This window comes from Pelodiscus sinensis, chromosome 12 (assembly GCF_049634645.1).
Source record: "Pelodiscus sinensis isolate JC-2024 chromosome 12, ASM4963464v1, whole genome shotgun sequence".
Classification (NCBI taxonomy): Eukaryota; Metazoa; Chordata; order Testudines; family Trionychidae; genus Pelodiscus; species Pelodiscus sinensis.
The window spans coordinates 47,350,622-47,419,778 of NC_134722.1; the positions used below are offsets into that span (position 1 = coordinate 47,350,622).

General features: G+C 60.5%; 1 protein-coding gene across 3 annotated transcripts; it reads right to left on the reverse strand.

Annotated features, from left to right (window-relative positions):
* Nucleotides 1-9,149: 9,149 nt before the first annotated feature.
* FHOD1 (formin homology 2 domain containing 1) lies at nucleotides 9,150-56,200 on the reverse strand. 3 transcript variants are annotated; one of them, XM_075940566.1, is made up of 25 exons: nucleotides 55,847-56,199; nucleotides 37,623-37,729; nucleotides 35,814-35,878; nucleotides 29,018-29,085; nucleotides 28,160-28,265; nucleotides 27,979-28,073; nucleotides 26,622-26,733; nucleotides 25,863-25,957; nucleotides 25,620-25,763; nucleotides 24,788-25,017; nucleotides 24,376-24,483; nucleotides 23,500-23,523; nucleotides 20,911-20,964; nucleotides 19,071-19,201; nucleotides 18,689-18,784; nucleotides 17,565-18,364; nucleotides 15,475-15,627; nucleotides 14,280-14,462; nucleotides 13,826-13,945; nucleotides 12,998-13,159; nucleotides 12,737-12,927; nucleotides 11,946-12,138; nucleotides 11,696-11,858; nucleotides 10,535-10,711; nucleotides 9,150-10,333 (listed from the first exon to the last, which is right to left on the reverse strand). In XM_075940566.1, the coding sequence occupies exons 1-25, from the start codon at nucleotides 56,021-56,023 to the stop codon at nucleotides 10,251-10,253; spliced, it is 3,837 nt and encodes a 1,278-aa protein (XP_075796681.1). In that variant the 5' UTR covers nucleotides 56,024-56,199; the 3' UTR covers nucleotides 9,150-10,250. The 3 variants fall into 3 exon arrangements, with proteins under 3 accessions (XP_075796681.1, XP_075796683.1, XP_075796682.1); XM_075940568.1 differs by lacking the exon at nucleotides 18,689-18,784 and having other exon boundaries at nucleotides 55,847-56,200; XM_075940567.1 differs by lacking the exons at nucleotides 20,911-20,964; nucleotides 23,500-23,523 and having other exon boundaries at nucleotides 55,847-56,198.
* Between the last annotated feature and the right edge of the window lie 12,957 nt (nucleotides 56,201-69,157).

Sequence of the window (69,157 nt, forward strand, 5' to 3'; positions counted from 1 at the left end):
GGGACTAAAGCGGGCTCACCCCTGCCCTGGCCCTGCACCGCTCCCCAAAACAGCCAGTGAACTTCCTCCCACGTCCTGCTGGGCCCCCTCTCTGCTCTGTGGAGAAAGGATACAGGGTGGAAGAGGAGGCACCTTGACATCGGCACCCCCCTCTCCCTCCCCTGCCCTGCACAACAAGCAGGAGCGGGAGGAGGCAGCTCCCAGGCAAAGGGCAGGAGATGCGCAGCAGTGGAGGGAGGGGCAGGTGACGTGCTGCGCCTGACCAAACCAGGCAGGATCACCTGTCAGAGGCTCCAAGATCTTCCAGGCCATCCCGATCGACTGGTTGGTGACCACTGGTCTGACCATCCCTGGCAGGTGTCTGTCCAACTCGCTCTTCAATATCTCCAGGGATGGAGACGCCACAACCTCCCCAAGCAACTTCTTCCAGTGTTTAGCCACCCGGACAGGCAGGAAGTGTTTCCTAATGTCCAGCCTAACCCTCCCTTGCTGCAGTTTAAGCCCCTTGCTGCTTGGCCTGTCCTCAGAGGCCAAAGAGAACAATTTTCCCCTCCTCCCTCTGACACCCTTTTAGGTATTTGAAAACCAACATCATGTCCCCCCTCCGTCTTCTCCTTTCCAAACTAAACACGCCCAACTCTTTCAGCCTTCGCTCATCAGTTGTTCTCTAGACCTTGGATCATTTTTGTTGCTCTTCTCTGGACCCTCTCCCATTTCTCCACCTCTTTCTTGAAATGCGGTGCTCAGAACTGGACACAAGACTTCAGATGAGGCCTAATCAGTGTGGTGTAGAGCGGAAGAACGACTTCTCGGGTCTTGCTCACCACACCTCTGTTAACGTTTGCTCTTTTTGGCAACAGTGTCACACTGCTGACTCATAGTTAGCTTGGGGTCCACTCTGACCCCTAGATCCCTTTCTGCAGGACTTCTTCTTAGACAGTCGCTTCCCACTCTGAGAGAGAGACACGGATTGTTCCTTCCTAAGTGGTGCACTTTGCATTTGTCCTTATTCAGCTTCACCCTATTGACCTCAGCCCATTTCTCCAGATCATTTGGAATTTTGACCCTATCCTCCAATGCACACGCAAGCCCTCCGAGCTGGGTGGTATCTGCAAACTTAATAAGCGTCCTCTCTCTGCCATCGTCTAAATCGTTGATGAAGATATTGAAGAGGACCGGTCCCAAAACAGACCCCTGCAGAGCTCCCCTTGTTCTGCCCTTCCAGCACAACTGTCAACCGTTAATAATGACTCTCCAAGCCAGTTCTGCACCCACCTTACAGCAGCACCGTCTAGGTTGTAAGTGCCTAGGTCTGACCCCTGCGTGAGGCAGACCCTAGCTCTGTAATTCTTCTGGCAGCTCTTTTAGAGAGACTCCCAAAAGATGGATTGAGTGGGTGTGACGTAGTGGGGGGGAACTTGCTGGTTTCTATGGGTCTGTGGTAACCCCCACTGGCTGCCGCCGGTACCACAGCCCAGAAGGACAGGGATGGGTCATTATGCAAAGGGATCTCTCAACCGGTCCGACCAGCTACCCCTATGGAGAGGAACATAGGAAGGTGGAATGCTGCCCTGTCTGGGGGGCAGGGCTGGAGGAGAGTTAGTTAGTGTCTGTCTGGGAGCATGGAGGAAGCAGCCTCAGCAACAGGCTGGGGGGTTTAGAAGCCGAGACCCCTGCCCCATATCAAGGGGGGCTGAGGCATCCTAGGCCTGCCCTGTAACCCGGTGACATCTGTGCTGTGCTGCATACTGCAGAAGCAATAAACCATCTCTATGCTACTGGCTGGCGGAGGCTGTTCATGCCATTTCGGGGGTGCAGGAGGCGGGGGACCCCAACGCGCCGTCACAGTGGGGACAGCGTTTTGGAGGAGGAGTGGGGCCTCAAGGAAGGGGCGGAGCAGAGGGCGGAGCCACGGCCTTTTGTAAAGTGAAGAACAAGTCGGCCACTTGCACGTTCAGGAGCAACATGAGGGAGGCAAGGCGGAATTCCCGCCCTGGAATTTGGTCCGCAGCGTGAGGGGCACACCCTGGCTCCAGCAGGCAGTAAACAGGTCTGCGGGTTACGTCACCTCTTGCAGAACAGCACACCCCATGCGGCTCCAGGGACAATGGTGCTGACGCCACGGCCAGGCCCCGCCTGGCAGTTACATAATGGGAAGCGCTCAGCAGCACTCGGTCCCCACGGCGCCCCTCACCAGCTCCCATTCGGATCACCAGGCCAGCCGGCTCGGCCTGAGGGTCGCCCTGGGCCCGTTCCATCGCCGGCGTCACCCACAGAGGAAAGGCCGCGGGGCAAGAGAGGTTCTGGGAGACACCAGAGCCAGCCCGGGGCAACTCGGCTGCAGGGAACTGTCTCGCTGGTGCCCAAGGAGGGGGGAATACGGGCCCCTCCCCCAGGGGACGTCCACACAGCAGCATCACTGACGAAACTCCGAAATAACTAAGTGCGCGTCCACACGGCAAGCTGCTCTCTCCACATACCGGCCAGCTGGAGGACTGCTACCTCCGGCTCCCAGCACGGGGAGGACGTGGCTAAATTCGGCTGTAGCGCGCTGTGTGGACGGGCCCCCACAGCTGGGCCGGGTCTGTGGCGCCCCCGGGAGGAACGCCACCGTTTGCCCGTCCCCTCCCAGAGCGGAGTGGCGCTCAGCCGCCCGTTGCTCCAGCGGGGGCTCACAGCGACACCCGCAAGCCGCACGTCGCCTCTGGGCTTCGGTGACACACCTGGGGCCCAGCCCACGAATTTCAGAGCTGGCCATTCTCCTGTCCATTGCTGGTGCTGTGTTGCTTCAGGCACGCTGAAATGCAGTCACCTCTAGGCTGGGCTGGACAGCTGTTTAACACCTGCACAAGGTTTCAGGCAGGGGACAGTGCAGGCTGCCTTTCTGTAGAGCCCCCATCAGAACTACCGTGCCCTCCTGGCTTACGAAAAGAATAAACAGGAGGATTAGAAATTAACCCGCCCAGTCTTACGTCCCCTAGGCAGGGAATGAGCCATCTACATTAGGCCCCAGCTGGAGTATCATGTCCAGTTCTGGGTGCCACATTTCAGGAAACGTGGAAAAACTGGAGAAAGTCCAGAGAAGATCGACAAATGATGAAAGGTCTAGAGAACATGAGATATGAGGCAAGGCCGAAGAAATAGGCCTTGTTTACCTTGGAAAGGAGAAGACCGAAAAGGGACATGAGAGCAGATTTCAAGTATCGAAAAGAGTATCATAAGGAGGAGGAAGAAAAATTGTTCTGCTTGGCCTCTGAGGTTAGGATGAGAAGCAATGGGCTTACATTGCAGCAAGGGAGGTTTAGGCTGGACATTAGGAAAAACTTCCTGCCCATCAGGATGGTTAAACACTGGAATAAATTGCCTAGTGAGATTGCGGAATCTCCACCACTGGAGATATTTAAGACCAGGTTGGACAGACACCTGTCAGGGATGAGCTAGGGCAACTCGACTTTGGAAGCCCCGGGGGCCACACTGATACTTACAGAACATGCTGAGGGCTTCAACTTAAGTGTGGTTGCATATGCAAGCAAATCTATACAAATAGCTTCTCTCACACGGACAGGCATGAAAACAAAGATTAAGGCAAAACTACACAACAAGCAGGCCCCATTTAAGTCAGTTCTGCTGATATTAATAAAGTTCAATATTTACCCGATTTCTACCCATCTGACAGCACTTTTCATGAGCAATGACAGTCCAGGAATGTAACTACTAAAACACATCAACAGAAGAGCATTACACTGACTATTTTTTTGTTTCAGCTCCCACTTGCCGGCCACGTATTGATCCCCACATGAACCCAAACTGCACTGTGAGGCACAAACAAACTGGCCGTGGGCAGCATGCCAAGTTATTAATAAATATTTTATAACCCTTTACCTTTTCTCTCTGCTGCCATGTCTCCTCTCCTCGCTCCATCAGCTCCCCTGGTGCCTGCTGCCCCCCAACCCCTCACCCTCCTCTGCTGTCCTGACTCCTGCCCTTCTCACTGCCCTCAGCCCTCCTGCGATCTGCCCCCCTCCACCAGCCCTTCTCTCCCCCGTGTCCACTCCTCCAGTAGCCCCACTCTGATCAAGTGAGCTACCCCTCCTCATCCCCTCTCCTAACACCTCCCTTGCCTCTCTCCTCTGGTGCTGGTCCCTCCCCTGCAGGTGTCTGTCCTTCTGCTTCACCCCAGAATCCCCTGGTACCTGCATCTTCCCTTAGCCCTGCACCCTCCTGGTGCCTCCCCCTTCCCTCACTGCCCCTGCCCCCTTTGCCCTCTTTTTCTCTGATACCCATCCCCTCACCACCCTCTGCCCCCATTCCCCTCCTGCCCCTCTGTGCCCTCACACATGACTTGCTCCATCCCCACTTTTCTCATGCCCATCCCTTCTTTCAAGCCTTCTCCCAGGACCTCCTCCTCCAGCCCCCAGTGCCCTTCCCCCCCTCCTCTCCCAGCATCACCCTGTCCCCCCTCCTGCCCACTGACACCTCCCCTCCCGCCCTTTCTCTCGTTATCTGCACTTGGCCCCCTGGCATTTGTCTCTCCTGCACCCATGTCTATGCCTTCCCTTCCCCCTGCCCAAGCCCCTTCTCCTTCCACCCCTCTGCCTCTGCCCAAGCCCCCCCACCCCTGCCTCCTCTCCTCCCCTGCCCCCGCCCAAGCCCCTGCTGCCGTCGCCACCACACAAGCCCGTTCCCTACCTTCTGCCTTCCACATTGCGGGACCGGAGTCTGCGCTCAGGCCCTGGAGGCCGAACCCGGAGCCAGCCAGGCCCCGCAATGTGTCTCCCAGGACTTTTAAACTCCCAGCTGTGACATCATGTCACGCCTGGGCATCCTCCCCGCCCACGTGCAGACGGCGAGGAGGAGCCGCGCACAGCAGGGACAGTCCGAGGACACGGGGGACGCTCTGGGGGCGGGGGGGATGCCCACTCCAGACACTCGCCAGCACTTCCGGGTTCAGGGGCGTGGGGCCCACTTAGGCCCTGGTCGTAGCCTCCCTGATGGTGCGGTGGATGTGGCTAGGGCCTGTCATGGTGTCACTTGCGTAGCTGTGCGGACAGAGCTGGCAATGGGGTTTGTGGCAGGTGTAGATTCCTGGGGGAGTGTGTCTGAGGCGAGGCTGCCAGCGAGTATTTGCTTCAGGGTGGGGGGTGTCCGTAGGCGAGGCCTGTCCGGTCCCCCAAGGCCCGTGAGAGCGAGGGTGTGTTTTCCAGGGGAGCGTGCAGCCTGCCAGTGCGGCGCCGGAGGGGCGGCAGGTGACGGCGTGAGCTGTCTGGACTCAGGGCCCAGGCGAGCCAGGTCAGTGCGCGGGGGCCTGCTCCCCAGCCAGGTTTTGCTGAGACCGGGGCGGCGCCTGAGTTACAAGGCCCCGGCTCCTCAGTCCATCTAGCTGAGGGTGCGTCTGGGCGGGTGGGGGCACAGCGCAGAGCGGCCAGGCTGGCTCGAACCGAAGGTCCATCCAGCCCGGCGTCCTGCCTGCCGGCAGTGGCCAATGCCAGGTGCTTTCGAGTGAACGGCACCCGCCAGGGAGCTGCCCCTTCCTCCAGGGCTGGCCTTGTGCAGCCCCTCGCTCCCTCTCCCTGGCCTCTTAGCACCACTACACCCTTGGTGTGATGGATGCTTCATTAGCAAGGCTCTAGCTTCCTCCCAGCGAGCGCGAGCTCAGGCGCCATTCAAGGCCAGCGTCGGCTCCGGGCTGGGACGAGGCAAAGCAGCTCCAAGGCCACAGAGCTGAGATCTGCCAGATAAACCAGCCCTCGGGTGGCAGGCCCGGGAATGGAGGAGCCTGGAGAAAAGTCCCTGGACTCTTGCTGCTTCCCCCTGGCTCTGTGTCCTCCAGCAAGGGCAGTGCCGGGCTGAGAGCCAGTCACCCAAAGGGAACCGTGGCTCTGGGTTCGAGTCAGCCCGGCTTGCCTCCCTGTGCGCCAGGTCTGTCCCGTGTTACCTGCTGCTCCCTCCAGTGGGCGGCTGCGCCCGGCAGGCAGCATGGACATGGGGTCACCAGGCAGGCTGAGGGGCCACCAAGCTTGTCCACAGAGCATGTGACCCTGGAGGGAGAGGGGGCTGTGCTCCCGGCCGTGCCCCCTTGTGCTGGGGTGGCGTGCACTGCGCAGCCTCTGTTCACGCCGGGGTGCCCTCGAGCAGAGTATTGCGGACGGTCCTCGGGGTCCAGGCAGGGATGCCAGGCAGAGATACGGCTGGGGTGAGGCAGGGCTGGGTGGTGAGATGGGCACGGAGGACAGCCACATGGAACTCCCTCTGCGGCTTGCTACAAGAACCCGGGGACTGTGGCCTCTCAGCCCAGGAGCGGGGCTCTCTCGGCGGCCAGGCCCAGCTCTTCAGAAGTGCTGCCTCCCCCCTCCCCCAATGGACAACCATGGATCACCGCCCCGGAGGTTCCTTCCTCACCCCAGGCACTGGGTGCGAGGCTCTGGCACTCAGATGCCCCGGTGATGGGCTGGGTAGCACTACCGTGGGGGCTCAGAGCCCTGCCCTTACCCCTAGTTCAGACAACCGGCCTCCAGCAAACTGACGCGGAAGATCGAGCCTCTGCCGATTGCCCCCAGCCCAATGACACATGCCCCTCGCTCCTCCCAGCTGATTTTGCAACCCACCGCAGAAGGCTGGGGAGGAATCAAAAGCCCGCCCCAGAGGGGCTGGATCTTTCCTGCGGATTGGACACTGCGGGGTCAGGATTCCTGGGCAAGGCCAAAGACCCCCAGTGCGTGGCATGGCCCTGCTTTGCTGGGGGGAGCTAAGAAGAGAGCTCAGAGCCAGGGTGGGGTTCCTGGCCTGGTTTGCAAGAGGCTGCCTGGAGGTGGGTCCCCATGAGCCTGAACTGGGGGGAAGGTGATGGGGGGAGCCAGGACCAAGAAGAGGCGATGGGAGGGTGTGGGGAGAACTCTGTGCGTGCGGCTGCCCCATGGCGGGCCCGCGCTGCGTTCTAACCGGGCTGTGTGTTCTCTGGCTGGCTGTGTTCAGGCACCGCTCTGGGTGGAGGCTGGGGGGGGGGGGGGATATGGCCCAGGGAGGCCGGGCGGGGCGTGCTTTGTGTGGAGTTAAGTTACCAGCGCGGCCGCTGGGGCTGGAAGGGGTTTGCAGCGGCATGAGGTTGGGATTTCAGCAGGCTCTGCTGGGGAAGTGTTTGCAAGCCAGACACATGCAAGGGGCCCATCCTGCCTTCCCGGCTCCCTCCTAGCCCGTCTTCAGCAAACGGGCGCTGGTTAGCCCATAGCCAGGCTGGGCCTGCTTGGTCGTGCAGCAAAGGCATGTGAACGCCTTGTGACGGTGCGTCGCGGACCCCCAACCCCGCAGCCCCGTCTGCAGCCAGCTGGGACTCTGCCAGCCAAGAGAATGGAGGGCTTATGGCTTCGCCGAGATGCAGCCCGGCATATGCTCGACGCAGGCCTCAGGGGAGAAGCTGACAGCCCTAGTTCCCTTGGGGGGAGGGGTTCACAGGCCCCTGACCCCCTACTCAGGCTTTATCTGCTTCTTCCATGCTGCCCCACGCCACACTGCCCCCTCTCGGAAGCACAGAACACTCCTCCCCCAGGTAGCCACACCCCTTCCCTGGCCGGGGGGGGGGGGGGGGGGAGACGCTGCTAGTCACGGTCAAACCAGCGAATGCCCAACCAGTGTGGACCCAGGCCTTTCCCTGGGGACCGAGCGCTCAGCACGTTTTGGAGACGTCCATCCCCGCGTGCCCAGGTAGGCGGGAACATGCAGCAGCCGCAGGGACCTCTGCCCGCGGACAGGAGGCTCTCCAGGCAGGGGTCCAGCCCTGAAGCAGCTGTAGAAACGTGGATATCTGCAGGCCACGTCAGGGCTGCAGCAGGCAAAGCAGGTGGCCAGGGAGGCCAGCAGGGGAGCTGGTACCATGCTGTAGCCCTGCAGGCCAGCCCCCGCCTCCGTCCTGCACAGACGGCCAAGGAGCCCGAGAGAGCCCCAGCACGAGCCTCGAGGCAGGGAGGACCTCAGCCCCGGGGACTTGGGTGTAATAAACACGTGGGGTGCATCTAGACTGGCAAGATTTTGCGCAAAAGCAGCTGCTTTTGCACAAAAACGTGCCAGCTGTCTACACTGGCTGCTTGAATTTGCACAAGAACACTGATGTCATGTACAAAATCAGTGCTTCTTGCGCAATTCACGCTCCCGCTCGGGAAAAAGCCCTCTTGCACAAGAGGGCCAGTGTAGACAGGGAAGAACTGTTTTGCGCAGAAAATCCCCGATGGCTAAAACGGCAATCGGGGCTTTCGTGCGCAAAATCGCCTCTGGACTGGACATGGATGCTTTGTGCAAAAAGTGTTCTTGCGCAAAAGCATCCAGGCCAATCTAGACGCGCTTTTGCAGAAATACTTTTAACGGAAAAACGTTGCCATTAAAAGTATTTCCACAAAATCATGCCAGTCTAGACGTAGCCGTGTAGCCCAAGCCAGTTTGCTAACCCCTGCGCGGTGGCACATGGCTGGTGTGCTGCTCCTTGAGCACAGCATGAGAGGGTTGCGCTCGGCCGGGCAGACGCTTTGGGGGGATTTGGGGCTGTGCTGGGGTCACCCTGCACATAGTGACTGAGGTCAGAGACCGGGTTGGGGCTGCTGGGCTCAGAGCAACCAACCAGAGCTGGGCAGCACACGGACCCTCAGGGTGTGAGCTGCTTGTCTGCCGGGGTCCTGGCACCCAGGTTACGGGAGAGGCGCGGATCCAACCCCTTGCGGCTCAGGGCTGCATCCCAAACCAGCACAGGCAGGCCGTGGGGGGAGCACCCACTGGAAGTAAGGGCCTGCTGCATGTCCCACGGGAGGGGGGGGGGGGAGACATTGGATATTTCTGAGATGCTGCTGCTCAGGGAGTTATGAAGCTCCTTGAGGTCTGGGAGCACAGAGCAGGGCCAACCAAGCAGACACTCGTCCAGGGAAGGGCCGGTACCTGCCTCGGGCCGGCTGGCTTCGGGAAACACAACTCTTGGTGTGTTGCAGGCCAAGCAGCTGGTTTCTTCTCTGGCACAAGCCCATTAATCCCGTGCTCCTTGACCCTACTGCCATCGATTTTTTACCAATGCTTTTAGCTTCCCTTTTCAATTGCCTGCATTTTTCCACTGCTGAGTGTTATGTTTCCCTATTTGTTTTATGTACATTTTACTGCTTCTTTCACCTCCCCTCTGAACCAAGGTATTTTTTTATTAATGAAAAAAGACATCTTTGGTGATTGCAGACCAGTGAGGGGGGAGTTGGTCGGTTTTACATCTAATAAAACATTCTTAACTAACTGCCAGTTATGGAAGTTTGCATGTTTCCACATTTCTTCCCTCTCCCTTCTGCACATGGCAGCTTTCACTTTCGGGAGTTGGCCTTTACAGCACTAAATGGCTCTATCCCTAGACGTGACTATCCTGGTTGCATCTAAATAAATGAAACCTCCGTAATCCCTCACAGCTACCCCCCATCACAGTTAGTTCTATGACGCGCTCAACGGGAGCCGTTAGAAAGAGGAATAACCCCAATTGGGTGCAATAGTTCTTGTGCCGGAAAGTCACCGTAAATCAAGTCACCGTGGCACCCTGCCGACGGGGACAGCCGGGTGGATGATGCAGGAAAACACGTGAGGTGCAGGGCCGGGGGAGGGGAAGGAAGGGAAGGGAAGAGGCAGTCTATCCAAAGGCCTTCCCACCAGGCCTGGCCAGTGCCTGGGAGCCCGGCAGGCCCTCAGCACACGTGGAAACAGGCCTCTGGCTCCACCACCCAGGAGCTGGAAGATGGGCAGACAAGCGGCCGCGGCTGAATTCTGAGGTGCCAAGCGAAGTCGTCCACAGACGGCCGAGGGGCCCGCTCGGGGCAGCGTGTGAATTCCCACCACAGCTGGACACGGCCTTTGCCTCGGCCAGACGCTGGGGAGGGAGGCCAGGCGCCCCTGCTCTGACACAGGCCAGCTGTGCCAGCGCAGCAAGCCCTGCTCCCAGGGCCAGGCCCCCTCCCGGCTGTGGGGCCGAGGGGGCAGTCCCGCTGGAGGCCTGCGAGCCCAGCCAGGACCAGAAGGGAGCGTCACGGTCAGTGCCAACCCAGGTCCCCCCGCAGCTCCCCAGGGAGCGAGGCACAGGGGGTAGAGGGCGAACGCTTCCCGCTGCCTCGGGGCTCCCCACGCGCAGGCCCCGCCCTGCGAGGACCTTCCTCAGGCCACCCAGCGCAGTCCTGGGCCGGCCGGGCTCCCGCTCTGCTCGCTCCGGGCCGGGGCATCGCAGGCTCCGTCCACAGCCACGGCCAGCGTCACACTTCCACGCTGGGAGCCCGCGCCAGGCCCAGGGCCTGCACCAGCTCCTCACTCAGGCCGCTCTTCAGCGTCCGCCTCACTGGGGAGAGAGGTGAGAATGGGGGGGTCAGGCCCACCCACGCCAGGACACGGCCAGGCGCTCTGCCCAGCCACCCGCCCGGGCGTGTGGAGACGGGGGCGACAGCGCAGCCGGCCCCCGGGGACCCTGGCACCCCCAGACGTCGCCCTGCCGCCGCGGCTGGCAGAGGCCGAGTTGCCCCTGCCCTGGCACGGCACTTACGGGACTTCCTGCTGACACGCGACCTCCTGCGCTCCTTGGCGGCTTCTGGGCGCGGGCGGGCGCTGTGCGTGACCGACTGCACCAGGCGCTCCATGATCTCATCCGAGGCATCAGCGGGGGAGCCAGAGCCGTCGTCCTGGGGCACGGAGCCGCTGGAGGGGCTGGACTGGCCCATGGCTGCCCGGGGAGCATGGGGACATCAGCCGAGGGACCGGAGCAGCCAAGCTCAGCCTGCTCCCAGCCGCGCCCCACGGCCGCTTGGCTGCTCCCCTTCTACCAGCTGCCAGCCCCCCCTCTCCCCACAGAGCCACCCTCCCGACAGCCTGGACCTGCCAACCGACCTCCCTACCTCCCTCCCCCGCCAACCGACCTCCCTCCTGACAGCCTGGACCTGCCAACCGACCTCCCTCCCTCCCTCCCCCGCCAACCGACCTCCCTCCCGACAGCCCGGACCTGCCAACCGACCTCCCTACCTCCCTCCCCCGCCAACCGACCTCCCTCCCGACAGCCTGGACCTGCCAACCGACCTCCCTCCCTCCCCCCGCCAACCGACCTCCCTCCCGACAGCCTGGACCTGCCAACCGACCTCCCTACCTCCCTCCCCCGCCAACCGACCTCCCTCCCGACAGCCTGGACCTGCCAACCGACCTTCCTCCCTCCCTACCCCACCAACCGACCTCCCTCCCTCTCCCGCTAACCGACCTCCCCACAGCTGTTAGCGGGAGCTGGCCCAGCCGTAATCTAGCTCCAAGGACCCGCTAACAGGGCAGCCCAGCAGCGCAGAGCCGGCCAGCGGGCCAGGGCCCCACGAGGATGGGCTGGGTTGATGGGTCCCTAAGTTTTATGGGCACTGTGGGTGTGGCCTGTCGATCCCACAGGCAGTACCACCCAGGGTCCCTGGCTGCACATGGACCAGGACCTAGGCCACGGGGCATAGGCTGGGCTGAGCCAGGGGCCCCACAAACACAGAAGGGCCTGGGAGCAGCTGCGCGACAGGCTGTGCCAGGCAGGCTTCCAGCCGCAAGGGGGGGCCCATGCCCACAGCCCAGGGCGTTAGGTGAGCCGGGCTCTGCTCTGCTCTACCCAGGGACAGGCAGGCTCCCAGCACAGCCCCTGCCCTGGGGCCAGCACCGACGGTCCCGGGCCGGCCATGCCCCCTACCTCGGCTGGCCCTGCTGCGCCGGCTGTGGGGCTCCGCTGCCAAGCTCAACACGCTCTTCATAGTCTCGTGGCCTGCCTCTGCCTGCTGCTCGGGGGAGGCCGAGACCCGGGCCGGGGAGGGACTTGCCTCGGGGCTGCCGGCCATGCCGGAGAACCGCTCCATCTGCAGGGGGGGAGGCGAGGGCCGGCATGAGGGGAGGGGCAGATGCAGGCCTCAGCCGGCTTCCTGCCCCCCAGGGCAGCCCCGTACCTCCGTGATCATGCGGCCCCGGGTCTTGTTCCGCTGGCGGTAGGCGGCCCGTTTGCGCTGCTGCTGCAGGACCCGCTCGTGGCAGGTGCGGTACTCCAGGGCGAACTCCCGCAGCAGCCGGCAGAAGCGCGTCACGCTCATGTCCCGCGCGCCCGCCGGCGGGTAGCCCAGGAAGAGCAGGAAGGAGCGGAACCTGCCGAGAGACAGGGCGGCTGGGCGAGGGGAGCTCACACGGGCCCACCTACGCCCGGAAAAGCGGAGCCGCATCGGGCCGCCCTGACAATCACACGGCAGAGGAGTCCTGTAACCAGCCTGGCTCCCCTCGGCTCCCTGGCCCCCGCCTTCCCGGGAACGGCCGCCGGCTCCGTTCCCCCCCCCCCCCCCCGCCTTCCCGGGAACGGCCGCCGGCTCCGTTCCCCCCCTCCCCCCCGCCTTCCCGGGAACGGCCGCCGGCTCCGCTCCCCCCCCCCCCCCGCCTTCCCGGGAACGGCCGCCGGCTCCGTTCCCCCCCCCCCCCGCCTTCCCGGGAACGGCCGCCGGCTCCGCTCCCCCCTCCAGACCATGAGATCATGGGACCATGAGACCTTAATGGGCCCCCTGCAGTAGAAACACCCCCCACCTCCCACCTGCTGCCAGCCGGCACCGCCACCTCCCCTTTGCCCCTGCAGGTCTAGGAACTCCCTGCTGCAGGACTGGGAACACGATTCCAGGGGGAGCAAGGGACATGCGCCCTGCCCGGGGCCCCGCCTGCGAGGGCAGCGCCGAGGAGCCCGGCGGGCGGGCAGACCCACCTGTGCAGCACGCGCCTGTGCACCACCTGCAGCACGTGGACCCGCTGGGAGCTGTCCCTCAGGAACTCCGCCAGCTTGTTCTTCAGGCCCGCTTTGAGCTCGTGCTTGGCAATGGCCTTCAGATTCTGCGAGGAGGCCCGGCAGCGCCGCTCCAGCTGGCCCAGGCTCTCTGCCAGCGCATCGAAGTCCACCTGCGGAAGGAGCGAAGCTGCGCACTTGGCCCGCTGCACCTGGCACCCCCCCGGCCGCCCCGGGTCTTACCTTGGCCGAGCGGGTGATGGCCGCGATCTCCGAGTAGAGGTCACTGCTCTGGGGGAACCTCTCCACCACGGCGTGGCAGAGGTGGTGCAGCAGGGACTGCCGGTGCACGGTGTCCTTCACCTCCGAGACCTTCTCCAGGTAGCTCAGCTCAAAGCCCCGGCTCTGAAGCCCAAGCGCATGCTCAGCGCAGGGGCACAGCCCCCCCGGAGCCAGGGGAGCCCGGGTCACCCTGCCTAGCGCCACCTGCCCCGCCGCTGATTCTGCCTGCACCTCCCCAGCCGGGCCCCATCTGGAGGGGCTGGGTCACATTTACAACTGCAGGCTCCTAGGGCACAGCCTGCGCCAGAAGCAGAGCCAGGATCTCCCTGGCAGGGGGATGCGCCAGCCTTCCCCCCGCCTCAGTTTCCCCTCCCACGGCTGGTCTGCTTCATCCGTGAGCTCTTGGGGGTAGGGGTGGGGGCAGGGTTTGCCTTGCTCAATGTGTTTGTGGGTCACCAGGCGCAATCGCCCCTTTTCCACAGCTAACCAGCCCCCTCCGCCGACTCTGGCCTTTCGCTCTGCTCCCCCTGGGCCCCCCGCCTGGATCTCCGCCTGACAAGATCCTCAGTGCACACTGCCACGCACCAGCCCTGGCCCCAGCACGAAACCCCGGCAGCCCGTTGGGCGCTGACTGCAGGCCTCCCTGCTGCGGGGCACCGGCCCCCTTGGCACATCCCCCCGGCTTGGCCCCTCAGCCTCACGCAGGGCCCGGCGGCCTGGCCCTGCTGCCCACAGGGCGCTCCCGCCAGCGGGGGACCCTGCATCTCTCCCTAGGCCCCAGCTCCTCACCTGGGAGCCGTTGAGGAAGTTCCCCATGGCCAGCAGGGTAGCCAGGATGCAGCGGAAGGTCTGGTTTTGGGCCAGCTGGTCCATGCCGAGTTTCAGGTCGAACAGCGGCTCTGCGATCTCCTGCGTGGGGGAAGGTGCAGCTGCCGTGAGCGGCCGGCCGGCCCTGCCCAGTTCCCGCCCATGCGCACAGGGGCACTTGCCACTCTGTCGAGCAGCCAGGCACCGCGCCAGCGCCCACCCGGGGTCTGCTCCCCCAGGTCGGAGGGCAGCGCCGCATGGGGAGGGAGGCGGAACTCAGACCAGCCTGGGAGAGCAGAGCGCCGGCCCCCGCAGGGCCAGACCGGCCCGTGGCCCACATCTGCCGAGCGTGGCTGTACCATGCCCCATCCCCCGCCAAGCAGCAGTGGGACCCCGCATCCTGCCCAGCCCACAGGCTGGCGATGCCGGCGGCTACCTGCTCCGTGCTCTCGTAGTCCAGTTTGAAGGCCCACAGCTGGAGGCGAGCCGTGAGCTCGTTAATGGAGGCCAGGGTGAGCAGGAACTGCTCGGCGGAGCCCAGCGGGACGTCGGGGTTGGCCAGCTGCGCCTCCTGGATCTTCTGCTTCTCCTCCTCCGTGGGAACCATGGTGAGGATTTTCTGGAGGGCACAAGGAGCCGCAGGTCAGAGCCACAGGGCGGGTGGGCCTCGTGCCGGGCGGGGGCAGCTGGCTCAGTGGGAGCCTTCCAAGGCCACACGCAAGGAGAGGTCACGGGAGTGGCCACGGCCACTCATCTCCTCCCCTGTCCCCACCGGGACTATCATCGACAGGCCGGGCCCTGCCAATTCACGGCCAGGAAAAGCATCACGGACCATGGACTCTGGTCCCCCCACGTGGGCCTTTAACCCAAGCCATGCCAATGTCCTGGGTAGACTGGTGTTGCCCAAACTGGGGATCCTGACCCACAAGGGAGCTGCAGGAGGTTGCGGGATTGCCACCTGTACTTCTGTGCTGCCTTCAGAGGGGAGCGGCCAGAGAGCAGCAGCTGACGGCCAGGCCCCCATCCTGCCAGCAGCAGAAGTAAGGGTAGCAGTGCCCAACCCGCCCTAGAGTACTCGTGTCCTCCCGCACCTGCGTTTGGGTCAGCACTGAAATTCCAGATGTGAGCAGCTCCAATCATGGCAGCTGTGGGTTTTCAACGCCAGGACTGTGAAATTGACCAAGGCGGGCTGTGAATTTGGGGCAACCAAGCAGCCCGTGCGCCCAGCAGAGCAACTTTCGGGAGTGCCGATGGCCGGGGGCGCCCGGGCGCTTTCCTGCTAGGAAAGAACACAAGGGCCTGGGGAGCAGGGCTCGGCTGCGGGTGAACGCACTCAGCAGGGTGCTAAGGCACCCCCGGGTCAGGGGACCCCCACTGGAGCAGAGTCCCTGTCCCTGGCAGCCTGGGCATCTCCTTCCAAGGGCCGGGCCGGGCCAGACAAACCCACCCCGTGAAATGCTCTGGGCAGGGCAGGCTGGATGCTACACAAGGCCTAGGACTTGAGCAGTTCCCTCCCCCTGCGCATGGCCGTGCGGGGGGCACAGCAAGGCCAGGGTGCGCTTTGGAGGGGGACCCCGCGAGGCTGGAGCGCCACCTGCTGGGGACCGGGAGCCGGCCGGCCGCAGCCTCACCTCGATCCCTTCCTTGCTAATGGCGAACTCGTCGAAGTTGAGAATGGCCGCCTTGATGACGTGCGCGGGCGGCAGCACCGTCAGGCCGATGTTGATGGCGTTGCTCCTCTTGGGGTCCAGGACCACCGTGCACTTCTTCCCGTCAGCAGCTTTCTGAAAGGAAGGAAAGGGGCTGAAAGGCAGGTGTGGGGCATGCGGGCTGCCCCGAACCCTGCCGGGGGCACGTCGCCTTGATATCTGCTGTGAAAATCGGCGCTGACTCAGCGGAGCCAGGGGCAGGCAGGCCCCCCTCGCCACCTTCCCCTGCACCCAGGACCCGGTGCAGCGCGACCCCTTCGTGAGCCCTGCTGGTGAGGTTACAATGGGAGTTCCGGGCACGGCTTCACACGAGGGTGGGGCTCACAGCACGGCGACTGCACGATCACTCTGGCCAACATCGCCACGAGTGAGAGCAGCTCCGGGGCCAGGGCAGCCACGCCAGGCGCCCGGTGAGCTGAGCTTTGAGAGACAAAGGGCCCGTTTCCAACAGAGCTTCCCCCAGCCTGCGTTTCATTCTGGACTCAGGCCCGGTGCTCCCCCGACCGGCTGCACAGCCCTCCAACACAGCAGGGGCGGCTGGCATGCCCTGGAGACCGCGCGGACTCTCTGCCCCCCCCCGCCGCAGCAGGGCAGAGGCCAGCGCGGCCTGGGGAGGGGACTCATTCTAACCTCACACCCAAGAGAGGGGACTCATTCTAACCCCCCCTTCCTCCCCGCCCTGGGGCTGCTAGGCTGTGTGTGAGGGCAGGCACTGGATCGCAGCCCAGAGACGGCGCTCCCACTCCTCCTTTCCTACGTCCCACTCCGGGTGGCAGGGCCATACAATCAGCAGGAGCCATTACAAAAGGGTCCAGAATAAGACAGAGAAAATCTAACGGCCTCTGTACAAATCCATGGGACGCCCAGAGCTTGAATCCTGCCTGCAGATGCGGTCGCCTCATCTCAACAAAGATATCTTGGTGCTGGCAAAAGTGCAGAAAACAGCAGCCAACACGTGGCGGGGTTTGGAACGGGTCCCGTCTGAAGAGACGGCAACAAGAGCGGGGCGTTTCAGCCTGGCAAAGGCGACTAAGGGGGGATCTGCAGAGGTCTGTAAAGTCACGACCGATATGGGCAGTGAATAAGGAAGTTATTTACTGGTTCCCAGGGCTCACTAAACAAAATTAACAGGGAACAGGTTTAACACAAACCAACGGAAGTATTTCCTCATGCAGCGCAGTCGACCTGTGGAACTCCTCGCCAGAGGATGTCATGAAGACCAGGGCTTTAACAGGGTTCAAACAGAACTAGATACATTCATGGCTATGAGCCACAATGGGCAGGAATGGTGCCCCTGGAGGTGGTGAGAGGGGAGGGACCACTTGATTCCCTGTTCTGTTCCTTCCCTCTGGGGCAGTGCTTCTCAACCTTTTTCTATAAATTACTCCTTTAAAAAAATGGTAAGTACCCCCTTTTCAAAAACTACGTGTAAGTACCCCCGGTGCCTACAGTTTCAGACACATCACATCTTTTTCTGCCATTGCAACACATTTGTTTAACCAACTTAATCGTAGCCGGGTGGGCGATGAAACGTTTGGGTGTAAAAAGTACAAAAAAAATAAAGCGCTGCAAAACTTAACACAGCAATTGAGTTTTCTCCCAATGTCAGTTGTTAACGCCCCCCCAGGCTTCTCTGGAGCACCCGAGGGTACTTGCACCACTGGCTGAGAAACACTGGTTGGGGGCACCGGGCGCTGGGTAGTCAGATGCTGGGCTGAACGGACCTTGGGCTGACCCCGTCTGGCTGCTCTCATGTGACGAGCATTGCTCGGACTGCAGGCCCAGGGCTGTAACTGCCCCCGGCTTGGGGACCGCCCCCTTGAGGCTATGGGATGGGCGTGGAGGCTACTCTAGGGCCGTTGCTCCACCCTGGGCCTCTCCCCTGGCAACACCCCATGGCGGGCCCAGGCGTCGGCGGACTGGGCTCTGCGCAGAGCTGAGGGAGTGCCGGGCCGGGGTCGGGGCCCGCTCAGGCTGCAGGGCCTGGCCGCTGCCCCCGCCCTGCTGCGTACCTTGGTGCTCGGGGCCTCCTTCGCCCGCGACTCAAAGAGATGCTCCAGCTTGGCCACGTCAATCTCTACCCGCTCCAGGGACGCCCACACGGAGGCCTGGCCAAAGCGGCTGGCCCCGGGGCAGGTGCCAGGGGGCTTCAGCTCCTTCCAGAACAGCTTCACCGTCTTCTTCTTCTGGGCTGGGGGATGGCCGTCCGGCACCGGGGAGCCCAGCAGGGCCGGGGAGGGTGGAGCCAGACAGTCGGGGAGTGGGGGACAGCCAGGAGGTGGGGGACAGCCTGGGGGTGGGGGTGGGGCCGGAGGACAGCCGGGGGGCGGGGGACAGCTCGGAGGAGGGGGTGGGGGAGGGGGAGCCAGGGGGCCTCCCGCAGTCAGTGTCCCGGTGCCGGCAGACGCCTGGAACGAGCTGCTCTCTACTGCCCCTTGCTCTAGGGCGTCGAAATCCTCCTCTTCCCCCAGGTCGGAGAAATCCAGGTCTTTGACCTTCAGCAGCAGGGGGCCGCTCTCCAGACGGTCCCATGGGAACTCGGCGTCCTTCCGAAAGGGGGTCAGCAGGGCCCGCTCCCCACTCGGAGCGCTGGCTTCTGCCTCCACGCTGGCCTGGGGGCGCACGGAGACCTGCCCGGCAGGGGCCTTGCCACGGGGCCCGGTGCTCTCCAGGCCTTGCAGCTCTGCCTGGCAGGGCGGGTCCCGGGCCGGCTCCGCGCGGCTCTTGGCGCACAGCGCGTCCCGCGTCAGCCCCTCGTCCGAGGAGATGGAGCTGCAGGGATCTGCGCTCTCCTGCTGGGGGCTGCCGGGCCCTGGGGGGAACCAGAGGACAGTGTGTCCAGGGCACGCACCTGCCCATGGGCCCCGGCCTCCCTCAATGGCCCGGCTCAGGGCTCTGGCACTGGCACTGCACGGCCCAGGGCTGCACAAGGGCGGGGAAGGCTCCTGCCTCAGCCCCTTTGCCCCGTGAGGTCACACTGCGTGCGCCCCGGGGGGGCGGGGCAGGCAGCCGCCCACGCGAGAGCCGTGGGAGGGGCTGCAGGTGGCCCCAGGCAGGGGTCCCCAGGCACCGAAGCTGGTGCATTTGGGGGAGGGGAGCCACGGTCACCGCGGAGGTGTCCCAGGAGAGTCCTTGCCTGATGCGCCGTCTCCTCTCTCGTCCCTGCCCGGGGCGGTCCCGGCTGCTGGCCCCGACTCGGTCTGCTCCTCCCCCTCGCTCCGCGCCAGCCCCCCTGCAGCCCGGAAACAGCAGACCGTAGGCAGCTGGCGGCAGGGCGTGCGGCTGCCCCTGGGGCCCACCCTCCCCGCCGCCTGGGCTGCACATGCCCCAGCACTTTCCCTGGCAGCAGCTCTCAGGCCCGGAGGGAGGTGCCAGTGGCCTGGCGGGGCCTTGCAGCCCGGCGCTCGGCGGGCAGGGCTGGAAGCGACCGGGCAGCGAGCAGCAAGAGCCCGGTTTGCTGCCTGGCTCCGAGGGGGAGCGGTGTGTGCCGGCGGCTGGGCCACCCGGGGCCTGCGTACCTGCCGGGGCCGGCTCCGTGCTGAGCTCACCGCCGACCTGCACAGCTTCGGCGAGGACGTCGAGCCGCCCCTTGGACATGGCGGACAGCTTCTCCTTCTGGGCCGACACCAGGTTCTCCAAGAAGCGAGCTCTGCAAAAGGGAGTCGCAGGCCTGTGACCAGCCACACCGGGGCGGGGCAGGGGGCACGGGGCACAGAGCCGTCTAGCAGGGCAGCACGGCGGGCGTGCCTGCCCCAGCCAGGGCACGGCACCATATGGCACAGAGCCATGTGTCTCAGGCCAGCACAGCCCCCCGCCCGGCCGCCTTTCCCTCCCGCCTCTGCAGAACTCCCCAGCCCCCCCGAGCAGAGAAAACCCAGGCACCCCGGCGTGGCCCAGCACCCCTGCATAAATGGCCCCGTTTCCCACCCAGGGCCCACCCCCGGCACTCCCAGCTCCACTATGCAGCCCTGGAAGCTGCCAAAACATGAGTGCTCTTCCTGCTGGAGGACAGAGCGGGCTATGGGCCGGCTAGTGCCCCACCCTGCAGACCCCCCCAGACTGCGCTGCCCTCCCTCCCTCCCCACCTAACGTGCAGCACCGTGCGGAGCGCTGCCCCCTTCTGGCCATGGGGAAGGTCGCAGCCACGCGAGAGGCCCGGGGAGCGACCGGATTGAAGGACGCTGCTCCCACTGCCTGCTGACAGCCCCTCCTTCCCCAGGCCGGCCGAGGGAGTCCTGGGAGATCTGCCCAACCGGGAGTTCAGAGGCACTGAGCGGCTCAGGCTCCAGGCTGTGCCGGAATCTAGCCCAGCCCCGGCCCTGGCTAACCGAAAACAGGGCTGGGGCAGCCTGCCAGAGCTCGCCGGCACTGTGCCGCTCGCCGCAGAACAGCGCCGAGAGCCGAGCGCTCCTTTCCAAGACAGACCCTGGCTCTGGCCCCACGGCCCTGCTGCCGCCCTGGGAGGTGGGAAACAGGCGCGGAGGCAGTGCTGGCCGGACTGAAGCGGGCACTCAGCCTGCCGCGACGCCTCGCCCGCCTCCTTAGGACTCGGTGCGAACGACCTGCCTGCTGATCACACGAGCCAGCGCTGCCGTTACAGGGGGGTGGCCAGGCAAAACCACCGCCATGGCCCCGCCGGCCTGCCCGATCGACTCCCCGCCAGCCCGGGACGATCTGGCGCCTGCGACGCCGAGGCAGGAGGCCGCAGCAGGGCGCACGGATCCAGGGGCCTTGGCGCAGAACGTGGGCCCGGCTGGCCCCAGCTCTCCCGGCTGCTCGGTTTCCACTCATGCTGCCCGATTCGCTCAGCGGCAAGGCTAATGACACGGCCCCTTCCCCGCGCCCTGCGCCGCACAGCTCGGTCTCGGACACCAGCGCCGGGCCCCCCGAGCTCTGGCATCCCGCCAGCAGGCCTGGCGATGCAGGGGCCAGGGACTAAGGGGGCAGCTGCCACGGGCGGGAGCAGCACGCGGCACTGAGGGGGCAGCCCCACCCCCCAGGAGCAGGCAGCTGGCCCCCCTCCACCTTGCCCAGGGGCCCATGGAAGCAGGGAAGGGCCACAGTCCAGAGGCCACCAGGGAGCCCGGGCACCTGGAAAGGTTTAAGCACAAACTCCCAGCGCACGTGGCGGCCCCAGTCAGAATGGGCCAAGCAGGCAGGCAGGGCCACACAGACAGCCCAGCCCGACCTCTCTGCCTCCCGCCGTCTCTCCGCTCTGGCGGCTGCTCTCCCTGGCATTTACCCCACACAGCGAGCCGTGGGGGAGCCCAGTCGGGTTGAGCGGGGGCCCGGCGCACCCGAGCTCTGCTGTGCTCCCCCGGCGCCAGCCTCCGGAGAGGCGCACACGTCTGTACTTACTCAAACTTCCTCAGAACGGGCTTGTCCCCGTGCAAAGGGGGGCTCTCCTCACGCCTGGGAGGAAAGAGCCGTTATAGCAGCGCCACCGCCGCGCCCACGCTCTGCATGCTCTCCACACGGCAGCCGCCTCTCCGCTCCGCTCCGCCCGCAGCCCCGAGGGGCTCGGCAGGGCCCAGGGCCCGAGCACAAGTGGCAAAGCGCCCCCAGAGCACGGGGCTAACCATCTTCCACCCCTAGTGGGAGCTCAGGCACCAGCTTAAACCGCGTTCTGCCCGCACACACACCGAGCCAGGGCCCGAGCCAGCATCCGAACGCAGACCCCTGGACCCATGTTCTGGCCACCGTCCAGGGCCCCCCTTCCCTGCCATCTGGGCAGCCAGCTTTGGGGGAGTCAGGCTTCCCCACACTAAGGGTGTTACCAATCGGTTATTCTAGCCGACAGGCCCTTCCGCATTTCTCCTCTGAAACGTACAAGAGCCCCGAGCGGGAACGCTGCGTGCAGTCCGGGGCCAGGGGCAAGTCCCGCTGACTCCCAAGGGCTCTTGTGCATTTCGAAGCAGAGGCGCCTGGGTGGAGCCGAGCCAGCTGGAGTTCCCGCTAGCCCCCGACTGCACGCAGGTGCCAGCTTTGAAACGTAGGAGTCCCCCGAGCGGGGGCTCTTGCTCGTTACAAAGCAGAAGCACCAGCATGGAGCCTGGGGTCAGCGGGAGACTCAAGAGTCCCCCCGTGGAACCCGGGCTCCATGCGGCGCTGCCACTTTGAAATGCCGCACGGAGCAGGGTCAGCTCAGGGCTCCTCGTGGCATTGCCAAAGAACCTGGGATCAGCTGGGGACTCCCCAGGCTCCGTGCGGACTCCCCAGCTGACTGCAGGTTCAGCGGAAATGCCCTGAGGTGGCGTTTCAAAGGGGCAGCGCCACACAGCCGACCCGGGGCTCCATGCGGTGCTGCTGCTTTGAAGTACCTCTTCCTCCCCCCACTTGCTGCCCCTGTCGGATAGAGGCAGCAAAGGCGGGGGAAGCAGCTAGTCGACTCGACTAGTCCTTAACACCCTTACCCCACACTGCACCACCACCAGAGGGCGGGCAGGGCGCTAGGAAGCCGGGGGTACGGGTGGCTGGACTCGGAGGTCTCAATGCAGCGTAGAGCCTGGGGCTGCAGCGTGGGACCCCACCTTTCCTGGACAACCCCCAGGTGAGCAAAGGGCGGCTCTCCTGGCCCCGAGCTAGCATCCCAGTGTGGCTATACCGATGCCAGCCTCCCCTGCTCTGCGCCCGCCCCTTCTCCCGCGTTGCAGCATCCCAGCCAGCCAACGGGAGGGCTCTGGACGGGGCTGGTCCGCCTCCCTCCACCTCCGCGGTACCTCTGCGGTCACAGGGCCGGGAACGGCACGACGTTACAGGGGACCTCTGCTGGAGCCAGAGCTCTGGAGGGTGGGGCACATGCAGATCCACACAGCTGGGAGTCACGGGGCCCTGCCCCCCAGCCGCGGCCAGAGGGGACTCAGCCGGCCGGGAGAGCAGAAGGTTTATTAGTCGACAGGGACACGGCGTCGAACAGACTAATCGGCACAGGAGCCAGGAGCAGCCAGCACCATCCGACTTGGGGAGAGGGGCCCAGAGCCAGGGTCCTGCCCAAGCCAGCGAGACTCTCCCAGCCAGCAGCCCGCCCCAGCCTTTGTCCCGCTTCCCGGGGGGAAAAGGTGTCCATTGGTGTTACTCCCCCTCCCAGGTCAGGTGACTGTCCCTGTGGGAGGCGGTCACCATCTCGCTATTGGTGCGGTGCCCAGGGAAACTGAGGCACACACGGGGTCACTCCAGGCCGGTCGCAATCCCATGGAAGATCACAAGTGAGGCAGGCAAATACAATCTCCACTCGGTCACACACCAGAGCGGAGGGCTCCCCGGTCACACACCAGAGCAGTCCTGGCCCGCTGGGAGGTCCGTCCGGAGACACGAGAGCCACTGCCTCTGGGACAAACTGCCACGGGCACCCCGGGCACAGCGCACGCCGGTCACTCGGTCCCCAAACACACCAGTCCTTCGCTGCCACCCCCCATCCCTGCCGCACTTCCGGAGGGTGCCCGGCACACCCGCGGCGAACGGGGGCTGTCCGGTAACAGAGCTGGCTCCCAGGCACGCATCGCAGCCTCCGGGGGCGGGCTCTAGAGACGCCCCGGGGCAGACCCAGCTGCTGAACACATGAGCAGGGGGCTGCCCAGGCCCATAGCGAACGGCACGAGGGACGGTTGCATAGAGAGCCCTCCCCACACAACCAGAACTACTCAGCCGGGGGCCTGCGCCAGAGGCAGCCGGTCGCTCTGCGCGCTCGGCACCGTGCCCGGGCTGTGTCCGCCTAGGAGGCGCCCGCTGCAGGAGAGGAAGGGAAGCGCCGTGCCGACCAGCCGTGGGCCGCCACGCAGGCGTCCCAGGAAGCGCTGCGCATGCACAGCCAGGCAAAGCGCAGCAGAGGGGGAGAATCAGAAAGCCAGCCTCGTGCGAGCAGCGCCCAGAGCAGCCGCAGGCGGGGAGGGACGCCAGGCCGCCGCCCGCGGGAGGAGCATGCACACGCTCAGCCTCCGTGTCACTTACCAAACGGGGGCAGTTTGGTGAAGTCTGAAAAAGGAAAGAAAGTTTAGGCAGAGGAGAGTCAGCGCCGAGAGGAGGAGCAGAGAGCGCGAGAGCTGGAGCGAGAGACGCCGCCCGCCTGAGCTCTGCCCGAGGGCACAGCCAGCAGAGCAGTGGGCAGGTGGCAGGCTGGGATCCCGGGACTGGCAGCGACCCCCCTTGGCGGGAGAAGGGAGGGTGGCTGCTGGCCGAAGGGCCTTCCCCTTCCCTGCTTTGGGAGGGCGCTGGCCACCCTCCACACACCCGCATGCAGCTGAGCAGGCAGCCCCCCAGGGAGCTCTCCCCACGCCGGCTCCAGGGCACGGCCCATCACTACACACCCCTGCTCCAGGACAGCTTCCCCCGAGCCCTGCGCTCCAAAGCCTAGGGACCATTCCCGGCTCCGGCCTTCCCCGTCGCGCCCAGCCCTCCTTGCATAGGCGGGGGCCCAGGCCTCCCCAGGCCACCCGCCCACTGCCAGACACACCCCGAGGGCCTGAGAGTGCAGGCAGGCCCAGGCCCAGGCTCCAGCTCCCGGAGGGGGGCTACACTGCAAAGGAAACTCTGGTGCAAAGCCTGAGACCCGGCCGGGGGAGAGGGTGCCCCAAAGCCCGGGGAGGAACATCCACACGGCGCGTTTAACCCCAGGCCAAGCGACCTGGCAGACTCCCTGCTGTGCTGGTGGGCGCGGTGTACACCGACTCTGGGGCACCTCTGGGGGTGGGCCCTTACTGGGCAGGAGGCGGCGTCTGTCAGGCGGCAGGGACGGCTCTGCCCAGGGCCTGGCTGGCACCGTGCCTCGCTGTGGGTGCCCCCGGGCCAGCACACGCACCTCAGTTCCCGCCAGGCGAGGCCACTCACTTGTAAATGCTCCTCTCCCCCGGGCTGGCGTGGTCCCTCTCCTGCGGGGCGGCTGGCGGAGCGCACCACACGTTGGGCGTGCTGCTGTAAACGCTCTCGAAGCAGGGCCTGAAACACAGCGCAGACTCAACCCGCGCCCCCCACGGCTACCCGGGAGGGGCGCCTGTGCCTACGCGTCCGTGACGTGGCTATAGCGCCCGGCCTGGAGCCTGCGGGGGGCCCTGCATCCAGCGTGCCCAGCCAGGCCGAGCGCCCTGCCCGGAGCCAGGCCCAGAGAGCGGGAGGGGGAGGAGCGGATCCTTAGCTGGGCATGCCCAGCCCACTGCCTCAGGTCTGGCCCAGGCCCGCGCCGAGCCCCAGTGCCCAGCCCTGCTCCGAGCCTGCCTCCCCCTGGCCAACACCCCGCACTCACGGAGCTGGGCTGCTCGGCGTCACCCTCTCGGCACCGGGCTCCCTCGGCGGGCTGGGGGCCCTGGGCTGCTCGTGGCTCTCTGCAGCCGGGCTTGGGGAGCTCGCGCCGGTTCCAGCATCCGCGTTGCCACCCAGGGAGCGCCGGCCCCGCCGGTTCTCGTCCGTCTTCCTCCGCTCCTTGCGCACCCCCGGCAGCGGCTCTTCCTCTCCGTCCTCCTGCCTGAGCGAGCCCTGAGAACAGCACATGGGCAGGGCATGCCAGGGCACACGGGGAGGGCCCTCTGGTCCCACGCTGCCATGGGGCTCAGGGGTTGCCTGCATGCCCCTGCCCACCCACCCGCCTATTCCGGCACGGCGCTGGCCTTGCGACCCCGACTTCCAGCCGGCACGGCTAGGGAGAGAACCTCCCGGCTTCACACGAGTGTGACCCTGAGCCTGCTGGCAGCCTGGGCCAATGCCCCCGAGGCACCAGTGCCCCCAGCCGCACCGGGGCAGCTCCCCGCTAGCCGCCACTCACCCGAGCACTGCTGATGTTAGTGTCTGGGGGTCAGAGGGTGATGAGCCCCCGGGAGAGCGAGGGGGAGGAAGAGCGGTGCCCCGGGGACGGCACTGCCCCTGCAGGGATGTGGCGACATCTGTCACAGCCCTCGCTGCCAGGCTCCCCGGGGGCGCTTGTCCCAACGGCCCAGTGACGCTGCAGCATCTGCATGCCAGGAACCGGCGGGGCATCTGCCCGGGCCAGGCTGCTGCGGCGGGGTGACCGTGGCGCACCCAGAGCCCCAGGGGCAGGGGAGACGGAGGGCTGCAGGCCCAGGAGAAGGCGGAGCACTCACTTCGTAGATTGCAAACTGCTGCTTCAGGTCGGGGTCCAGGCCTTTGCCCTGCGTGTGGCGCTGCACAATGCCCTCCATGCCCTGCTGCTCCAGGCAGTCCGTCACGTCGTAGAACGAGTCCTGGTCCGGCAGGGCCGCCAGCGTCTGGGCGACATCACGGGCACGCCGTCAGGCCAGCCCGCTCCACAGCTGCCCCGGGCGGGGAGGGGGTGGGCCGGCCTGCGCCCCGCCCACAGGACTGACCTTGTTGATAAGCATCATGGCGAAGACCAGCAGCTCTGTGTCAGCCCCGTTGCGCTCGTCTAAGATCGCCACCAGGTTCGCCCACGGACAGGCCCCTAGGGAAGAGCACCGCAAGCTGGCAAGCGGCCCCCCCAGCGACCGGCCACTGCAGCACAAAGCAGCCTGGGACGTGCCCCAGAAATGCGAGCGCCGCCGCGGGCCGGGTAACTAGCAGTAGTGGGGCACCTCCCGGCCCAGGGCCCTCAGTCACGCTAACCTCGCAGGGATAGATGCGGCAACACCCCGACCTGCCAGCAGAGGTCGCTGGGGCACCGCTAAGGCAGAGCCAGGCCACCCGTCCAGCGCCGTACCAGAGCCCTGGCCGCTGCCCGTCCAGCCTGGGGCCTCCCTCTGCGGCACGCTGGCCCAGGAGGGTCCCACGCCCTGCGGGCGCACAGCTCTCCCCAGAGCCGGGCACGGCTCGCATGGCTGGAGAGGAGACGGCTGCAGAGTGAAGGGGGCCAGGTTCCTGACGGAGCGGCGCCCGGCTCACCGCGCTCACGGCGGATGGGGACTCACGGCCAGGCCCGGGCGAGGGGCTGCCAGGACACAGGGACGGCTCTCAGAGCACGCAGACAGGGCAGCGAGTTCCCCTCGGGACCACAACCCAGCTCTGCACAGCCGGCCAGGCCTCTGCGTCTCCCTGACGCCAGCGGGCGCCGTCCCGTGCCAGGGGCACCGGCACCGCAGGCTCCCCCCAGCCCCGGGAGCTGTGCTCACCTTGCGCCTGGTCCACCGTGTTGACAGCCTGGATGAGGAGCTGGGCGTTAGCCTCCGTGTACTCCACAAACACCAGCAGCAGCTTCAGCGCCGTTTTCACCACCAGGCGGTACTGGGCAGACAGAGGGCGCGTTACAGGGCTGGGAGGTCAGGGACTCCCTGGACTGCACCCGATTCGCACCCGGCGGCTGCCCGGCACCTCAGCACCTAGGGGAGAGGTAGGTGCCAGCACGCAACGCCCTGGCTCCTGGCCAGGATCGGCCAGCCGGCTGTGCCACACGGCCATCGATCCCCAGGGGCTGGGGCTGGCTGTTGCAGGGCTGTATCTTTGACAGGCGCAAGGCGAGAAGGCAGCCTTGTTCACAACTCCCCCTGCAGCTGGGCACAAGGTGCCCTTAGGGGTGTGAACTACAGCCCGTGGGCCATACCTGGTCTGCGAGCCCCTCCTGTGCAGCCCCCTGCCCCTCGTCCCTCCCCCGCAGCCTCAGCCTGCCACACTGCCAGCCCTAGTGCTCCGGACGGCGGGGCAGGGACAGTTGGGGGGCTGGACAGAGACAGGAGGTCCTGAGGGTGGTCAGGGGGCTGGAGGGCAGACGGGAAGTGCTGGGGGGTGGGAAGCAGGGAACGTGGGGGTTGAATAGGAAGTGGGGAGTCTGGGAGAGCCAAGAGGCAGAGCGCAGGAGGTCCTATGGGAGAGGGAGTTCCCCCCCTGGCTTCCCTACCCAGCCCCCTCCATACAATTTCTGAACCCCCATGTGGCCCTCAGGCCCGGCCCAGCCTACAGTCTCAGAAGTCCAGTGGCAGCAAGAAGCGGGGGGGGTCTTGGCAGATTCTGGGTCAGTGAGAAAGGAGCCTTCAGGGTGGGTAGGAGACCGGCGAGCGCTGCTGAGCACAGTAACTCTCCCCCCGGCCGAGGGCACCAGGCCGCTCCCGCCCCTCCTCTTACCGCGCCCCAGGCAGATCGGAAGCAGGGCCGGGCGGGCAAGCAGGGACCGCGTCCGGCGCCGATCCCGAAGCACGGCGCACGCGGGGGACCGCGAGGAAGCGGGCACATCTGCAGTGCTGCCGTCCCTGTGCTGACCCGCTCTTGCGAAGGGAGCCTGAGTACGTGCGACAGGGAGCCCGGGTGGAACGCCACGCCGGGGTCTGCCCAGACCGGGGCCGGGGCGCCGTGGGACGGAGCTGTCTGGGCTGGCCGGGTCGCTGATGGAACGGGAGGTAGCAGGGAGGCGGAAGGAGAGGTCGTCCGACCAGGGGTCCCCATGCGCGCCTGACAGAGAGCAGTGCCCAGCCCGGACAGATCCCGGGGGCAGGCGACTACCCCCAGGGCAAGGCAGGCGCGCTCCGCTGCACTCACCATGCTCCCGCAGAGCGTGTAGAACCACTGCACCGTCTCGTTGTGCTCGATCACACCCAGCATCCCGTCCACGAACAGCATGATCTGACTCAGCGCTGCGAGGGAACGAGCCGTCAGAGCCCAGTGCGCGGGGCTCCCACCGCCCCACGGCCATTGGGGGCAGGCCCGGCCCGTCACCCACCTCGCAGGATGTAGTGCTGGTAGTTCTGGTCGGCCTCTGCCCCCACTTTGATCAGGCACGTCAGCCCCTCCGAGTTGACGAACTCCGGCACCAGGTCTTTGTCCTCCTGCAGCAGAGAAGAGTGCACGTGGCACCGCCTGAGGGCCCCAGACCCCGCAGCGCTGGGGGCAGGAGGCCGAAGAGCAGCCCCCACTAAGGCGGGGCTGAGGGTGAGAGAGTCCAAGGGCTACCCAGGCCCTGCAGCTAGGGCAGACTTGGTCGGGCAAGGGGCCAATGCCAGCTGTACCCTCCGGGGCAAGGTGGGGGGAGCAATAGGAGGACCGTTACCGGCTGTGCCTGTGCTGTACCTTGGGTCTCTCGAGCCAAGTCTTGATTGAATTTCCCCAGGAATGTATCAGTGTTTGTCACAGTAAAAACCAGGGCAAAACTGATGTGTCTGGGTAAAGATCCGGGCTAACGTGACCGGAGGATGGGGGACTATTCAGCGGATCAAGGCCTTGAATTGTGTCCAGCTGCTTTGTGTAAAAATCCGGGAACGTGTCATTACAGATCGGTTTACGCTGCAAACGAAGGGGCTTAGCTCGGGGGGGAGGGGGGAGGCGTGCCGGCAGCACGTGCTGTACGGGGGCAGGCTGGGCTAGCAAACCCACACAGCCCTCGGGCCAGAGCCCTCGTCGCGGGCGCGTGCTGTCAGTGCGCACATGGGGGCAGCAGGAATCGGGCGGGGGGGAGGGGGAGAGGACGGACGGACATAAGCGGGAATTCATCCCCCAAAGCAGTAGCGGGGGGGGAGCTGATGGGATCCCCCAGCATCACTTAGTGCCACAGGGCCTATCGGGCGGGCGGGGGGGAGGTTACCTGGAAGAGCTGCTTGAGGGAGAATAGGGAGCGCCGCAGCTCCGGCCCCTGCGAGTTGTACAGCTTCTCTGGAAGGGAAGGAGGCAGCCGCTGCGTTATCGGGCAGAGACGCTGTGGCCGGGGCTCTGCCGGGCTCACTCCCTTTGCAGAGGGGATGGGAGACGGGCCGGGGCCACTGCCTCATGGGCCGTTCACCTCGGGGCAGGGCGGGACAGACAGGCGACCCGCTGGGCCTGGGACTACCCCGCACGGGGCGGGGGGACCCGAGGGGTCCTGCCCACCCCCAACCTGCTGCCCACTGCAACGACTGGCAGAACCCAGCGCAGGGGGGCGCCCCAGGGCTGTGCTCACCCCTCACCTCAGGCCCAGCGCTGAGCCCGAACGCCAGGCACTGCTGTGCAAACCAGGAGGGGTCTCCAGGCATCGTGGGCCTCCCACTAGAAGGGTTCGAGAGCCTCCCAGGGGCCACGCTGGGGCCGGCACGGGACCCGCTCCCCGGGGAAGGCGCCAGATCCCATTCGGTTGCCACGGCACAAGGCCTGCGTCCCGCTGAGCCGCTCGCTTCCCCGCGCCCCAGCAAGGGAGGTGCCCTGCTCTCTGAAGCTGCACCCTCTAGGGCAACAGCGGCACCAGGCAGGGACACACGCTCAGGCCAAGCATCACCCCGGCCCCCCTGCCGCCCGGCAGCCAGACAGGGACGGGATGGGCTACGGGCCAGCCTGGGGCGTCAGGACAGAGCCAGACTCAGGAAACGACCCCGTCGTGGAACCCGCGCTGACAAACCGCCCCAGCCCGCCAGCTGCACCGACACTTGGAGGAGACGGATGCAGACACCGTGCCCCGGCTGGGGAGCCTGGCCACACCCCAGAGAACTTCCAGGCCCCCCTGCCCCTGAGAGGGCATGAAAGGGCCCCACTCCTGGCCCTGTGTGCCCCTACCCCCTACTCCCCCAGCCACAGACCCCACCCCGGCCCTGTACCCTGGGTTCTCTTCCTGGCAAGGGCGCACAGCCTGACATTGGAACCCCCAGAACCAAGCGCTGGATTGTCAGGGCCACCGATGTGACACGCTAATGAGCTCTATAGGTCCCTGGACCCTGTCCCCTTGCGCTCCAGAGCCTTGGACCCCAGCTCTGACCCTGCACTCCCTGCGCCCATCGCCCACTGCCCCAGACCTATCCCTGGCCCCGCATTCCCTGCGCCCCCCATCGCCCACAGCCCCAGACCTACCCCTGGCCCCGCATTCCCTGCGCCCCCTATCGCCCACAGCCCCAATCCTACCCCTGGCCCTGCACTCCCTGCGCCCCCCATCGCCCACAGCCCCAGACCTACCCCTGGCCCTACACTCCCTGTGCCCCCTATCACCGACAGCCCCAATCCTACCCCTGGCCCTGCACTCCCTGCACCCCCTATCGCCCACAGCCCCAGACCTACCCCTGGCCCTACACTCCCTGCGCCCCCCATCGCCCACAGCCCCAGACCTACCCCTGGCCCTACACTCCCTGTGCCCCCTATCACCGACAGCCCCAATCCTACCCCTGGCCCTGCACTCCCTGCACCCCCTATCGCCCACAGCCCCAGACCTACCCCTGGCCCTACACTCCCTGTGCCCCCTATCACCCACAGCCCCAATCCTACCCCTGGCCCCGCATTCCCTGCGCCCCCTATCGCCCACAGCCCCAGACCTACCCCTGGTCCTACACTCCCTGCGCCCCCTATCGCCCACAGCCCCAATCCTACCCCTGGCCCCGCATTCCCTGCGCCCCCTATCGCCCACAGCCCCAGACCTACCCCTGGTCCTACACTCCCTGCGCCCCCCATCGCCCACAGCCCCAGACCTACCCCTGGCCCTGAATTCCCTGCGCCCCCCATCGCCCACAGCCCCAGACCTACCCCTGGCCCTGCATTCCCTGCGCCCCCCAGCTCTATCCCCCTGGCACTCCCCCCCCCCCCCCCCCCCCCCATCGCCCACAGCCTCAGATCCCATCCCTGGCCGTTTCAGAACATTAGGCCAGTGGCGCAGGGCCCTTTGTCACACGCCGACTCTCACCACACACAGCCGGGTTCTTTTTTAAACAATAAAGGCTTTGAAACTGAAATGTAAACGAGGGACAGAGATCCGAGGTCTGTTTTCAGAGGAGGTTATTGACCCCCCCTCCATTCTCAACCGCTGCTTTCGAGTCCCAGCCCGCGGAAGTGCCTCGTGGGGCCGGAACCCCCCCCGCTCGCCCCCAGCAGTGAGTCTGCTCCCTTCAGGGAGGCCCAGCGAAGCTCCCGGCGCCCCTGGCTGCAGGCAGGCCGAGCCCTAGCTCCAGGGAAGCAGACATGCGGCTGGCGGCCTGGCAGCGGGGATATCTGGAACGCCCCAGTTTCCTGTGTCCTTTCTGCACAACAAAGCTATAAATATCCCCTGGCTTCCTACGCAGAGAAGAAACAGGAACTTGGAGGAGAAGCATGACCCCTTGCTCTCCCCTGCTCGGGATCAGGGCCAGCCCCAGCCGGCTCCTCCCCAGGGCGGGCCACGAGGGGGCGTTCTCAGCCCAGACCGGAGGGGTTTTCCATCCAGGTGAAAGGCGACTCTCCCAGGGCACCACAGCAGAATTCTGGCCAGCGGTCCTCTAGGGCCTCGTGTTGGGGGCTGTCCGCTGGGCAGCCTGCCCCGGTCAGCAGCCCCCACGCAGCCTCTGTGGAGCCAAGCCCTTTGCCCACTCATGCCGACGGAAGCCCAGCACTAGTCTGCCGTGGACAGAGGGTCCACGAGGTGGCCGCAGGACACGGCCGGGGAGTGCAGACACGCCACGAGGCCTGCGCTCCCACCTCCTAGAGCGACCGGACAGACAGGCGAAACCCTCTCCCGCCGCGCTGGGCAAGCTGTACGTCTCTGGACACGGAGCAGAGCCCGCACCGATCCCCGGCACATCCTGCAGTGGGCGACGCCGTGGTCCCTCTTGGCTCCCGAGGGACGGCTCACGGAGGCCGGAGCCCGGGAAGAAGAGATGCAGATCTGCATGCCCTATAGAGTGTGTCCCCAGACAGACCTTTCTACACTCCGCCTCCCCCTCTGAGCTCCTACAAGAGCGCACCCCGGAGAAACTCCTCCGCCTCGCACCCGAGGGGCGGCTCCTGCCCTGGCCCCTTCTCCCTCGCAGACCTGCTGCTGTCCACACACGGCTGCTAGACAAGCAGGGATTGCAGGGGAAAGGTCTCCTCACTGCAGCCAGCCAGTCCCAGGGCGGGAGCCCCCGCAGCGAGCTGTGCACACGCTGCGGGCTGGGCCTGGCCATGGCAGGCAGGCACGTCCTAGGTAACGGCACTGGCAAAGCCATCCGCCTCCCCCCGCACTGCAGCCCGTGCACTCGACTTCCAGAGGCAGAGCATCCCCCCCACAGGACGGTTTGAGGGGCTGCTTCAGGCCCCGCACTTTGGGGATCCGTGGCGGCCGCCTCAACCGCCCACAGCTGGGTCCCAGGGCAGCCTGGGGGTTTACCCGGGGACGGAGGTCAACACCCCCCAAACACACACGCATGCACACTGCGGCAGTGGGATCTGGAACCCGGCAGCCTGCCCTGCTGCACCCTGCTGCCCTCTCCCGGCACGGCACAGCTTCACCGTGGCAGTGGGAAGCAGGGCGGCCCGGCCCCAGGGCAAACCGGGGCACAGCAGGCTGGCGGAGGAAGGCAGGGTGGAGCAGAGCCACAGTGGTGAGTGCAGGAGAGGCCCCCCATAATTCCCTGCCTCGCATTGCTTGGGGAGGGTGGAGCAGAGCAGGGCCTGCAGCAGGTTTCCCTGGGCCCCATGCCAGGGGCACTGGCCCCAGGCCCTGCGCTTCCCTAGGGACCGTCCTTTCCAGGGACAAGGCAGCAGCTCAGGGCATCTTCCCGGGGCAGAGGAGTAGTTCAAACTGCAGAGGGAGCACTAACGGGGAGGAGAAAAGAGCCCGGATCTCTGGGCACTAAGGCAGCCTCACCCGTGCTCCCCGCTGCCCCCAGCGGAGCGCGAGGGACCGGAGATCTGGGCAGGGCTTACACAGGGCACCCAGAAGCAGCAGGGGCTTGACACGGGTGGAGTGAGGGGACTGAGCGAGGAGCTGCAGGCCCAGCGGGAAAAGGACAAGAAAGCACGAGTGACTGAATCAGCCGGACAACAGGGTAAGGGCCCTGCAGCAGCCGCGCCCGGTCTGAGCGAGGCTGGCTCCAGCAGCAGCCCCCAGCGCTCGGGGTGCAAAGCCGCGCTCGGTCTGAACGCAGGCTGGCTCCAGCAGCAGCCCCCAGCGCCCGGGGTGCAAAGCCGCGCTCCGTCTTTCTGTGCAGAGGGCCTGCCCCGTGAGCTGCACAAGGCCTGGGCCTGACGCGCCGCGGGCACAAGTCCCGTATCCAGGAACAAGAAGCAGATTCTGATGGCCTGGCCCAAAGCCGGTGCTGCTGCAAACTGCAGCTGGGGGGAGCAAGGGTCCCAGCCAACGCTCCTCTCCCGCTGAGCACAGGACGGCTTGCGCCAGAGCGCTGCAGCGCCCGTGTTTGGTTTGGGCTAGAGAAACGCCTCTGCCCAGCGCAGGCTGCGGATTCCTGCACACGATCGCTGCCCGCTGACTGGGAACACCGCTGCCTCGTGCACCCGGACACGGCCTGCAGCATAATGTGGTGAGCTGGGGTGAGAGCTGTATTGCTGGCTTCCTCTTACTCCTGCGTCAGACAGGCGGCTACTAAAGCACAAACCGCTTTGTCTCGACAGCCCGGCCGGGGGCTCTCGGGAGGCGAGCAGCGGCCCGGCCGGGGGCTCTCGGGAGGCGAGCAGCGGCCCGGCCGGGGGCTCCCGGGAGGCGAGCAGCGGCCCGGCCGGGGACTCCCGGGAGGCGAGCAGCGGCCCGGCCGGCCGGGGGCTCCCGGGAGGCGAGCAGCGGCCCGGCCGGGGGCTCCCGGGAGGCGAGCAGCAGCCTGGCCGGGGGCGGTGGGGGCTCTCGGGAGGCGAGCAGCGGCGCGGCCCAGCCGGGGGCGGTGGGGGCTCTCGGGAGGCGAGCAGCAGCCTTCAGAAGATTTCAGGAAGGCTGACGGGGACTAACTTGCCATTCCTGTGTCCTCAGCCCCCCGCTGCCGACTGTCAGAGTTCCAGGCACAGGCAGAGCAGGCCGCAGCCAGGGCTGGGAAGTCCCCACAGACGGAGCCCTGACCTCTGCACTCTGGGCAAGGGATTGCACAATTCCTCCGCAGGAACCCAGGGAGGGGCTGTCCCGGCTTGCAGGGAAGGGGGCTCTCCAGGCACAAAGCCAAGGGGCTGCTGCACCTTCCAGACCAGGGCCCACGCCCAGACAGACTGCCTAGAGAAGTGAAAGCATGACACGGGGGGGGGGGGGGGGGTACGTGGCGCGTGCAATCCCTCTTGGCCCCTCCCAAACGCAGGGCTGGAACCTGCTCTTCAGGAAACGCTGGTCTGAGCTCGCCGGGAAGCCGCCCCGCGGTTCTCCCCTGGGCTCCTACTGCAAGCACCAGTGGCCTCAGCGCGGGCCTCCCTCCCTCCCACGCTCAGCAGGCCACTGGCCCCGTGCCACGCCTGCTCCCCCGGCAGCAGGGGCTCGGGCTGCAGTGCTAGGTTTCACTAACGGCCCCCCCAGGGTTCCTCCTCCTCCCTCCGCCGAGCACAGGAGCAGGGAAAGACCCAGCTCCGAGGAGCCGGGCTGGTTCCCAGCACTGGCTGCCTGACCCGCCGCTGGGGTCCGTGGCCACGGGAGCCAGCCGTGGGTACTTTCCAAGGCTCTATTTAAGGCTCACTTAAGCGACCCAGAATATCTATAGCCTGCGATGTGTTTTGTATTGTCGTATTTGGGCTCTGCATGCAGAGAAGAATTAACCCCTTCGGCCCCAAGAGCCATAGTCAGCGTGTGGGGCCAGGTCTCCTAGTCTGGTCCATCCAGCACTGACCCCTAGCAGCCGCTCACTGAACCCCTCGCACAGCCCAGAGGAGTTCAGGTTACTGCGAGCCACAAAGAAGAAGAGGACGGAAAGGACGACATGCTCCAGGCTGCATGGGAAGGTGCAGCCTCTCCAGGTTGCTGGCGCTCTGGTCTGGGAGGAAGTTCCTTCCCGCCCCATGGCAGGGTCCACACAGTGTGACGTAGTGGGGGTACTTTGCTGGTTGCAATGCTGGGCAGTAGGCTGTGGGTGACCTCCACTGGCTGCAGCACGGCCCAGGAGGGCAGGGGGTGAGTCATTATGCAAAAAGGGGCTCCAAACCTGTCCTACCAGCTATCCCCCCCGGGAGAGAAACAAAGGAAGGGGGATGCCGCCCCTGGCTGGGGGCAGAGCTGGAAGAGAGTTAGTTTCTTTCTGGGAGCATGGAGGAGACAGCCTAGGGAAAGGGGCTGGAATTTAGGGGCCCAGCCTCCCCCATCTCAAGGGGGCTGAGGCATCCTAGGCCTGCCCTGGAACCAGATTATATCTGTGCTGTATCCTGGAGAAGCAATAAATTTCCTCTATTCTATTGGGTGGTGGAGTCAGTTTGTGCCATTACGGGGGTGCAGGAGGCGGGGGACCCCAACGCGCCGTCACACATGGTCATCGAGCAAGCACCTGAGAGAGGCTGCCCCCTTGCTCCGCTCTAGCCATGGACGACCAGACAGGAAGCCAGAGAGAATCCTGGAGTGCAAAGCAGCCTGGGAACGGAGCCAGCCCCCCGGAGCTCACGCATGAGCCCACAGGCCGGATTAGCCAGGCCCCAAATGGCTACAGGCCACAGTGCTGCTGCTCACGGCCGCGGGGAACACAGAAGGGCGGGGCCCAGAGCTCTTGGCTGTCGGGACTCACCGAGGATGGCATTGACACGGACCGAGAGCTGCGTGCGCAGGATGATGGTTGGTCGCCTCCCTTTGCTGGAAGAAGAGGAAAGCGGGTAAGTCACCGTGAACGTCACCCACAGCCTCACTCGCAGAGCACCCCGAGAGCCCTCAAGTCAGTGGAGCCTCTGCCCACAGCCCCCACGCCCGGCACGCAGCCAGCCCCACCACTGACGGGGGGAAACCAGCAGCCCCCACGCCCAGCACGCAGCCAGCCCCACCACTGACGGGGGAAAACCAGCAGCCCCCACACCCAGCAAGCCCCACCACTGACGGGGGAAACCAGCAGCCCCCACGTCCAGCACACAGCCAGCCCCACCACTGACGGGGGAAACCAGCAGCCCCCACGCCCAGCACTCAGCCAGCCCCACCACTGACGGGGGGAAACCAGCAGCCCCCACGCCCAGCACACAGCCAGCCCCACCACTGACGGGGGAAACCAGCAGCCCCCACGCCCAGCACACAGCCAGCCCCACCACTGACAGGGGGGAAACCAGCAGCCCCCACGCCCAGCACACAGCCAGCCCCACCACTGACAGGGGGGAAACCAGCAGCCCCCACGCCCAGCACACAGCCAGCCCCACCACTGACGGGGGAAAACCAGCAGCCCCCACGCCCAGCACACAGCCAGCCCCACCACTGACGGGGGAAACCAGCAGCCCCCACGCCCAGCACACAGCCAGCCCCACCACTGACGGGGGGAAAACCAGCAGCCCCCACGCCCAGCACACAGCCAGCCCCACCACTGACGGGGGGAAAACCAGCAGCCCCCACGCCCAGCACACAGCCAGCCCCACCACTGACGGGGGAAAACCAGCAGCCCCCACGCCCAGCACACAGCCAGCCCCACCACTGACGGGGGGAAAACCAGCAGCCCCCACGCCCAGCACACAGCCAGCCCCACCACTGACGGGGGGAAAACCAGCAGCCCCCACGCCCAGCACACAGCCAGCCCCACCACTGACGGGGGGAAAACCAGCAGCCCCCACGCCCAGCACACAGCCAGCCCCACCACTGACGGGGGGAAAACCAGCAGCCCCCACGCCCAGCACACAGCCAGCCCCACCACTGACGGGGGAAAACCAGCAGCCCCCACGCCCAGCACGCAGCCAGCCCCACCACTGACAGGGGGAAAACCAGCAGCACCTGGCTATCGAGGGAGGAGGCCTCGCCCCAGAAACCAAATCCAGACAGGGAAGGCGGCTCCTGGGCCATCCACGCGGCTCTTCCAGCGTCCCTCAGCCACTGCGGCGTCTCCCCCCCCCCAAAGGCTGCCCTAGAGTTTGTCCTACTGAAAGCTGGTCTGCGACCAGGCTCTCGGCCCAGCGGCTCTTAACACCCAGGAAGCAGCTGGCAATGGAGCGGCTCCCCGACCGACTCGGTGTCAGGCGTTCTTGCGCCCCTGCGGGCCTCTGGCCTGTCTGCTCCATCCAGCAACGGGCACCAGAGCCTCGTGCCACGTGTTACACAGCAGCGGAGCACGTGGGTGTGACAAAGGGATGCAAGGGGGACTGATTCACTCGGTCTGCTCTGCAACATCGCAAGTGATGTCTACTGCCCCCCAGTAACCCTGTGCGCGCCTCGGTTTCCCTGGCACTGACCCAATACTGAGATGGGGATGGCAATTTCAGTGAGAGTAACGGACACAATGGCTGATGCTTTCTGTAACTGGGGCACCTGCAGAAGGTGGAAGTGGGGCAGGCCGGGTCACAGCGCCTGGCTGGGCAGCCTGCTGAGTGACGGGGCTCAGACAGGTATGCACGCGACAGCAGCAGCGCACCTGATCTCCTCGTAGAATCCTTCCAGCTCATCCTTCTGCTCCAGCAGGGACAGGTCAAGATCCAAGTATTGTCCCGACGGCGAGAGCTGCAGCGTACAGTCCTCCAGCTGCAAACACAAGGCCCCCCAGATCAGCGACGGTGCTTGCCACGAGAGGGGGCACTGCCTAGCCAGGTGGTGGGGGGCAGGACCCCCGCCTCTCAGCCACGCGACTTCCTAGTCGCTGCAGTGCCTGGGGCTGGCTGGCTGAGGACTGGATGGAGGCACTTCACTTCAGAAGGAGGGGGCAAGAGCGTCAATCACCCACGAGTCCAGCGACTCCCGCTCTGCGACCCCCCAGCAACAGCGTTCTGCCCCCTCTCGCCCCCAGGCTGGGTGGGTCGGGTTTCACGGGCTACTTCTTCACGTGCCCGTCTTCTCTTCCCCTCTAGGGAGCACCGAGATCATCTGGCCAGAGACCTGCCTCAAAATCCTTCCCAGAGCAGATCCCCGAGATTAGAAAAACAGCCCGCCCCGATTTAAAGAGACTCCCCCCGCCTGGCAAATGGTCCCTGCGGTTAACTGCTCTCGCTGTTCCAAGCCTGCTCCTTCTGCACATCTGAATGTGTCTGGATTCAGCACCGGGCGTCGGATCGGGTCAGCCCTCTCTCTGCCAGCTCCAAGAGCCCAGGAGTCCCTGTTCATTCCCTGTGTATGAACTCAGCCTACGATCCGGTCACCCCGGCATCGTCCCTCTGGCAAGCTACACAGACTGAGCTGCTGAACCTCTCTGGCCCGGCGCCCTCGGGACCCGACCGGTGCCAAACCAGAGAGCTTGCCAAACCACGGGAGGGCAGTATGGCCTAGCAGCGATCCCAACACTGCTGCGGCTTGCTGGGCTCCGAGAAGACATTGAGGGGCAAAGCAGAGCTAAACACCAGCCCAGAACCTGGAGAGCCAGGCCTGGGGGCTGTAAACGAACCTTACGGGACGACAGGAAACTCGGCCACCCCCATGCTAAGAGGACACCTGGCAAACTAAAATCCTGCCGGATCACGGACCAGAGTGCCGGGCTAGAGAGGCTCAGCCTGTATAAGGCAGGTTTTCTAACCCTTCAGTCATTTCCGTAGCTCTTCTCTGACCCCCTCCATCTCACCAACACCCGTCCGGAACAGAGGGCCCAGAACCAGACACAGCACGGCAGCAGCGGTCACGCCAGCGCCAAAGAGAGAGGTACAGTAGTCCCACTCATTCCAAAGAGCAGTCACTCTTTGGCCACAGCGCCCCACCAGGAGTCACATTCAACCAATCCGCCCCCGGCGGCAGCTGGGTGAAATGCCGGGTACCCTCCTCTCCCCAGCACTTGAGCAAGGAGCTACAGAGCCCCAGGGGAAAGAGGTGGGGAATAAACAACCTACAAAGGGGGGCGGTGAGGCAGGGACCGCTCGGCGGCGGGAGGAGACGAGGACGCCCAGCACGCCGTAGCAACAAGGTGCTGGCAGTTGGCCCCACAACATACACCCTGGAGATGCGGCCTGACGTCGCGGCACAGAGACATGTGCACACGCCCTTGGTACAGGCAGGCACTGGTGACTCACCCACCACCAGGCCACTGCCAAGGTCTGTGTGCTGATTCATTGCCGTCTGGCAGCTTCCTGCCAGCCGTGAAAACCACAGCCTCCAGCTCAGCCCAGCACTCGCAGCCCAGACAGGAGCACAGCCCGGACGGGTTCTACCGCTGCTGAGTCACAAGGCCACCTCTCCGGGGGATCGGCCAGGTGGCCCGGGCCCCCAGCCAGCTAGGGACTGCCAGCAAGAACCCGCCCCTCCACTAGAGCGGGTGCCCCTCCAGCAGGGATCTCAGACGTGCGGGGGGGGGGGGTGGTTAGAAAAGCCACAGGAAGGAAGCCCCCTTACTGAACAGCTGGAGGGAGAGGGCAGCTCCCAAGTCGGAGTCACCTGCCCAAATGCTGCCTCTCCCTCCGACTCCCACAACCCACTCCACATAGACACCCCGCAGGGACCGTTCCTTCACCGGGTCTGAGCTTCTCACCCGCACTCCTGGGGGTCAGCCCTGTGCTGGGATGTGGCACAGAAACCCCTGCTCAGGGAAGGTCAGAGTCGCTCACGGTGCGGGGAGGGGGAGCGCAAGCCTCCCATGGAGATGGGAGTGGTCAAAGCAGGGATTAGATTTGCTCTGTTCACTTGTGACGTTGCATGTGGTCTCTACTGAAATGCAGCAACCCTGCACGTGTGCCTCAGTTTCCCTGGGCACTGCACCAGTCGCGAGATGGGGATGGGCATTTGGGAGTGACAGCCTCCCGCCCGGACACCATGGCGGATGCTTTGTCACCTGAACCTGGGAGGGGTGTGACCAGGTGGCACCTTCTGCCCGGGAAGCTGGATAGAGGCTGGGGTCAGGGCTGGCTGCATTGGGAGATGGGCTGCTGGGGGTGTGTGAGAGTCTCGCTGGCTTGGGGAAGTGTGTGGGGGGGGGGGGACAGGGAGAGGGGCAGGGTCCTGGCTCTGGGCCCCTCTCCCCAAGATGGACAGTGCTGGCTGCTTCTGGTTCCTGTGAGGAGCAGCCTGTTCTACGCCGTGTCCTAAGGGCTAATAAACCTTCCGTTCCAGCTCTACTTGGCACAGAGACCTCAGCTGGCACTACCGTGCGCCTCTGAGCACCGCACGGGAGGGAAGATGTGGGCAAACTGGAGAGGGTCCAGACGAGCGCAATTAAATGCTAAAAGCTTTAGGTGACCCAGCCTATGAGAAAGGACGACTGAGAGGAGACCTAATTACTGGCTTCAAGTACGTTAACTGTCCCCAAAACAGGGGTGAGGAGCCTTTTCTGGGACTGGGTGGAGGGGGGGCACTGACCCACAGAAAAATCAATCGGAGGCCACACACAAGTGAGAAGCAAGGAAAAAGCCACCTAACCCTCATTGATATGGCCCTCAACTGAGGAGAGAGGCACGCCCCACATTCCCCGGGCACACCAGAGCCTGGGGGGCCCAGCTTACTAGATCTTGTGCGCTCCAGCCCCGCGGTGGGGCAGTGGGGCGGGGGCTAGAGCACCAACATGGGATCCCCATTGCTAAGGGGGGCCCTGAGTCTCGGGGGCCAGATCCAGGCAAACTAGGGGCCACATCCAGCTCTCGGGCCTTAGGTTCCCCACCCCTGCCCAAAAAGGAGGCGATCAATTGTTCTGCATGCCCACTGATGGCAGGACAAGAAGCAATGGGGCTTCAATTTGCAACAAGGGTTAGATATTAGGAAAAGCCACCCAACAGTAAGAGCGAGCTTCCAAAGCGCCCAGAGATCCCCACCTCCTCTCCTACTGACTGCGACGCTCTTGTAGTGCTAGAGTGATGGAAATCGGTGCAACTGAACACTCCTGGGGTCAGAGCCCCCCCTCTCCTCCCTGGTACTTCTCAAGTTCCACCACGAGCCACGGGGCCTTCTGCCAACTTCAATTCCACCAACCGGTTCCACTGAATTGTTCCAGCCTCAACTGCTGCCCAGAGCAGTGCTGCCAACTGGGGCTGGTTTGGCGTGATTCTTGCAATGTTTGTCCGTCTAATTGAGCCCCAGCTCCAGGAGCGATGACAGAGGTCGGCAGGTACCTAGCTCTCCTCGTCGCAGTGGAAACGTGACATGGGAGCGACCCAAAGGCTCAGAACCAGCGGCCAAAGCAAGCACGTGCTAACTGTACCATTTTTAAAGGGCTTGTGATTTTGTTAAGCCGATCTCATGCTACCTAAGACCTGGCTAATGGTCTGTGAATGCATGGGGCTTGCAGTACGGCTGCCTTGCTATGGGGTGCTGACGCGATTCTTATAAAACAACGAATAGTCCAGCAGTTAGTCTTTAGGGAGCTAACTCGACTACCCTCTGGAGATTCTGATATGCCACTTTGCATACCCAGGGGTCCCAAATCTTTCCCATGTGCTACAAGAGCGTTGCCATTAACCACACAGCGTTGGCCTCACTGGTGCACATCTATGACAACAATCGACACTGGGGTATCAAACCCGTGGGTCACCTGGCATATCCTGCAGCGTCTCAGCTTTCACTTAAGACTCAGAGGGGTACCCGGTGTAGCCAATGCAGGACTGTGTCCAGTACACGGGTGTGAACGCTAATGCCTGGAGGGGACCTACTGCATGCCCACGTTAATTAGTGCTTTGCTGATCACCTTAGGGGAGAAGGGGGTGGGAGTGAAACCCAGGGGAGAAGGGCGGGGTGGGAACTGGGAGCTGCTGCAGGAAAGCAAGCGCAGTGAGACTCTGCAACTGAGAAAGGCAGGAGGAGGGACGAGGCAAAGGAGAGCACAGGAACAGCCTCCCTGGCCCAGATGGAGTAAGCAGTAAGGTGCTGAGCAGAGAGATGCTGAGAAGGTTTATTTCCTACATAGTGTCTCTGCAGACCCCAGGAGCGCTGCTGGAGACTGCAGGGAGTACAGGGCCCCATTCACACCCCAGCCCATGAGCTGTATCTAAACGTGGAACTCTTCCCTCCCCCGGAGCCATCTGACACCCCTGCTATGCACAACGAACAGAGCAAGCCCCCCTCCTTCCCAGGAATGCTCAGGCCTCGCTAGCAACCCAGGGGCAGGCCAGCGTCACGGTCCACGCCCATTTCGAGGGGGCGGCTCACGACTGGGCCAGCCTGCTTGGGGGGCCAAGCCCTCCAGGCGGCTGCAGGAACTCCCGTGCCAGTCTCCCACGTGAGCGCGGCAGGCATGCAGGTCCAGCGCCGGCGAGCGTGGTTTGGATTCTACCCCAGGCACATGCTGTCCCTAGTGCCAACCCCTGGGGACGGGGACATGCTGTTCCAGTCCGGTCACACTGCTCAGCCCTGGGAACCCTTGACAGGCAGCTCCCATGGCAGGGGAGTCTTGCGTGAGGGGACAGGGACACCAGCAGGGCATTAGCTTGGTTCCTCTCCTCCCACCCAAACAAGGCTCTGTGCACACAGCTAAATCGGGACCAGAAATACTGAAGACCCAGTGCTGGAAGCAATTAGCAGTGGCCCTCACCCGACACCAGGGAGAGGCAGCCCTGGGACAAAACCACCTCTTTGATGTGAGCGCGGCTTCCATCTGTCAAGAACTCGGAGGGAAACAATCTTAGGACCTCTGCCCCTTTCAACATGGATCCAAGGGGATGGTGCGCTGGCTTTGGTTTGACACCTAAAGCCTGAACAACCAACATTCACCAGGGCATCTGCAAACTAGAGCAGGAGACGGCCACGAAGGGGCCACGGGGCCTGTGCAGGAAGACGCGGCCTTGCACCGGGTCACTCACTATGCGTCTAGACACCCAGAACACTTGGGAACTAGGGCTGATCTAGGGCACCAATTCCAATAGGAAAGGATTAGAGAGAGCAGCCACAAGACAGCTGCCTGCCAAATCCCAGTACGTCTACACAGCAACATTACTTAGAAATAACTTAGTCCACGTCCGCACAGCAGGCAGTTATTTCGACAATCTAGAAATACTGTCAAGCTGGAGGACTTCTTACTCCGACTCCTGTGACCCTCACTGTACGAGGGGGAAGGGAAGCTGGAGGAAGAGGGCTCCGATTTGACACTCCCAATTTCGAAATCCACTACACAATGGATGTAGCTTGATTTGCACAGCTTATTTCGAGTTACACCCTGCTGGGTAGACACACCGAGGGAACTAGGGATGTAAACACGATTTCAGAAAGTAACCTTGTAAACATCTTTGCAGTTACACACATGCTAAACCCAAATCAGCCACCCTTCAGCTCAATTCAGAATGACCATGCAGGGGCTGGCACTAGTGTACCGAACACTCTCCAAAACCTTCCTCACTCCTAGTTAAAGTGTGATAGAAATGCAGCCGTGTTAGTCTGGTGCAGCTGAAACAAAAAACAGGACCATGCAGCACTTTAAAGACTAACAAGATGGTTTCTTAGGTGATGAGCTTTCGTGGGCCAGAAGTGGGTCTAATAAACCATCTTGTTAGTCTTTAAAGTGCTCCATAGTCCTGTCTTTTGTTCTAGTTAAACTGGTGTGCCTTACAATCGTACACCAGGCCCCAAATCTGGAAAGATGCCATTTTATTCTGTCCCCAGCTAATCCGTGCTGTGAAGGAGAGTTCTAAGTTTTGAGGCACAACTTCTCTAAGTAACCCCACACAACACAGGTGCGGTTAGCTCCTGGGTTTGCTCTTTACCGTATTTCAGTGGCCCAGAAGGAAAGGCTAACTGTCCGTGCCTAACTACGGGGCACGTGTAGTGTCTGCAATCCACAGGGCAGACCCCAGTCCTCCAGGATGGACACAGTCCTGCTGTAATGTAGGCCTAATTCTGCTCTTCTAGTGCTATCCAAAGAAACCTAGATGTGGATGCAAAGGTCCCAAATAAGCATCTTACAAGTATCAGAGCTATGTAGTGGAATCTAAGAACAGGAACCTCACGAGTCTAGTTATTTTAGAAAGCAACCTGGGACAAGATTGGCCTTTCACAAATGCAAGCTGACTCATACCTATTAGCTTGTAGTTTTCCAAATGTAGCCGTAAGCTACAACATCCCAAGTACTTTAAACCTTTTCCTAACACAGAAGTTCCTACAGCCTCTTCCTGAACTGTCACTGTTTTCTGAGCACCGGGCACTCCTATCACCAAGAATATCGCCTTGCTCACATCTGTCTAGGGACTTGCTTTCCACAATTCTGGTCTGCTTTGGCTCGTACTCTATCACACGAAGGCACACACCATGGAAGGACTGGTCACACGCTTTTTTTTAATCCGGCCCAGATGTCAAGAAGTCACTTCCACCTCCTGTGAGTCATTTCAAAAATCAGCAAAAATTTCCAACTCTTTTGTCCTCTTATTTTTCAGCCTTCACAGTGCACTTAAAGACATAGAAATGTAGCCGTGTTAGCCTGGGGTAGCTGAAGCAAAATGCAGGACAATGTAGCACTTTAAAGACTAACAAGATGGTTTATTAGGTCTGGCCCACGAAAGCTCATCATCTAATAAACCATCTTGTTAGTCTTTAAAGTACTACATTGTCCTGCATTTCACTTAAAGACACTGACACATCACTTGTTACAGCCACAAGGTTTGCCATGCTGTGACTGCACGACACAAAGAACACGACCTTTGCTCCGAGTCGGAGTTGTCTGGCTACCCCACCTGGTTCTGAAGGAATCCCTGCACCCAAGTGGATGTTTCTGCTATGGCCATCAATCACTGGCTGGGTAGTTTAAAACGCTGACATTTAAGCTGTCATTATTAGGCTTCAGAGCTGACTGCCCTCTGAGATGGGACAGCCCTGGCTTTGTTTTGTTCTGTGCAGCTGCCAAGTCGGAAGGCTCTGCCTTGGTTATTTGTTTGGTTTTTTTAAATCAAGGCTAGAAATCCCAGATACCAGCAGAGCGCTCCTGAGAGTGTAACTCTGGTGCATCCCCGGGGTGTTTGTTTCGGGTGTCACTAGATAGGGTAGCCTGTCCTTTGCTGCCTGACTGATGGGAACAAGTGGCAGTGTTGACAACTTGCTTGCATTTGCTGAATCGGAATGACGGCCCTGCTCGCACATGTCCATCTAAATAGACAGGCGCCTTATTTGGTACCCAGAGCGTGTCTGATTCCCAAACAGGCTCTTGCTCTGCTTCTCTTCAGAAGATGCATGTGCCTAAACCACCTCTTCCGCACCTCACCAGCTGCCTCCCCAAGAGCAGTCTCTGAAAGAGGATGCAGAGAGGCTAGTCTGAAAAGACAGTACTACGGGGTAGCACAGGACTCACGCTGGGGGAATCTAGAGCATAAATGCTTAGCACTAGCTGTTTCCTCAGGGACACTGCGGGCCATTTCAATGAACAGAGTGGGTTCTAGGATCAGAGAAGTGCACACGCTGCTGTATATTGGGATTTTTTTCTCGTCTATGTTTTAGCAAGATTATTGTAGTGGAAATAAATTAGGGGAGAAGGAGACAACAGTAACACCAGACAGAACACCCAGTTTCAGCATGTTTCAAACAAAACCCCTGCTGGTAACACAGGTGGTGGATGTGAGAATACCCCGGCTATCCTGAGACAGCATCCAGACCAGCTGCTCCGTATTTGAATTTTCCAGGCATGCTCTCCCCTGCCCATTCTCCTGATAGTTGTATAAAATGGTCTTCTCTTCTCAGTGGTCTAAAGGGACTCTTCTCAAAGACAGAGTTCAGCGCCTAAGTTCAAGCTCCCCTTGAGCTCTCTACTCCTTACTCTCAACAGAGATAGTAGCAAACCTGCTTTTTATCCACCTTTACTTTTCTGGCTCTTAATCATGGTGCTTTTAACTGCCCTATCTTCTCCCCCACACACCGTAAGTGAGCTTCGAGTCTTAACTGGCTGCCTCCCTCTCTCCCATTCGGAAGAGTTTAGTGGTTGATTTAAACTCTGGAGTTCCAAAGAGATCCACAAGAAGCCACACATGCCCTTCCTGTTCCCTGCGGTCTTTCCCCTCCCAGAGGAACTAAGTCTCTTGTACCTTCCTTATGGTGGGTTTTTTAATTCCCTGGGCTACTTTCACATTCACACTGTCTTAATCAAGTTTCTCAATTCTACCCAAAATCCGGTCTCCTGAAATCCAGCATCTTTGTACTACTGAATCTGGAGCAGATTCACTTTACAAGCCTGGGTAAAAAAAAAAAAGTTAATTTTACTTAAAAGGACGCAACAATACAAGCATCTTACCAATGAATCTTATTTTATACGCATCCACCATGATGGGTAGATTTGTTTTAGAAATCCAGCTAGGTGTCTAAAAGTAGTTACAGAACATTGGATGGGAAACTATGCAAAATTTAAGAAAACTATGTTTCTTATTTGCCCCAGCAATTGTGATGACCGCCTGAGGAAGATGCTGGTTACGCTGACACATTAGACAGCTTACGATTAACAACAGCTTAGCCATGCTGGGAAAATCCTTTTGCCTAGAAGCCCGGGACACACCAGCCTTGCATGCATGAGAAAGCTGCTCTGGTTCAACTTGAATTGTTTTTAAACCAGTGTAGGTAGGCTCATGCACACACCTGAAAATATGCTCTCATTGCAGTGTAAGAGCGGTTTTTTCTCATTTCAGCTTCAGGTGACTGGGAACAGTTTTCAGTTAACACCCCCAAAGTCACTGAAACTGAAACAAGGGTGTGCACACAGGGGTTTACACCATTTTAACTACCCAGGATTAGCTAAAACAGCTTTATTAAATCGGTGTACGTTTGTGTGTGGATACAAGGACATAAGAACGGCCAGATGTGGTCAGACCAAAGGCCCATCTAGCCCAGTGTCCTGTCTGCCGACAGTGGCCAATGCCAGATGCCCCAGAGGGAATCGTCACGTGATGCACCCCGTGTCCCATTTCCAGCTTCTGGAAGTGCTGTCGGGGTCAGAAAGACTGCAGAGGCTGCATGCAGCAGCATTGTGCTGGCATCAGAGGATGGCTCAAGGAGAGTACGGAGGTAAAGGAAGGAGAGGGGACTTTGCTGAACAGCCCTGAGCAGTCAGTCACAGGGGACAAGGCGGCTGAAGTCACCTACACCGGTCATTCCTACTACAGTCAGGTGGTTCATAAGCATCTTACTTGTGCTGCCAGCCAAACCAGAGCCTCTTTGGCCTGAAAAAGGAAAGCTCACAACTGAACTCATTGCTCAGTTCTAGCAATGAAGCCTAACGATGCAATTACATCTGTGACCCATTCAATGCAATGAAACCCAACAAGCTGAGCGAAACGTCGCTCTGGCACACTCATGCATAGGAGGTGCTTGCTATTTTGACTCTGTCCAAAGTCCTTACGTTATACAGGAAACTACACATTTTCTATTTTGGGGTTTCCTCCAAACTGGTCCTTTTCATAGTTTCCTGCCTCACTCCTCCCAAATCCGCAGCGGCCTGCTGACACTAGAAGGGAACAAGCTACCCCCTTCCCCGCACTCTCCACTGTAGGCACCTCTCCTACCAAGGGAGAGAAGCCTGGGAAAGCTCGCTTTGGGAACTCTACTACCCAGCCTGGGACAGGACTGATTGATGCCACTAACTCTTTCCGGGAGATGCTCTGGAGGACTCTCGGGGTTCCAGGAAGGATATGCAGACTCTTGGCTAGAAGACGGAATTCCACGTCACTGCCTGTGGCTTTGTGAAAGATGCTGCTAGTTTTCCAAGGAGAAGAGCAGGCTCATGGGAATCTGTACCAAGGACCCTGCCTGGGGAATTGCACATAACACTGAGGGCACAGAGTGTTTGGAACAAGTTTTATATTTAACATTCCCAGCTGCATTTTTGGAGCAAAGTCTTCAGAAATGTTTGCCTGGTCAGATGCTAATTTTGGAGGCAGCTAGCTAATTTGACTGTGGTTGAACTTTTGCTGTTACTGTGCCTTAAGGGCCCATCTAAATGAAAAGTGCAAAAGTCTGCACCTGTGCAGCCACAGCAGTGTGGTCACATCAGTGCAAACCTCTGATATAGATCCCTACCCTGGTGCGACAATCTGAAAATCACCAGCGTGGGCACCCACTTCACACAGGGGCTGAAAGGCTCCCTGGGGGTAAAGACACTGATGGAATGAGACAGGTGTCAGTTTCTCCAATGTGGCCAGGCCTCAAAAGAGCTCAAGAAATGCCTGCAGTGGAGGTCCCCCTGCTCCTTGCTCAGAGGGACGTGCTGCGCCCCAATGACCACCCAGAGGGGTATTCAAGAGCAGAGCAGAGCCAGCGCTGTGGAATGTCAGCTGTCCTCCAAGCCACAGTGCAGAGTGCCACAGGGCCACCCTCTCCGTGGTGCCATTACTTGCCAAAAGATGCCATTGGACAAATGATGGCTCGTCCAGGCTAAGCCTGCTGCCCTGTAGGAACCCAGAGATCTCAGGTGACAGCATACGGACAGCGATTAAGGCTCAGGAGCCCACCCTGAGCTTCCAAACTCCAGCGGGCACACGGAGGGACTGGAGTACATGAAGCAGCTTACAGTAAAAGCGAGGGTTGCAATCTCGGATGGGGCATGCCAGTCCCACACTGGACAAGGGGTTAAGGAGCTGCTCTGGGCTCAGCCAGCCCTGCCTCACCACACCCGCCAGACAGGCACAGACTGGAGGGGAGGGAAGTAGAACAGCAGAGCCCTGCAAATCCGCAGGTATCCACATCCGCGGCTATTTTTGCGGATACAGCTTTTGTCTCGGTGCAGGACTCTACTGAACAGTTCACGTGCAGGCAGCGCAGGGAGAGAACAGACCATCCGCCCGGGCCAAGGGAAAGCAGGCGCTTCCCAGACAACCCTGCCTGGCGGGGAGGTGGAGGTGTTCCCCCCCCACCCTTGCTAGCTCAGGCCATTTGGGTTAATTCCCCTGGCTTTTGGTTTACAGACCACCTGCGAGGGGAGCAGATTTAAAACCATGTGGCTGGAGAGGCCCGGCCCAGGAAGAGGCAGGAGGCCCCTGCAGAGAGGGAGCTGACACCACACCTGGACACAAGGAGGCATCAGCAAACAACTGACCCCTTTGCACAATCACAGAGCAGAGTCCTGCTGCTTGCTAAGACCAAAACAGGGTAGGGCACATGAAATTGAAAGCCCTGGGAGCAAACACCCAACGCCGCTGCTGCTGAGCTGTGACCAAGGGAAGGGCAGCACTCCCAGGGTCCTGTGGGATAGTTTTCTAAAAGTCCGATGCACCTAGACAGATTCCCAAGTCTTCCCCACTTCACTGAGACTTAGGCCTTGAAATCTCTCCTGCCACACTTGTTAGAACAGCCCCTCCAGGCCGAGCGCTCATCACCCGCAGAGCCCAGCTCAGAGAGCACAACCCATGCAGAGAGCTGGTGGCGTCATTAGGCATCGCCTTTGTTGCTTGTTCCCAAATTATCTCCATTTAGTCACCCCTGAAAAAAATATCTCATGACAGGAGACTCTGGTGGGTGAGTCCAAGAAAAATGCAGCTGTGGATGAAAGGGAGCTTGCCTGGCTCAGAGCAAGGTTTAACAACAAGCTCTGTTATCCCCACACCCCCAGGCTCCCGAGCCCCAAGCTAAACTCATTAATCTGGCCCATTTCTCCTGCCTGCGTACTCCGCCCTCCTGCACTGAGAAGCTTCCTCCGCCCCTGCTGCTGGCTGCTGCCACGGTGGGCTCCACGCCGAGTCCTCTTCTCCTTCGAGCAGCTGACTGAGCGCATCATGTGCTGCCTCTGGCCCTGCCTTGCATGCCTCCTGCACTAGGCCTTGCTGCAGAGCAAGCGGGAGCCAGAGACCCACTGCTCCATCACTAGGGTGGGAGAGGAGAACCTTCTGGGTCTACAGCAACAAGTAAATGACCCTAGACTCATGGGGGAAGGCAGTCCACTCCTCCAGGGGAAACAAAAATAACCAGCAACAGGACGTTGAGAGGAAAGGCGGGAAAGGAACCCTCTGGAGCGAAGACATGGTGGAAGTGCCACAGAAACAGTGGAGAGGCTGGCTGTCCACAAAACTGAGATCGAACATGATTGAAAACCCAACGAGCCCCACAAAAGGTGCAGAGGAAGCCAAACTCTGTTGGAATAGTTCCAGGGATTATAGGGAAAGAGGAGGACTGGCCATCTGGCTTGATTGAGGGACAGAGCTTTGAATTCAGTTCAGACAAGTATTCAAGGCCAAATTTTGCACCTTGCAAGGTTCCCGCCCTCACTGCACCGGCCTCTATGTGCATTTTGCTATCCTACTGCTGCTGGAGCCTTTGGCTGTTTTTTGAACAATACATCATTGCGAGGCATCACTTTGCACTTCAGCAATGTCATATTGTAGTAGTTTCAGAGGGGGAGCCGAGTTAATTTGTAACTGGAAAAACTTAAAACAACAAATAGTCGTGCAGCACCTTAAAGACTAACGAAATATGTCGATGGTCTCATGAGCTTTCATGGGTACAGCCCACTTCTTCAGATGAGTGGAGTTATTAAAGGGCCAGTTTTGAAATACATAGGGGATATGGCGGGGTGGGGGGGGAGAAGAAAGAAATGGGAAAGAAATAGTCAATTAGAGTCTCCATGCTACATGATGAAAGTTGTTCTGAAGTGCCCATTACTTGGGTTTAATGTCATTAGGATGTGGAATGCAGCAAGCCATCCAGCCAATGTCTCTATTCATAGCTTTGTAATAGGAATCAAATGTATAAATTAAGTTCCAAGGCTTCCCTGTGTATTTGGCTTGTGGAATTGGCCTGAAACAGTACGGTGACCTGGAGATCCATTAATGAGTGCCCAGGGAAGTCAAAATGTTCCAACAGGTTTCTGTGTGTTCCCTTTTGGGATAGCTGATTTGTGTCCATTCATTCTTTCCCGTTGAGACTGGCCAGTTTGGCCAACATACATGGCAGAGGGGCACTATTTCTTTCCCTTTTTTCCTTTCTCTCCGCTCCCCCCCCCCCCCATTTATTTCTAAACTGGACCTGTAACGCCTCCACCCATCTGAAGAAGTGGGTTGTGCCCATAAAAGCTCATGATACAATCAACCCCTTTTTGTTAGTCTTTAAAGTGCTGCAAGACTATTTGTTGTTGTTTACGTGTTTCCATATTGCAATGGGGCAGTTTGCTCTAATCGCCACAGGTGAACCATTTCCCACAAATACATTAAGTGGCGTCCAGAGCTCCCTCCAGCCTCTAACTGGGACATCAATGCACAGCTAGATATGGCAGCAGGAAACGGTTTCCTTCGTTCCTTTGCAAGTTTAGAATCACCAGAAGAGGAGCAGCATTTAGTAACTATGGGTGGGTCTCTTCTCACTGGATGGTTTTGTGCTGGGTTACATTCAATGTTCCTGTTTTCCACCCCTCACTTATTTACTCTTCACAGAATTCTCTCTCTAATTCACTGCTCAGACTTCGGGAGGACTGGTGGATGTTCTGCCATCTTCACCCCAGAGTTTTGAATATGTGCATACATTTCTGAGACACTCCAATGACATTCAGAAGACATGGGACAATCATCCATCCCAAGGAAGGATTCCCCACAAAAGCACAGTGGTCTCACTGCATGGAATACCAGTGACCCCAGCAGACACTAAATGCTGTCCCTTCCTTTCTGTGCTCTGGGTCAGACAAGCAGAAGTGTCTTCCCAAGTAGGAAAGGCAATGGGGTGCTGACTGCGTAGCTGTTACTTGCCCTCAGAAAAGCAAACTGTTGGTCAATAAGCTACCCCTGGATAGCTATTTCTGCTGGCCTCTCACGGCAGTTCTGTTAACAGAAGGTAAACAAGTCCCTGAGGCCAGGTTGGGCAGCTGTACAGACCAAGGAAAGCATTAAGTTACACAGTCCTCTAGTTGCTGTGCCACCTACACGTTAACCGTCGTCCATGCCCAATGCATAAAGCGTTTACCCAAAACGGGCCAGGTTTTACAAACGCTGCATTCAGGTTTTACTGATTTTCATGGGAACACTGAAACACTCAAACACCAAACAAAGTGCCGGAACTCTGCAAACTCAGCTCACCATGCTGGAAGAAGACGGTAGCTCACTAAACTAGGCCAACCAGGTAATCAAGCTGCCAACTCATGGGCCAGAGAGGGAGCTGGGCCAGACAAATTCTTACATCAATTTGTAGTTGTTTTTTTCCTGTCCTCCAATATTTTTACCCAGAATACTGAAAAGTTCTTATTTGCACTAATATGAACCCGTTTTTTATTTCTTTTGAAACAAACACTGATAAAGTCTCAGGAGACTTTAAAACAACTGAAAACAAAGGGCTATGTGATTCCTGCGTGCTGTAAAGCAATGCTGTTACATCTTCCTTTGTCCTGACTAGACACTTTCCTGCAATGGCTATTATATGTTTGCCATCTTTCCACCACAGACGGGCTTCCCTACATTCCCTTCAGCACTCCAACTTACAGAAAGCTGAAATTCTTTCATTCCTACCCATCTGATCTCTCGCTAAATCAGCAGACACGCATGGCAGGGTGGGACACTGAGTCGCATGCTATGATGTGCCCCAGGAGAAGAATGTTACAGCATCCAGGCCCAGGCGAAGCAGACCAGAGATTAGAATAAATCATGTTCTACAGATACTACGGGACATGGAAACGGGTGCGCTGGATAGCTCGAGAACAGCAGCTGATTCCCACAGACCAGCTGAAGCACAGCCATAGGCCTGTTTTCAGGAGGCCAGCCTGAATGAATTCTGAGGTTCCTTCTTCACTGATTACTGCTGGACTAAGTCAGCGTATGGCAAAAGCACAAAGCCATCTCCATGTTCAGCGCTCTGCTCCCAGCAAAGAACATTCCAAGCGCCTGTCCACTTCCTCCCGGATAATCCACTCAGAGTACCAGGAAGGAAACCAGACAATTTCCAGCTTTGCAGAAAGGCCCTGAGAACCACTCCAGAAACCCCTGAAGTCTCAATGTGCACACCGATGCCGGTCACTGTTAGCTTGCCGATCTGTTTATCCCCACCCCACCTCTGACAGCAAGCTCAGCCAGGCCTTCAGCGGGTCAAAGTTTGTCTGGTTTTAAAAACCCTCCATAGCAGACTTCATAAACCTCCTCTGCCTCCATCCCCTTTGTACCAGCTGGCTCTGAGACCACTCAAAGCTTAAGTGGATGCTGGCCCGAGAGCCTCCTCCTCTACAGCTCCTGTCTACTCTGCGACAGCCTTAACGTAGCCATCCGCTGGCTCCCTGGATCATTTAGGAAGCTGTGATTCTATCCTTTGCATCTCCTCTTAATTTCTTACCTCATCTAGCTCTGGACCACTTTGTGGGAAACCCACCCCTGAATACACGTGTTATTCGGAGAAACATGCAACCCTTTGTCCAGCTATCTGTGCGTGGAGCCCCATTAGCTAGCAGTTCAGGCGTGCTTGTCTCCCGGCAGCAGGACGGAAACTCCAGATTAGGCAGCGAAGCCCCCACCCCCGATGGCCGAGGCTGCATCTGGAAAAAGCAGCGCTGATGCTCATCCTCACAGTGGCACTGCAGAGCAGGCAGAGGGAGCTGCATTCTGAGAAGCATCGTACTCCAGAAAAGCGTCCTCCCACCTGTGCAGAGGTGAAAGCTAACATCCATTTGCAGGACACTACTCTCAAAGATAACCCAGAAGTCCCAATCAACCTCCCTCTGAGTCTGCTGCCTGCGTAAGAGCTCTTACTTTGGCCTCGTCACAGAATCTAGTTATCAACTTCACAATCCCAAGCATGCAAGAGGCATTATGCAAACCAGCTGCTGCAGGAAGCTGCGCTAGTGACTCAGAAGATATGAACTGTTTCCTTCAAGTCAGTCCTGAGTCTAGCACTGGGGGCCCTGTGTTACCGACCTTTCAGAGTACAGATCAAGGGAGGTTTCAACCCCCTGGGGTTATCTGTTTCTCGAGCAGCGTGCTCCTGGTTTCTGCTACTCGAGAATAGCGGAGACAGGTCCCAACCCACAAGGGATACACTGTGTTTAAATACAAGCCCTTATGCTGACCCTTTCCATTCCTGGGGTGCAGAGGGGCTTACCCAAAGGATTTAAGCTTGGATGCTATAAGCCATGTCGCCCAGCTGCAGGTCTACCAGCGTAGGTGCCCACCGCTGCCAGCTCTCCATGGGAAACGAGAATTCCAGTCCAACAGGATTTCACCTGACTAAAGATTTCCAACCTACCAAAGGAACCAACCAACCCCTCCACGAATCACACGACAGCACCCCAAAAAACTCTGTGGGCTTCCACACCATCTCGCTTTCACCAGTCTGGCCCCTACAACCTCACATGGGCCTTGCCACCGCTTCATTGCCTCCAGCCCCCCAACCCTATGAGGGCCCTTCCTGCTATGCCAGCTCCTCCTCTTTGTGGGCATACCCCAAACCCATCACCCCTCACTTCCTCCAGCCCGCCCCGCACCACACAACTTCCTCCAGCCCCGCGCCCCCCGCCCATCGCACCCCCTTCCTCCAGCCCCGCGCCCCCCGCCCATCGCACCCCCTTCCTCCAGCCCTGCGTCCCCAGCCCATAGCACCCCACTTCCTCCAGCCCTCGCGCCCCCAGCCCTCGCGCCCCCAGCCCATCGCACCCCCCTTCCTCCAGCCCCGCGCCCCCAGCCCATCGCACCCCCCTTCCTCCAGCCCCGCGCCCCCAGCCCATCGCACCCCCCTTCCTCCAGCCCCGCGCCCCCCGCCCATCACACCCCCTTCCTCCAGCCCCGCGTCCCCAGCCCATAGCACCCCACTTCCTCCAGCCCTCGCGCCCCCAGCCCTCGCGCCCCCAGCCCATCGCACCCCCCTTCCTCCAGCCCCGCGCCCCCAGCCCATCGCACCCCCCTTCCTCCAGCCCCGCGCCCCCGCCCATCGCACCCCCTTCCTCCAGCCCCGCGTCCCCAGCCCATAGCACCCCACTTCCTCCAGCCCTCGCGCCCCCAGCCCTCGCGCCCCCAGCCCATCGCACCCCCTTCCTCCAGCCCCGCGCCCCCCGCCCATCGCACCCCCCTTCCTCCAGCCCCGCGCCCCCATCCCTCGCACCCCCCTTCCTCCAGCCCTCGCACCCCCCGCCCATCGCACCCCCCTTCCTCCAGCCCCGCGCCCCCAGCCCTCGCGCCCCCAGCCCATCACACCCCCTTCCTCCAGCCCCGCGCCCCCTGCCCATCGCACCCCCTTCCTCCAGCCCCGCGCCCCCAGCTCTCGCACCCCCCGCCCATCGCACCCCCTTCCTCCAGCCCTCGCGCCCCCCGCCCCCCTTCCTCCAGCCCCGCGCCCCCAGCCCTCGCACCCCCAGCCCATCGCACCCCCTTCCTCCAGCCCCGCGCCCCCTGCCCATCGCACCCCCTTCCTCCAGCCCCGCGCCCCCAGCTCTCGCACCCCCCGCCCATCGCACCCCCTTCCTCCAGCCCTCGCGCCCCCCGCCCCCCTTCCTCCAGCCCCGCGCCCCCCGCCCATCGCACCCCCCTTCCTCCAGCACCCAGCACCCCACTTCCTCCAGCCCCGCGCCCCCTGCCCATCGCACCCCCCTTCCTCCAGCACCCAGCACCCCACTTCCTCCAGCCCCGCGCCCCCTGCCCATCGCCCCCCCCCTTCCTCCAGCCCCGCGCCCCCTGCCCATCGCACCCCCCTTCCTCCAGCACCCAGCACCCCACTTCCTCCAGCCCCGCGCCCCCTGCCCATCGCCCCCCCTTCCTCCAGCCCCGCGCCCCCTGCCCATCGCACCCCCCTTCCTCCAGCACCCAGCACCCCACTTCCTCCAGCCCCGCGCCCCCTGCCCATCGCCCCCCCCTTCCTCCAGCCCCGCGCCCCCTGCCCCCGGGCGCTCACCGGCAGGGGCGGGGCCAGCAGGCGGTGCAGGGCGGGCAGCTGGGCGCCCAGCGGCAGCACCTCCAGCAGCGGGTGGACGGGCGCGCGGCGCGGCTCGGGGAAGCTGGCGCACGCGAAGGGGTCGGCGTCGTCCAGGTACTGCACGCGGCACAGCGCGGCGCGCGGCCCGGCCGCCATGGGCGCCACTGCCCCGCCCGCGCGCCCAACGGACGGACTCAGCGCGCGCCCTGCCCCGCGCGCCCAACCGGCCGACTGGCTGAGCGCGCGCCCCGCCCGCTCGCCCCGCTGCTGGGGGCGGGGCCCGGCCCGCCGGTCACCGGGGCAACAGGAGCCGCGGATGCGGCCCGGAACTGCCGGCTCCGCCCCCGACTCCGCCCAGAGCTCCGGGAGGTAGCGGCCGCGCACCGGCTGCCGGGGGCGGGGCACAGGGGTTGGGGAGGAGGGAGTGCAGGGGAGGAGGGGGCACAGTGGGGGGGGTTCAGGGGTTGGGGAGGAGGGGGCACAGTGGGGGGGGGTTCAGGGGTTGGGGAGGAGGGGGCACAGTGGGGGGGGTTCAGGGGTTGGGGAGGAGGGGGCACAGTGGGGAGTGCAGGGGAGGAGGGGCACAGTGGGGGGGGTTCAGGGGTTGGGGAGGAGGGGGCACAGTGGGGGGGGGTTCAGGGGTTGGGGAGGAGGGGGCACAGTGGGGGGGGTTCAGGGGTTGGGGAGGAGGGGGCACAGTGGGGGGGGTTCAGGGGTTGGGGAGGAGGGGGCACAGTGGGGAGTGCAGGGGAGGAGGGGCACAGTGGGGGGGGTTCAGGGGTTGGGGAGGAGGGGGCACAGTGGGGGGGGTTCAGGGGTTGGGGAGGAGGGGGCACAGTGGGGAGTGCAGGGGAGGAGGGGGCACAGTGGGGGGGGTTTAGGGGTTGGGGAGGAGGGGGCACAGTGGGGGGGGTTCAGGGGTTGGGGAGGAGGGGGCACAGTGGGGAGTGCAGGGGAGGAGGGGGCACAGTGGGGGGGGTTCAGGGGTTGGGGAGGAGGGGGCACAGTGGGGGGGGTTCAGGGGTTGGGGAGGAGAGGGCACAGTGGGGAGTGCAGGGAGGAGGGGGCACAGTGGGGGGGGTTCAGGGGTTGGGGAGGAGGGGCACAGTGGGGAGTGCAGGGGAGGAGGGGCACAGTGGGGGGGTCAGGGGTTGGGGAGGAGGGGCACAGTGGAGAGTGCAGGGGAGGAGGGGGCACAGTGGGGGGGTCAGGGGTTGGGGAGGAGGGGCACAGTGGGGAGTGCAGGGGAGGAGGGGCACAGTGGGGGGGTCAGGGGTTGGGGAGGAGGGGCACAGTGGGGGGTTCAGGGGAGGAGGGGCACAGTGGAGAGTGCAGGGGAGGAGGGGGCACAGTGGGGGGGTCAGGGGTTGGGGAGGAGGGGCACAGTGGGGAGTGCAGGGGAGGAGGGGCACAGTGGGGGGGTCAGGGGTTGGGGAGGAGGGGCACAGTGGGGAGTGCAGGGAAGGAGGGGCACAGTGGGGGGGTCAGGGGTTGGGGAGGAGGGGCACAGTGGGGGGTTCAGGGGAGGAGGGGCACAGTGGGGAGTGCAGGGGAGGAGGGGCACAGTGGGGGGGTCAGGGGTTGGGGAGGAGGGGGCACAGTGGGGGGTTCAGGGGAGGAGGGGGCACAGTGGGGGGGTCAGGGGTTGGGGAGGAGGGGGCACAGTGGGGGGGTCAGGGGAGGAGGGGGCACAGTGGGGGGGTCAGGGGTTGGGGAGGAGGGGCACAGTGGGGGGTTCAGGGGAGGAGGGGGCACAGTGGGGGGGTCAGGGGTTGGGGAGGAGGGACACAGTGGGGGGTTCAGGGGTTGGGGAGGAGAGGGCAGGGGAAGAAGGCAAAGGGATGCAGGAGGAAGGTGCTGCGGTTGGAGAGAAGGGGATACACAAACATCACCACAGGTACTAGGAGTGGGAGGGGTGCACAAGCGGGGCCATGTGATGGAGCATCCATGAAACGTGCTGTGCGGCTCTGTGCTATAAGGGACCGCATAGGCGGCTAGTTCAACTGTTGCCTTTCCCAGACCTGCTGGGTGTCCATGCACCACTGGCTCTGCTCCCGTTTCTTAACCCGTGGGCAAGGCTGAGCCCTGTCACCAGCCTGAGGCCTGGCCCTTCCCAGTGTTAGCGGAGAAAGGACACCTAGGATTAAAGCTCTCAGTAAACCCGCTAATCACCATTTGTAACCAAGACTAGAGGGGGTTCAGAGTAGGGATGTAAGCAACTAATTGACTACCTAATAAGCTTAAGCTTATGGGATAGTTGAGTAGTCACTTGACTAGTCGCTTCTCCCCCCTCCCCCCCCCCCCCCCCCCCCGCTTGCTGCCTTTATCAGAGAGAGGCAATAAGGGTGGGGGAGCAGGAGCTGGTGCAGCCAGCTTAAAAGCCGGTTCCCCAGCACCGTCTTCACTGGGGGCAGGGGAGGCAGAGGCATCCCTAGTGCTGTGCCTCACTTTGAAATGTACAAGAGCCAGGGCAGCTCTTGTATATTTCACAGGGCGAGTTACATCAGGATAGGGAGCTCCCTCCCTTATTGACTAATCAAGTAGTCGATGGAAATTTCATTGACTACTTGATAAGTTGATTAATCAAAATTTAACATCCCTAGTACGGAGTTTTGACAGACTCATCCATAGCCAGGGGTTTGCTGTTGACTAGCGGCTCTTGGGAGGCCTGGCTGACTATGGTGCTGACGCACGACCACAGGTCACTTTTCAGGCCAGTCACTTGAATTGGTGTCATCCTGGGGCCTTTGCTGCACACAGAGTTGACCTCTGCCCCTTGGCTGTTGACAAACCTTTCACCCTGACACACTGCATGGTAGCAGCAGGGAGGAAAGGCCTCCTGGAGCCCCCGAGCAATCCAATTCACTCAGCTCCAAAGAACCGGGGGCCCCAGGCTGGAATTCCTGCTCAGGGGTCTGGAAACTCAAGTCTCTTCACAGCTTTTCGCTGTCGTACGGATTTCAAATTACATGTGTCAGTAGCCATCATTTTACGTGCATCGTGCACATACAAACAAGCCTCTTCATTATGTACGTGCCTGAGAACCAGCTATACTGCTCTTACTTTTGACATCAGCACAAGAAATCTCTGCTTACCAAGGCTACCTCTACACTGTGCATTGTTGTGCAATAACATATGCAAATAAGGCACGGGGATGAATATAACTGCGCCTTATTTGCATACCTAATGAGACACCATTTTGCAGCACAGACTTTTGCGCAAGAAGGAGATGTCTACACTGCTCCTTGTGCAAAAAACCCCTCTTGCACAGAGCCATTCTGCCTCTTATTTTCAGGAAGAACGGCTCTGTGCAAGAGGGTGTTTTTTGTGCAAGAAGGAGCAGTGTAGACAGCTTCTTCTTGTGCAAAAGCCTGTGCTGCAAAAATGGCGGCTCCTTAGGTATGCAAATGAGGCACGGTGATATTCATCCCTGTGCCTCATTTGCATATCTTATTGCGCAAGCATGCACAGTGTAGATGTAGCCATGCATATGTTTCTATCCCGTAACTTCTACGGTTGTCTAAAAAGCAAATTGACCATGTTTACACTAAGATATCACCACTGGTGCACAATTGTGATAAATCTTATACAAGTATGTCAATGGAAATGTTATGAGCTGCTACATATTATTATTATCCACACATCACCATTGTATCTGAAGTTGTGAATATTTGTGTGTGTTTGCATCTCAGGTGTGCTGTGTTCCTGGATAACACCAACAAGAAAGAAATGCATTGAAACTAGTCAGCCATGTGGTGATGGCCCAGTAAGGAGAAGGAATGGTGACATTGTCTACCCCATGACTCAGCAACAGCATGTAACAACATGTGATCCAAGATTTCATGTTTGCATGCCAGTAACTTTCCATGCACATGGGCTGAGAATATAAAAGTGGAGACTATGACATCAATTTTTGGCCTCTTTCCTGCTCCAAGTCTCTGTATTATGATTTCTAACAAAGAAGAGCTTAGTACAATGGGTCTGAAGACCCCAATATTTGGGATTAATCAGAGAGACATATTACAAACTGGCAGATTTAATATCACTGCTATTAATCTGATTTATAGACTCAGAAATCAACTAATCTATATGATTAATTTTAACCTCTTAATAATGCTTCCTTTTTATGTATTAACTCTTTAGTTACTGCATCATTTTTGGATAAGATCTAAAGTATATTTTGATGTGGAGCGTGAATCTCGTTCTTTGGAATAGGAAGATCCTAATGCTTGTGATTCTAGATTAAATAATCATTTACCACAGAAGTCTGGTCTGTCTGGACCGTTCATGAGGGCTAGAGGCCTGCAGGAGACTGACTGTGGCTTCTGATGATGGTTAACCATACTGCCATCTTTCTCTGTAAAATGTCAGGTGCACCGATAGTCTCAAAAGGTAGCTTTTGGCTCAGCAATTTTCCTGACTATGATAGCCATTCTATTTTCTAACTCAGTTTCCACTTTATGTAGTAGTATGATAAATATCCTACGACCTGTATGTACGCATTATGGTGCAGCATTGCCTCTTAAGCTTATTGTACTTGCTCTCCTACCGAAAGTCCAATAGCACCAAGCATTCCATCAAGTTCTCATTAGACCCATCCTGGGGTGTTGGTCTGTGGTCTTTTGATCCCATGCAATCTGGGATAAACTGTTTGTAGTGAACTGCTACCTCCAGGGCTAGTCACAGCTGTGTCAGATGATTGCAAATCTAGTCTGAGATGACTATGACCTCAGACCCTGAGTCAATTTTAAATCAATCTTGCCATCAATATTCAAGTTCACTCTCCAGGCAGGATCTGTGTCATCACAAACAATGCAGCACTTTAAAGACTAACAAGATGGTTTATTAGGTGATGAGCTTTCATGGGCCAGACTCACTTCCTCAGATCAAATTGTGGAAGAAAATTGGCACAACTATATATACCAAAAGGATACAATCAAAAAAAGTGAGCACATAAAATTGACAAATCAGATTTTAGAACAGAGGGAGGGTGAGGGAGGAGGTTAGTGTCTATGAGTTCATGATATTAAGGGTGATAATTGGGGAAGCTATCTTTGTAACGGTAAGGTAGTTAGCATCCTTGTTAAGGCCCATTCGTAAAGTGTCAAATTTAAGCATGAATGACAGTTCTGAGGTTTCCCTTTGTAGTCTGGTGTTAAAGTCTCCTTGAAGTAATATACATGTAGAGAGGTTCTTGAGACAATGCCCAGTGCTGTCTTTTGTTTCAACAAGACCAGACTAATACAGCTACATCTCTAGTACTATCACAAACAATAGATTCCAGAAACAGTAACTACTGATTGTCTGCCATATATGTCAACTCCCTGACCCTTTGGTGGGACAAACAGCTGTAAAGTGTTTAATATATTATAGGCATTTATTACAGCATGTGCCTCTGGCAGGTCTTGCCTTATCTCTTGGGATATGACTCTTTCCCACATTTCATGCATGTAGGGTGGAATTTATCCCTCTTACCTTGGATGTTCTCTCCTTGCCTCAGGAGTTTTATGATCATGACTTAGCATTCAGCTGCCTGGTTTCAGTTTTTAGCTAATTTTAGATTTCCCAAGTTTATGAGGTAGCATCAGGTTATCTGTTAACTCAATAACCAGCCCATCTCTGGTATTTTCCTGTTTTGCAGTCCCCAAAAATCAGTGTTCAGCCAATGTTTGCAAAGCTGTTAGAAAGCATTCAGCATTTTCCCCTGCTGCTTGAATTCTTTGGTGAAAACATGCTCTTTGATTAAACCACATTTCTGTGAGGTATAAAGTGTGCCTCACACATAGTCAAAGCCCTTTCAGAGCTGTCTTTGTGCTGTCTTCAGTAAAGTCAAAGGATTGAAAGATATGCTTTGCCTTAGCATATATTAGATACCTGTATCTCTCCAGGCTTGTGAAATTTGTTTGCAGTTCGAAAGCTTGCAAAAAACCGTTTCCCAGTCCAGCCTCCTGTCCATTATGAAGGTTTTACAAAGCTGACATTCTCTGGGGCATTGAGGAGTGGCATGTTGTTGATCCCGCATCCTCTTTCTTCTATCTGCATCTTTGTTGCTATTTTCCATCTGATTTTTGTTCTTGATTCACTTCTGACACCTGTCCTCTACCAGGTGTGGCCTGGCTTCAGAGCATACTTGCTTATACAACCTGTGTTCCAAAACTGCTTTAATGCTCTGGCAGGTGCAGGTAAGTAAAGGCCTGTGTGGCTACAAAATTTGTATCCACAAAAATGAGTCGCAGATATTTTTATCAGCATCCACAGATGCAGATGCCCATGGATAGACAGCAGATAGCCACACATTTGCTAAGTTCTAGATACAAAAAATGAGCTACCGCTATCCCCATCCCGGAATACCCGCGGATTTGCAAGTAAGGTTCATTTAAATAAGATTGTGCCACAAAGTGCCACCTAGTGGCTGAACATTGCCTTACAGTGGCTAGGTCCAATTCTGCGTGCACAGAGCTCCAGGTGAAACAAGTGATGAGCAGCTCTCGCAAGCAGTGCAGTCAAGGAACACAGAAGGGGGCTGTGGAAATAGACGGCTAGAGAATCAGGTTCTATGAGAAGGGGATATGGTTGGTGGGACTAAGGAAAGCCAACAAACCAGTGTGGCCTTCTGGAAGGATGCCTGGAGTTCTGGCTCCAAAAGGGAAAAGACGGGCCCGCCAGTCGGAAGGCGGGGGGGGGGGGGGGTAGCCCAGGGGCATCAGTGATTTAAAAGGGCCCCACAGAGCCCCATCCGCCACTACTGACAGGGCTAAGGCAGGCTTCCGGCCCACCCTCCCTCCCTGCTGCTCCTTGAAACAGCCGACATCTTCCCCTAGCCACACAGAGGAGACTTTGCATACTCCCTTGTCCCCAGGTCTCGATTGGCCTGGTGGGGGGATCTGGCCGTGGACATGGTCTTGCCCACCCCGTCCTAAAGTATGATTGCAGCCTTCCCCAGCAGCCTCTTCTGCCTCCAGTAGCCTGGTCTTATGACCTCCCACCCAGCTCATTCCACTCCACCTGGCTCCATCCCTGATGAGCCCCCAGGTTCCTCTGGCACAGCGGCAGATATAGGGCAGAGCGAGTGGGGCCGGCTGCCCAGACCCCGCGCTTCAATAGGCCCCGCGCCAGCGCCGGAGTTTTTAGATGACATCACATCTCTCACCCACTTCCCTGGGGAGCCAGCCTCCCGCCACGTTTGTGCTAGGTTAAGAGCGAAGCTGAAGTGCAGACACAGCCCCCGGGGTCAGCTGCCTCTTTCTCTCTCACAGCCTCAGGCTCCCCTCCCAGGTTGCCAGTTCAACTCGCAGGAGAGCGCAAGGGGAGCAAGGAATCTCCTGTGGAGCGTGAGAGAACACATCACCTGCCCATGTGTGGCTCATCACAGCTACCCCGGGGCGGATGGCTGCTGGGATCTAGAACCATATCCCCCCTTACACACACACATGATCAGGCCACCTGAAGACACCCGAATGCAGGGCCATCACCCCTCCCCAGTTCGCTCTGTTGCGCCGCCACTGCCCTGCGCGCCGCGCCTTTCAGAGAGTGGCAGCGCTGGAGGGGGTGTTGCGATTTAGCTCATCACCGTGGCCCGGAGGGCGAGGGGCCAAGGAGCAGCAACGCGCCTATTTTTAAGCAGCCGAAAGCTCCCCAAAGCGCCCATCCCGGCGGTTTTGGGTTACCCAGGTTATAAACACGAGACACTGCCGAGGGGGGAGGGAGCCCCAGGACATGGGGGACGGGAGGGCGGCCAGTGGCACTTACTGCAGCGTCTGTGCTCAGCCCTCAGAGCCCCAGCAGCAGGCAGCCGGCAGCCAAGCGGCTGCAGCCACGCGGCGCTGCCATAGCCCGGCCAGGGCTGAGTGTGGAGCGAGCCCCCCTTGTGGCCCTTTTCCCCTCTGCTCCGCCGGGCAAACTTCTCCCAACTTCACTTCTCCCGGCCCTATTTTGCCCCCAAAAAAGGCAGGCGGGCGGGATCCCTCCGCCGCACTCTAACCTCGCCGGGCTAATGGGCAACCTGGAGAGAGGCCTGTCCTGGGGCAGGCCTGCTGAGAGCCCCTGGCAGGTTAGCTTTGCTCTAGCAAGGGTTCCCTTCCCGGCTCCAGGGGGATGCTTGTCCAAGCCTGCCTAGGATCACAAGATATGAGGGTCAAAACGGCAGCCTGGCTACTCTGGTTCAACCACAATTACAATATAATTCAATGAAAATTTGTAATTATTCATGCAGAATTTTGTTTAAGAATAAATTACAATAGAATTAAAATAAAAATTATCCAACTCAATTAAGTTTCTATCAAATTTATCCAATTCACGTTTAGTATGAAAATTGCCTTCAATCTGCGCATTTTTTCTATTTTGTCTCCAAAGGGGGGCCCCGCAAAATTGTGCTGCCCTGCCCACAAAACTCTCATCCGCCCCTGCTCTGGCATGTGGCCTGTCAGGTTAATTAGCCCCCTCCCCCTTTCTGACCCATCCCAGCATCTCCGAGCCATTTCTCTGTAACCTGACAGGCAAAGGGGGAAGTGTGCTGCAGCGCAGGGAGAAGGCTGGCTCCACCACACAGGTGAACCAGGTGATCACTTAGGGTGCCAGGCTTTAAGGGGTCCCAAAAACCCAGCCAATAGAAGTGTGTGTGGGGGGGGAGCTTGCAGGCAAACGCTCCCCTGCACTGCCATTTCCCCAGCCAGTGTGGGGGAGAGAGGGAACCACAGTGCACAGATCCTCTTCCTTTCCCTGCCAGGCAGAGCCGGCCCTGCAGGGGCTCTGGTGATGGCTTCCCCCAAATGAATGAATGCTGGGGGGGGGGGGGGGGAGGGAGGAGGGGTGTGTGTTCCAAAGTCCTAGTTGGCTAGAGTGCCAAATAGGGATGTTGACATGGTGTCTCCGTGTACATGGTTAACCAATAACCTGTATGGGTCCTTCACATCCCTTGCGAGTTGCAATTCCAATTGCGCTTTCGCCTTCCTGATAACTCTCCTGAATTCTCGAGCTGTACATTTATACCTCTCCCTAGTCATCTGTCCAAGTTTCCACTCTTTGTAAGCTCCCTTTTTGTGCTTAAGTTCACCAAGGATTTCCCTGGTAAGCCAATCCGGTCTCCTACCATATTTGCTTCTTTTGCTACGCTTTGGAATGGTTTCTTTCTGTGCCTTCAACTGAGCTTCTTTAAAATATTGCCAGCTCTCCTGGGCTCCTTTCCCCTTCATGTTAGCATCCCAGGGGATTCTGCCCATCAGGTCTCTGAGGGTATGTCTACACTACAGCGCTAATTCGAACTAACGTCCGTTAGTTCGAACTAGCGGAGCACTAGCGTAGCGCCTATCAAAGTTAATTCGAACTAACGTCCATTAGTTCGAATTAACTTTGTAGTGTAGACATACCCTGAGAGAGTCAAAGTCTGCTTTTCTGAAGTTCAAGGTGTATATTTTACTACTCTCTTTTCTTCCTTTTGTCAGGATCCTGAAATCTACCATCTCATGATCACGGCTACCTCTACTTCCCCTATTAGCTCCTCCCTGTTTGTGAGCAGCAGGTCAAGCTGCGCAGGCCTCTGGTCAGATCCTGCAGCATTTGTACCAAGAAATTATCCCCAACATTCTCCAAAAACTTCCTGGATTGTCTGTGTACTGCTGTATTGGTCTCCCAACAGATGTCAGGGTGATTAAAGTCCCCCACGAGAACCAGGGCCTGCGATCTGGAAACTTCTCTCAGTTGTCCGAAGAAAGCCTCATCTACCTGATTCGGCAGCCTGTACCAGACACCAACCACACCATCACTGTTGTTGCTTACACCGCTAAACTTGACACAGACTCTCAACAGGCTTTTCTCCCTCTATATACTGGAGTTCTGAGCAATCATAGTGCTCTTACATACAGCGCAACTCCTCCTTTTCTCCCCCGCCTGTGACTGACTGGGCCAGGTCTGGGCACAGCTGAGGGTGTCCACTCGGGGCAAATTGCTCAAACTCAGGACTCCTTACAGCTCCTGACTAGAGACCTTCCCAACTAGGCCACAAACCAGTCACACCGAGTGCTTCTACTGCCAGCCTGGCCAACCAGAAGCCTCACGAACAAACCCCTCTGACACCCCAGCTCTCTCCGTGCCCCAAACAGCCCTGGGCCTGCCCACAGGTGAGGGGTTTTAGAACCCAATCTCACCTACCCTGAACGAGTTCTGTCCGGTCCCAAGAAACCAGCTACAGATCCCAATCAATTTACACTCTGGATCTTACCCACAAATCACGCTGGGCCAATCTTTCAGAATCTAACATCTAAAGGTTTATTACTAAAAGACAGAAAAGCATGAGTGTAAGGTTGTTAAAGTATCCTACGTTACATGCATCGAGTCTCCCAGTTCTCGATGCAAGCTTGCAGCAGAGATGTTATAACTGCTGGCTTAAAAGTCTTTGGTGTACATCCTATGTCAGGACGGGTCCACAGTTCTTTCCGGCTCGTTGATCCCTGCAAGGCTGCCTCTGGGATAAAGAGCTGAGCTGAGCACCAAGATGGAGTCGGCCACATGGCATATTTATATCCCTTCCTGGCTTCTTCCAAGCTGGAGAGAGTCACATGGTCAGTGGCCAGGCACCTAGATTCCTTCCCAGGTGGGTCTCTGGTATTTAAGAGACCTATTGTTCCTGGTGGCTTGCTAATTAGCATGTCCATAGGCTGAGCTTTTCTCGCCCATTGCTCAACCCCAGATAGACACTTCCAGTCTCCAGACAGAGCACATCTTCCTAACTCCACACACACACATCATACAGGTATATGAAGAGCATTGTGGTGGATTTATGGGCACGAGCTCGTGCTCTCCATATGGAGGGTGGGGCCCTGGAAGCCCACTGCCTTTAAACCCTGCGGTGTGGCGGATTTATGGGAACGAGCTCCCACCCCACGCCCATGGGGGAGGGGCCCAGTGAGCCCACCATCCTACATGTTTCAGGGTCTTACGGGGTCCTTGAGCCCCTAAAGCGTGGGCCCTTCCCCGGGGTCCAGGCTAACCCAGTGGCCAACCACTGAGTAGGCTGCCACTCCGTATGTTGCTAATATGATGGGTGAGACTATCATGGGGCATAGGATGGGGGATTAGGGTGAACTGGGCCTGCCCTCTTCACCGGTTCTCAGCCTGGGGCCCTAAGGGATCAGGGAGTGCAACCCTTACCTGGCTGACAGGGTTCCTCCCTCAAGCACGCCAGCCCATGGGCGTCAAAAGCACTCTGCCCTGGGCTGCTTCCTATCCCCCTCCTGTATGACAGCTCCTCCAGATGGGCCCACAGGACTTACCGCTCCATCGTCTCCTCCAGTTCCTGCCTCCCTGCTCCAGTCCTCCCGGGGACTCTCCCGGCTGTTCCACCTGCGTGGGGTAAGGTGTTCCCCCCAGGCTGCCCGGCAACTCCTCCCGTGCAAGCTGCCTCGCCGCTTCCTCCCCCGGGCCTTTTCACCTGGCCCACCAAGGGGCATCGCGGTGCGCTGCCCTGCCCCCTCAGCATCCCCACGCTCTGGGACACTGTGCCTAAGAGCTGAAGCTCCTTCCCTAGTGTGACGTAGTGGGGGGTAACTTGCTAACTCACTGGCTGCTGTCTGTAGCACCACCCAGCAGGGCAGGGGGTGAGTCATTATGCAAAGAGGGTCTCTCAACCTGTCCGACCAGCTATCCCCCAGGGAGAGAAACAAAGGAAGGTGGATGCCGCCCCTGGCTGGGGGACAGGGCTGGAAGAGAGTTAGTTTCTGTCTGGGAGCATGGAGGAAGCAGCCTCAGCAACAGGCTAGGGGGTTTAGCAGCTGAGACCCCCCCATATCAAGGGGGGCTGAGGCATCCTAGGCCTGCCCTGGAACCAGATGACATCTGTGCTGTGCTGTATCCTGGAGAGGCAATAAACTCCCTCTGTTCTACTGGCTGGTGGAGTCTGTTCGTGCCATTTCAGGGGTGCAGGAGGTGGGGGAACCCCAACGCATCGTCTCACCTAGATGCTGCCGTCAGCTGCCAGAGGCACAGCGCTGGTAGTCGACAGCCGACCTTCCCCAGCTCTGCTTTGCCCCGCCCCCTTTCCGGCTGGACTGCTGGTCCTCTACCGGGCTCTGCGCCGGCCTTGACAGGCCCAGCATGCTGGCTGCGGCTCTCTGGCGCAGTGCTGCCCGGCCCCCGTGCTGGGTGAGTGGGAGAGGTCCCACCAGGTGTAGTGCGGGCCCTGGCAGGCCCGTCACAAGCATATACAGAATCAGTAGACAGTGGGCTTTTGTTTGACACCTCACATGGCCCCCTTTGGACCAACTTTTGGGGTAAAAACTCCCCCATGGACACAGCAGTGACCTGGCTGCGCCCCTTAAAATCCAGTAACTGACACCGCCTGTTCTTCTTGAGCAGTTTATACCCTTCCATGACAGCGCTCCAGTCATGCGAGTCATCCCACCAAGTCTCTGTTATCCCAATCAAATCGTAGTTCTTGGACTGGGCCAGGTGTGACGGCGCGTTGGGGGTCCCCCGTCTCCTGCACCCCGAAATGGCACAAACAGACTGCACCAGCCGGTGGAATAGAGGAAGTTTATTGCCTCTCCAGGATACAGCACAGCACAGATGTAATCTGGTCCCAGAGCTGGGCTAGGATGCCTCAGGCCCCCTTGAGATGGGGGGAGACTGGGCCCCTAAACTCCAGCCCCTTTCCCTAGGCTGTCTCCTCCATGCTCCCAGACAGCCACTAAACTCACTCACGCAGCATTCCACCTTCCTTTGTTCCTCTCCATGGGGGGTGTCTGGCCATACTGGTTTGCATAGTGACTCATCCTGTTTTGCTGGGTCGTGGTACCCACGGCAGCCAGTGGGGGTTACCCCAGAGCCAGCAGCATAGAAACCAGCCAGGTACCCCCACTACGTCACACCAGGACCTCTAATTCTTCTTCTTTGTTGCCCAGACTTCTCTCATTAAACACCTTAGATAACCAGTTGATCACCCTACCCTCTGCATTCGAATCAGAGGTCCACCTTTGCAGCTCATTCCTCTTTGCATTTCTTCCCGGTATCCGACTTCCCCACTCCCCGCAGGGTTTTGGTCACTGTCCCCCAACAAACCTAGTTTAAAGCCCTCCTCACTAGGTTTGCAAGCCTGCCTGTGAAGATGCTCCTTCTTCTCTTGGTTGGGTGGATCCCATCTCTTCCTAACAATCCTTGTGCCCGGAACAAAGTCCCATGGTCAAAGAAACCAAAGCCCTCTCTGCGACACCACCTGCGCAACCACACATTTACTTCCTCAATTCGACGATCCCTGCCCAGTCCTTTCCCTTCCACAGGGAGGATGGATGAGAACACCAC

What these genes read in the sequence shown, in the direction of transcription:
- FHOD1 (XM_075940566.1), bottom strand. Translation starts at nt 56,023, where the DNA reads ATGGCGGCCGGGCCGCGCGCCGCGCTGTGCCGCGTGCAGTACCTGGAC. An exon ending in CACGGAGCCGGCCCCGGCAG is followed by an intron (nt 18,785 to 19,070) that starts GTACGCAGGCCC and finishes TCCGGGCTGCAG; the next exon opens with GGGGGCTGGCGCGGAGCGAG. An exon ending in TTAGCAAGGAAGGGATCGAG is followed by an intron (nt 14,463 to 15,474) that starts GTGAGGCTGCGG and finishes TGTGCCCTCCAG; the next exon opens with AAAATCCTCACCATGGTTCC.